Genomic DNA, 72089 nt, shown 5'->3' with positions numbered 1-72089 from the left:
CACTCACTGTCAGAACACGGCTGGTGCGTGATATAGGGCCCGCCCCAGCTAAGTTACCTGTGTGCTCATTGTTACCATTGTGTGCCAAACCATCTTGGGCGTGGCACCTAGTATAAAACTGGCCCCTCCCAGCAAACGATGCTCGCTATTGTTCTGGGGCTCCCTGGTGACAGTCTCGTTTGCTCTCATCTCAGTGAAGGCATACCTAAGGGTATTTTCCTCAACCCTTTCATTCTGCTGTCATCGCAGCTTTCATGCGGAGTCTCTCCTGTTATCAGCTACAGTCATCTTGCTCATTAATCTTCACATGAGCCACTAGCAAAGTGCATTTCCAGAGCAGGCCCTGCTCTGACAGTGAGATTATTCTTCCTAAGAAAGTGCATCTGGGTTGATGTAGCTTTCCAGTTATTTGAGTTTTGTGTCCTGAAGTCCATGTTGATTTATTACAGGGTCACTCTGAGTTCAGCATCTTCCAGGCAGAATGTTTTCGTACAATTAAAAGCACACCGAATTCTTTTGAAAATATTGTTTAGCCTGCACCTAACTCTGAAGTCAAGTAACTTATCATGTGGATAGCACAAACATGAAGGCTTACAAAGTGGCAGCAATTCTGGGTGACATATGGTCAATACTTAGCAGGCCCAAGATCCTATGCTTAAGAATGTAACTAACAATAGACAAATAGAAACTTGGAGATGGAAGTGATTGTAGGTATGTCATAGCTGTCTTATGGTCTCTAGTATTAGTATCATTTAAATGTGGAAGTAAAATTATTTTTCTAGAAGGTGATAAAAACAACATTAAGTGCAAAGTAGATGGTACAGACAAATTATCACATGGACATGGAGCAAGAGTCATAGGATATCTAACAAGATTGGAAAGGTTGAAACAAGTACAATGCTGGTGGCATTAATGAAAAGGGTGTTGCACTTATTTGATTTTGCTCATAAACCTCACATAACTATCCAAAAGCTTCTGTAGGCCATGTTTGGTCCTGGCAGTTAGATCTGCATTGTCCGCGTAGCGAGTACCTGCGTTACATCGGCCTTCACGTTAACCAGGTGTTGCTTAAGAACAATATGCATTAAGTGTAAACTAAAATGGTGTCAAAATACACCCCTGCCGTACACTCCTAGAAAATAAAAAACTATCAGTGGTTTCCCCTGCAGGGACAAGTCTGACAGAAGCAGAAACTTCACTGTGTGACCTTTCTACAGAAATTAACAACCGTGACATTGTGAGTGCATACATTTTGTACAAATATTTTCCTCATATGTAATCATACTTATATTTCAATATATAAATCATTATATGTTACATTTTATGTATTGCGCAAAATGTACTTGTTAAAATTGGCCACCATCGAACGGGAGCCCTACACGAAAACAAACTATGAAAACTTAGCGTAATGTAGGAGTTAAATTGTCTTCTGCAGAATTGATTTTCTGACATAATATGAATATTTCTTGTTCTCTGCTGGTCCTGAAGCTGAACGAGGCCACTGTACAATGTTATCTGTATTAAATGTTTCTAGTGTATGCCGTTCTTCTGACTTCATGTCTGACGTTTGACTAGCTCTATTCATTTATGTAAAAACATGTTTCTAACTCTTGTTTTCTTTCGAGGATTCACAATATTACATCCTGTTCCTACTGTTATTAAATGTTTGTAACATAACCGGCAATGTCAAACAAAAGGAACCATTAAAACCGGACAGAAGAAACCTACTAGGATAATTTTGTATACATTTAGAAATACGTGAATGGAGGCGCAACCAACCAGAGACCTGTGAACGTCTAAAAGAGAAACTTAGAATGTAATGTTGATATCTAATGTCTTTGTAAGTGGTTGTTCTTTCTTCGTCTGACTTTATTGTCCAATAGAAAGTTTGTTGTTTATTTTCAGATAACGAGACTACACTAAGATTTGGGGTCTTTCTTTCTTTTGTCTACTGACTTTTTGGTGTTTTATTATTTTCTGAGTTTAACTTTACTGTTATATGATGAACTAATAGTTTGATGGTTTAGGTACATTAAGTTCCAAACTACTAAACAATTTCCCCCTTTCCTGTTCTGTTCCTGATGTTGCTGTCCCTTTAATGAAGCTGAGCCATTTGCTGTTCTATTAGGATAGGTAATTATGTAATACAATGTCTTGTTCTTTGTCTTTTGTTTTGCGGGTACCAATCTGCTGCTTATTTTTATAGTGCCATAGTTAAGTGATTTCCATATTTTTGTTATTAAAATCTTTTGCATGAAGCCATTATGCTAATGCTAATCAATGGTTAGTGAGGTATTACTCTTGTCATTGACATTGTTTTGTTGATTCAATGTATTCAATTTCTCTTGCTCAAATACTATTGCTAATAATTTGTGTATTCTCTATTGAAATATTAATTCTCATTGCGTTGATTAAGTTTGGATTCTTTCGCCGACTCAATCAGCCTATATTGTTTCTTTACATGTATCAATTGATTTTGAGATTAATATTCGTGACCTTTGCTTTGTTAATATAGGGAAATAAACAGTTTAAGTTCTTAATAAACTGGTGTGGTTATTCATGGTCACATTGATCCTGGTGTGTTCTTTATTGGCTTTATAATGATGTATATTGCATTGTTTCGTAATTGACCTTATGTCTTTGATGTTTTCTTTGAAGCAGCACAAAATGTTCATCGAGACTAAAGTGTGAAATCCGTTATCTAGTTTGTTATAACTCAAATATAGCCGAGATTTCTGCTTTAACAACCTCGACTCCCATATTTAGCATTATGCCCCAAAGTTTGACGCGGTTCACATGATCAAAAGCGGACTTTAAATCCATAAATGCTAAATACATTTGCCATGGCTTAGTCAAAGTATATTTATTGATCAAGAACTGAAGATTTAGTTTCACAGTGCCTAATCCTGCCTTGAATCCAAACTGTAGATCAGACATGATATCATTGTCTTGGTCCCAGGACTCTAGCTTGTCCAGAATAATTCTTCCCATGATCTATGCTACAGAATTACTTAAGGAGATGGACTGGATTTTGGTGGGCCAACCAATGATACACTATTCAGAACATTTGTTAATTGGAGTGCCCAAAAATCAATACTGTCTTTAAAAAGAGCCCATCAGGGCCAGGTGCATTGCCTGCGGGACATCTATTAATAACAGCTACAACTTTGTCCAATTCAATGGCCAATCCTGCTTCTGATACCACTGAACCACTCTTTGGTGTAAGCTCAAACATGAGAAGTGAGCAGGCAGAGTCGTAAACATCTTCAAAGTGCTCATGCCAGCTGGTAGAGCTAATTACCCGGGTAGACTCAGAGTCCAATGAGTCTTTAAAGAACTGGTTGTTGATCGGATCCCAGATAAAATTACCTATGGGTCACCCCGGCTTCCATTTTTTGGGTGTCCTTGCTTTAACTTAAAAACAAAGTGTAGGGATGATCACAGATATTATTGTGTATACATTCCTATTATGGTAAGCATGCTCAGCTTCCTCACTGGCTGCTATGGGTCCTATGCTTTCATCAGGATTAATGTTGCACCCCTATGTTGCTGTATGTCCTGCCCTATCCCTACCAGTCTGGTAACTATTATGAAGGACAGATATATATATATATATATATATATATATATATATATATATATATATATATATATATATATATATATATATATATAAGAAAACATATAGGCTCACTCAGGCCAGAAGAATAGCACATAGTAGTACACTAGTGGTTATTTTATCAAACTTCGAAGGAAACAAGTGGTGAAATGCTCCTTTAGGGTGCCATGTTGCGGTTTAACCTACTGTTACATACTGTTACCCAATGTTGTTCCCCTATTACAAAGTTCCCAACAATGGGTGCACTTGCTTGGGTTCTAGAATGCCTGCTGTGCAATTGATGTAGTAAGGGAGATAGTATCTCTAAACAAAACCTATGTTCCCACCTCAAAAAATAATTTTGCATGTATGCGATAATTTGGGGTATTTGTTCATTTGTCTCTTTGCTGAAATTGCTCCTGAGACGATCTGGTTCCTATAGCAACCACTACCAGCAGGTTTTGGTATGTAGCTGCCGGGTCTGCTGTGGTATGCTGAGAGTAATGGAAGTAATATAATGAACTTCGATTTGAATCTTAAATTGCTGGTTCCCAGTTGACTACTTCGTTTCCATTGACTTTCCTAGTAAGGACTATTTCTATTTGCTTCTATAAAGTAGAGTGACACATCAGTTGCATATTTGTGGTCTTTTTTGGTTGATAGCTGTGTAGTTCACTGGTAAATTTCACTAAAGGCTTGTGTTATGATCAGGCAGCTTAGAACCATGGGGAGCTGCTTACATTTTGCATAACACAAGAAGGAGCTTGTGTTGAAATATCAAATCATCAGTCTATTGACACCATCAATACTGTGTATCAAGCATCTGGTCTTGCAAGTTGTTTATTCACTAAAAATGCTCCTTCCCCCCCCCAACATGGATAGTAGTAACCCACACACGTATACTATGAGTATATAGGTGGTTGAGAAGGTTATTTGCAGGACATACAGCAACATAGGGGTGCAGCGAGTGACACACGAGTAGGCTCCCATTTTTTAACATTGATGATTGTGGTAATTACTGTTTGTTGAATTTGACTGCTTTTTTAAAAAATTACGATTTTTAAATAATTACTGTTTGTTGAATTTGACTGCTTTTTTAAAAAGAATTACGATTTTTAAATAATTACTTTTTATTCATGGGTCTTTCACTCTGGGCCTTTTAAACTTACCTTTGACTTCTGTTTCTTTATTCACGCCGTGTTTGAGCACTGGAGCCCGTGGTTAGTGGCTACCGGGTGCTCAGCTTTCTTTTACCCTTCTTCCTGTCTGGGACATTTCTATACCGCCATTTTGTTAGGTTGACGGTATAGTCTTTTTCTCTCCCCTAAGCTGGCTCAGGCTGCCTCTCGTCAGTATTTAATGACAGAGGGGAGCCGGCCGTGCAGCGAGTGACACACGAGTAGGCTCCCATTTTTTAACATTGATGATTGTGGTAATTACTGTTTGTTGAATTTGACTGCTTTTTAAAAAAATTATGATTTTTAAATAATTACTGTTTGTTGAATTTGACTGCTTTTTTAAAAAGAATTGCAATTTTTAAATAATTACTTTTTATTCATGGGTCTTTCACTCTGGGCCTTTTAAACTTACCTTTGACTTCTGTTTCTTTATTCACGCCGTGTTTGAGCACCGGAGCCCGTAGTTAGTGGTTACCGGGTGCTCAGCTTTCTTTTACCCTTCTTCCTGTCTGGGACATTTCTATACCGCTATTTTGTTAGGTTGACGGTATAGTCTTTTTCTCTCCCATAAGCCGGCTCAGGCTGCCTCTCGTCAAGCGTGCCAAAGGCAAGCCCGTCTGCGCCCGTCCGCGCCCTGGAGCGTCCTGAGCATTCTGAGCCCAGAGATGCTGTTCTTTTTTCCCCAATGAGGGTAGTCTACTCTTCTTCGCAGCTATTGGCTTGTAGGACCTCTAATTCCTGTCTCACCCATTCAAGCGACCTTCATTTCCCCTTCCTCCTTTCCTGCCCACGCTGTGGTTGGACCGCCCTGCCCTCCAAGTCCTCTGAAATTCCTTCTCCCCACCCAGCAAGAATGATGCTGCTTAACTGCCGATCCCTCCCCGCTCATTCTCTACACATCTATAATCTCTTTGAAGATCTTTTGCCTGATGTACTGTTTCTTACTGAAACTTGGCTCGATGAAGATTCTACAGTACACATCTGTAACTCTCTGCCTTCCATTTATTCCATGATTCATCTAGATAGGCCCTCCACAAGAGGTGGTGGAATAGCTATCATTCATAAAACTACCATTAAAAGCACCACCTTACCCTTAGATATTCCTGATTGTGAGAGCCTAATGTTCTCACTATATTTGTCCCCCACTTTCACTTTTTCAGGAATTCTGCTCTATCGACCACCTGGACCTGTGCTACGTTTCCTGGATTCTCTTCCGGAGGTTGCAGCCAGTCATATCTGCAATCTCTCCAATTTAACTATTTTAGGAGATTTTAATATTCATCTCGACAACTCCGACTGCCCTTCGGCTAAATTACTGGCAACCTCTCTCGCAGCACTCCAACTAATTCAGCATGTATCTGGCCCTACCCACCAGAAGGGTCACACGTTGGATCTTATATTCAGCAATATTGCCAACTTGCTGACGGCCCCTCCCCTGCCATTACTCTGGACCGATCACTCCCTTCTCACTTTCACTTTCCCGTATGATGCCAACCAAGGGCACCTCCCCAGCACCACCACATCTGGACGCATTTGGTCTAAACTGGACTCGGAAGAATGGCGTAAGGCCCTCTTGACTTATGGCAAAACCGGTCACTCATCTGCCCCAGAAACTGCAGACTCTTTTGATAAATGGATCTCATCCTCCTTGGATGTTGTTCTACCCATCAGAACCAGAGTGGTTCCCTCACCCCACAAATCTAAACCCTGGTTCTCCCCTTACCTGCTTGAACTCAAAAAGAACTGTAAAAAACATGAGAGACTGTGGCATAAAAACTACAGTCTCTCTAACAGAGAGATCTACAAGCAATCAGTCAGAACCTATCACCACAATATTAAAACTGCCCAGTCTACCTTTTATGGAGGAAAAATAGAATGTTCTTCATGTCCTCAGAAAGAACTTTTTCAAATTTTTAGAGACCTTACCTCCCCTCCCATTTCTACCCCTATGACGGAAGCCTCCGTCTCCCACAGTGATCGACTGGCATCCTTTTTTCAGGACAAAGTCATCAGTATTTACTCTGGGTTTCCCGTCTATATGAATGATCCCTCTATTTGTAATGACACTGACTCCCTTCCTGTAGGAGTCTCTCTAACCTCCTTCCCCCCTCTCACCGAGGAGGTGACCAATAATTTCCTGTCCAAAATTAAATCCGGCTCCCCTCTGGACCCCGCCCCTCCCTCTGCTCTCTTGCAGGTAGCAGGCACCATTGCTCCTCCTCTCACTAAAATTCTTAACAGCTCCTTATCCTCGGGCTCCATTCCCCAGTCATTTAAACATGCTGTGGTTAAGCCCCTTCTGAAGAAACCCAAACTTGACCCCACTTTATTGGAAAATTTCAGACCTATTGCCCTCCTCCCTATCTCCCCAAAAATCCTTGAGAAACATGTCAACACTGAACCAACCAACTATCTCGAAAGCAATGAACTTCTTCATCCCACCCAAATGGGCTTTAGAGCCTTGCACAGTACTGAGTCAGCTCTCCTTTCAGTAACTGAGACGGCCCGCCAGCTCTTAGACCTAGGGTCTCATGTAGCCATCATCCTGCTTGACCTAAGTGCAGCTTTCGACACTGTCGACCATGATCTTCTCTGTCGGAGACTATCGGATGTAGGAGTCGGAGGTTCTGCCCTCTCTTGGTTTTCCTCCTTCCTTAGAGACAGATCTTTCCAAGTCTTGGAACGGACCTTCTTTTCTGGCCTTTTCCCCTTGGCATGTGGAGTCCCCCAGGGCTCGTCCCTTAGCCCCACTCTTTTTAACGTTTACTTGTCACCTTTAGCTAGAGTAGTTGCCCCTCATAATCTGTCCTTGGTCACCTATGCAGATGACACCCAGTTAGTGGTATCCCTCTCCAGCTCTGGAGACTCGCCGGTGACCAATCTCTCCCGCTGTATGAGTGACATCGCCAAATGGATGACCAAGTCCAAACTCAAATTTAACGATGGAAAATCGGAAGTCCTGGTTTTGGGCAACGGTCCCCCGCCTCTTCCCCTTCCCTCGCTCTCAGATGCCTTCAGTACTCTTCCTCCCCCCAAATCTCAGGTTAAAACTCAAGGTGTGATGCTTGACCCCAGGCTTACTATGGACTCTCAAGCCAGTAAAGTTTCTTCTACCTGCTTTGGTCTTATGCGCATGTTCAGAAAGATTCTCTCTCTTCTTCCTCCTACAGCCAGAAGAATTCTCATCCAAGCCTTAATTCTTTCCCGTCTGGATTACGGAAACTCTCTGTTCCTTAGCTCCCCTTTTTATGTTATAAAGAAGCTGCAAAGAGTGCAAAATGCAGCTGCCAGGCTTCTTACTCACTCCTCAAAATATTCATCTGCCAAATTGGCTATCTCCACCCTCCACTGGCTCCCCATCAAAGAACGGATCCATTTTAAATCTCTCTGTATTGTCCATAGGGCCCTACATGGTAAAGGTCCCATCTCTCTAAGGAAACGGATCTCCCTGTATACTCCTTCTAGGAACTTACGTTCCTCCTCTCTTAGGTATGCACACATTTCTCGATCTAAGAGAGCCTGGGCAACAATTCGTTTTCCAGTAAGACCTCCCACCTTTGGAATACCCTTCCTTTGGAGCTCCGTTATGAATCCTCCGAGCACCTCTTTAGGAAAAAGCTCAAAACCTTTTTATTCTGTAATTAGCATTGATCCCCCCTCCTATTTGTGCGTTGCTGCTTTTAGCACTGGGATGCCTTCTGGTCGCCATGCGCTTTACAAATCTTATAAACTAAACTAAACTTAGATGATGCCTGTCTAAGTAAGTAACTGTATCGGCCAGTGAATGAGTGTCAGAATTTGGCACAAAGCAAAGAACCGTAGCAGCAGAGATCCCAAATCCCACCAAAGTCTGATAGTGACTCCTGATGTGATATATAAAAGTCTGTTTCGGACCTTGGCATGGAAAGAGGATTGGGGTAAGAGCTGGGGGCAGAGAAAAGATGACTAAATGCCTTTACTCATAGTGTAGAATGTAACTTAGGTTACATACATTGCATTATCGATTTCTACCAAAACTGAAATACGTTGCCTGGCAGTTTGGGCTTCTTCTGTGTATTCATATATTGTAGAAATGAGTGCAAACCAACTGCCCATGCTTGTTACCTTGTCCTAAACGCGCTGTCTATTCTGTGGACACTGCAGTAGAATTAGAATGCTGGAACACATTGCACTCTTTAACGGAATCCAGGTTGCCTGTTCTGCCCTCAGGAATGTGCTGCACTTTAGGATACCTTCCCAGACCTGCTAACTTGTGAACATTTTCATCGAGAGAGGAGAGGTGGGGCTCTGAAGGGGAAGGGGCTAAGTGCCGAGCACAGCCCATGGCACTTTTAAATGCACCTCCAACAACAACCCTCCGACCGCCCCTTCCAACCCGGGCAACACCTAAAACAAAGCCTTGGAGACTGATGTCCTGGGGAGGTTTCACACCCTGTAATGGACATCGGCTGAGAAGAATGATCAAACAAATAGCTGGAATCTTGCTCTCGGCAGCCGTTTCCAGCTATTTGTGTACACATCAGGTGTCCGTGTGATGGGAGCCGATATCATACAACACAATGGCTTCTTGTGAATCGGATAGTCTGTTTGCCTGTCAAATCTAAGAGTTCGAAGACATCTAACCCACTGTTTCTTAGGAATCAAGCTCACTGATGAGCTATAAATAGGTTGAGACAGGCCTGGGTTCGCTTGTAGTTCATGTGCAGGAGACCTGTCCTGGCATTTTGCGATGGACTGTTCCTATTGGAGCAGGACAAAGGCTGATATGCATATTGTTGATCTCTGTCTATCATGGCATAGTAGGGCAAAAATGATGAACTGTGATATGATTCCTAGTAACTAGAAATGACTGACTTTAAGTCATGCACTCCATGTATCACCTTTTTCTTTTCCATAGTGGGATGACCAAGGTGTTACAGGTAAGCCCTGGCGAGGGTCCCATTCTCACTGTGCCAAAGGAAATAATTTATTTCTCACCGATAAGCCCTAAAAAGGCTGAAACTGTTATGGAGGGGACCTAGCCAGGCATTTGAGGCAGGACTGCTCCTTTTGGAGCAGGATCAAATGTCATGATTTGTAGAATGATTTGAACCCCAGGGGCTGGCATTTCCAATCGTCCACCAATCTAAACAAGATACTTAAATGTAGTACCTCTAGAGAAAAGAGTAAGACACTGGAGACATTGGTTCACAATGGCTCCAACAGCAGTCTTAGAACATCACAGAAACCATGTTTGGTAAGCTTGACAAAACAAAAATACTTGTAGAAAATGTTTTTATTAAACAAAGATAAATGAACATCACAATAATCTGAATAAGTGGCGGCCTTTTACTCAGCTCCTGAATCCTGTAACTATCCCAAGTCTAAACAGGATACAGGCCCAAAGCTGAAATATGGTGAAGGATTGTAAGGCAGCACTGCGGAGAGAATGCGGAGGACAGATGCTGACCAAGGAACAGCAACAGAATTCTTAATGTTGAGGTAAAGAGTTTGAAGGCTAAAGAGATCGAGTCTTGATGTTTCTGCACATGCAGACAAATGAAGGAAACAGAGGTCTGCAGGAATGAGGAAACAAAAGGAAACAAGAACCGTGGAAGAGGAAAACAACAAAATGGAATGCAAGGCGGATGGATGAACTGGTTTGGAAGCAGGAAATTGAAATGAAAATTGATGTTGCAAGCTACCTACCCAGTGCATGAATGAATCTTGTAGATTTGCACTGCTCCATTTGCTTTGGAGGCCCCACTGCTAACCCAGAGGTGTAACCAGCGCAGGCTAACTCTTATGAGAATTTCAAGGTCTTCTATAAATCCAATGCATAGCCTCATCTGAACTATTAAGAGGCCTTAAATTCTTAATACCGATCAGGAGACACCATGCCCTGTCCTCATGCTTCCTGCTGCCTCCTAATATTCATGACACCAGACATAATTTACATATGTCTGGGCTCTGTCTACATGGTACAGTGAGCAGAAATGATGAACTTGGATGCAGCCCAAGTAAATCAGTGGTTGAGGTTAATTGAAACATTCCACCCATCACCTTTTTTGTTTTCCTAAGTGCCACAAGTGAACCTAGACAAGGATCCTGTGTTTACTTTGCCATAGAACTGAAGCAGTATATTTACAGATGAGACCTAAATAAGGTCTGAGGTTGCTTGTGTTCCCATCTAGAAGGGGCCTGTCCTATATGTTTGGGCTGGACTGTTTCTACCAGAACAGGACAGATGGTGATTTGCATATGGCTGGTCTCTGCCTAGAGTGACATGGTGGACAAAGCAATATGCACTGGGATGCAGCCCACAGCAATTTCTTATGGCTGAGAATAATTTGTGCATTCTACATCGCCTTCCTTTTAATTTTCCTCAGTGTCCTGATTGGAAGCTCAGCACTTGCACCAAATGCCAAACACTTCAAAAACATTCCCCACAAAACTTTGATTGGTAAGCTGACAAGACTGTCAGGATGGGTATTTTTGAAAATATAAAGCAAAAGAGACTAATGTCTTTCGGATTAAAGCGGAACTCAAATAAATATTGCATACTTAAAAAAATGTTCAAATATCAACTCTTACATTGACAAAGAAATTACAAATTGCCGAAGCCTTCTTCCGCCTCTCATGTTCTTCTTTTTAATTTCAGGTTCAGAGAGTTAAAAAGGTCAATCATTGCTGAAATGTGTACTACAGTTCTTCAAATTAAAAATTAATAAAATTGAGCCCTCTGGTTATGAATACAGTAAAAAAAGACATGAATACGTACACACAAAGAGTGGGCTTTTAGTTACTCCCACCCCCCTCAGCACTAGGCTGTTGTTATTTTGTTATGAGTTTCCATTAGATTAGTGGACTGTCTTTAAAGACCTAGGGGGTCATTACAACCCTGGCGGATGGTGTTAAAGCGGCGGTAAGACCGCCAACAGGCCAGCGGTAAAAAAAATTAAATTACGACTGTGGCGGAAACCGCCAACAAAGACAGGCACTTTAACACTCCGACCGCCACGGTGGTACAAACAAACAGCTTGGTGGTCACCGCCAACAGACAGGCGGGAGACAATGTACCGCTCACACTATTATGACAGGCCAATCCGCCACCTTTTCCGGGGCGGATTCACCGCGGATAAAAACACAGCGGAAACAGGAATTCCGAAGGGAAAACGCTCACCTCTACACACCCCACGAGGAATGAGGACACCATGGAACTGGAATTCCAAATTCTACCTGCAATAGTCTTCCTGCTCCTCTACCAGGAGCGTGAACGCCGGCGCAGAAGACCACGGTGAGTACTGCACCTACGACACAGGGGAGGGGGGAGGCAAGAAACAGGGACACACACACGCAACACCCCCACCCTCACCCACTACAACACACACCAATACATGTTGATACATTACAGTTACACCGCCCAAACCCCCCCGGAAGAATGCAAAGACAAAAGGAAATGATTGTAACGATTGTAATCCATTAAAATCCAGTACTCCAAAATATACATACACTATAAACAAATATATACACCAATAATACAAGTCCAGGTATTGCACCATTTATAGTCCGTGGACAACTGGGCCCAAAATGCATGGGAGAGGCCCACACTCAATACCCGATCAAAACAGAGAGAACACTGCAGGGGCATCAGATAGAAATACAACAGGCACCTCGGGGAAGGGAAGGAGGGGCACCTCATCCGGAAGAGTGCACGACGCCAGATCCACGAGGGGGCTCAATGGCCACTGTTCAATCCTGGGGAGTGCAAAGCCACAGTCTCTCAAGGCTCTACAGTGGGTGGTTTGCCCGCTGCCATATCCTGAGGGGGTCAAAGCCACAGTCTCTCAAGTCTCTCCAGTGGGTGGGTTGCCCACTGCTTTATCCTGGGGAGTACAAAGCCACAGTCTCTCAAGTCTCTACAGTGGGTGGTTTGCCTACTGCCATATCCTGGGGAGTGCAAAGCCACAGTCTCTCAAGTCTCTCCAGTGGGTGGGTTGCCCACTGCTTTATCCTGGGGAGTGCAAAGCCACAGTCTCTCTAGTCTCTACAGTGGGTGGTTTGCCCACTGCCATATCCTGGGGAGTGCAAAACCACAGTCTCTCAAGTGGATAACAGTCTCCACTGGTTCTGGAGGGGGACTGGTGCCAAGAGTGCTTCATCCTGTGAAGGACAGAGGTAGTGGATGACAGTCTCCACTGGTTCTGGAGGAGGACTGGTGCCCAGAGTGCTTCATCCTGTGAAGGACAGAGGTAGTGGATGGATCTCTCCACTGGTTCTGGAGGGGGACTGGTGCCCAGAGTGCTTCATCCTGTGAAGGACAGAGGTAGTGGATGACAGTCTCCATTGGTTCTGGAGGGGGACTGGTGCCCAGAGTGCTTCATCCTGTGAAGGACAGAGGTCGTGGATGGATCTCTCCACTGGTTCTGGAGGGGGACTGGTGCCCAGAGTGCTTCATCCTGTGAAGGACAGAGGTAGTGGATGACAGTCTCCACTGGTTCTGGAGGGAGACTGGTGCCCAGAGTGTATCACTCACCCCGTGATGGACCCAGTTGCGTCAGTGCCCCTGCCACTCATGGGCTAGCGGTGCTTCAGATAGCGGTGCCCTGTTCAGCGGTGCTTGTGATGGTGGTGCTTCAGATGGCGGTGCCCTGTTCAGAGGTGCTTGAGTTGGCGGTGCCCTGCTCAGTGTGCTTGTGATGGCGGTGCCCTGTTCAGCGGTGCTTGTGATGGCGGTGCCCTGTTCAGCGGTGCTTGAGTTGGCAGTGCCCTGTTCAGTGGTGCTTGATTTGGCGGTGCCCGGCCCAGCGGTGCCTGTGCTGGCAGTCCTTCATGGCCCGCAGTGCTTGTGATGGCGGTACTTCATGGCCCAGCGGTGCCTGTGCTGGCGGTCCTTCATGGCCCAGCGGGGCTTGTGATGGTGGTGCCCTGTTCAGCGGTGCTTATGATGGCGGTGCCCTGTTCAGCGGTGCTTGTGATGGTGGTGCCCTGTTCAGCGGTGCTTGAGTTGGCAGTGCCCTGTTCAGCGGTGCTTGTGATGGCGGTGCCCTGTTCAGCGGTGCTTGATTTGGTGGTGCCCGGCCCAGCAGTGCCTGTGTTGGCGGTCCTTCATGGCCCATCGGTGCTTGTGATGGCGGTCCTTCATGGCCCAGTGGTGCCTGTGCTGGCGGTCCTTCATGGCCCAGCGGGGCTTGTGCTGGCGTTCCTTCATGGCCCAGCGGTGCCTGTGCTGGCGGTCCTTCATGGCCCAGCGGTGTTTGTGATGGCGGTCCTTCATGGCCCAGCGGGGCCTGTGCTGGAGCTCCTTCATGGCCCAGTGGGCCTTGTGCTGGCGGTCCATCATGGCCCAGCGGGGCTTGTGCTGGCGGTCCTTCATGGGCCAGCGAGGCTTGTGCTGGCGTTCCTTCATGGCCCAGCGGGGCTTGTGCTGGCGGTCCTTCATGGCCCGGCAGTGCCTATGCTGGCGGTCCTTCATGGCCCAGCGGGGCTTGTTCTGGCAGTCCTTCATGGCCCAGCGGGCTTGTGCTGGCGGTCCTTCATGGCCCATCGGGGCTTGTGCTGGCGGTCCTTCATGGCCCAGCGGTGCTTGTGCTGGCGGTCCTCCATGGCCCAGCGGTGCCTGTGCTGGCGGTCCTTAATGGCCCAGCGGTGCTTGTGCTGGCGGTCCTTCATGGCCCAGCGGGGCTTGTGCTGGCGGTCCTTCATGGCCCAGCAGTGCCTATGCTGGCGGTCCTTCATGGCCCAGCAGTGCCTATGCTGGCGGTCCTTCATGGCCCAGCGGGGCTTGTGCTGGCAGTCCTTCATGGCCCAGCGGGCTTGTGCTCCTCCTGGGCAGCTGGGCTGGGGCTGGCGGGGCCCTCCTGGGCAGCTGGGCTGGGGCTGGCGGGGCCCTCCTGGGCAGCTGGGCTGGGGCTGGCGGGGCCCTGCTGGGCAGCTGGGATGGGGCTGGCAGGGCCCTCCTGGGCAGCTGGGATGATTCCGGTCTTCTCCGCCGTGCAGCTTTTCCCAGACTTGCCGGGTTTCTTGTGGCCCTTCCCCACCTTGGGAGGTGTAACAGCTGACTCCACACTCCCACCGGGAGCCCTGGGAGCGGCTTTGGTGGCTGGAGTCTTACCCTTCTCCCGCCGGGCACTGGCCAACTTCTGATGCTTCACGGGGGGACTGGCTGTGCTGTGGCTCCGTGCCAATCTGGCTGTCCTAGTGGCCAGTGCACTCCACATACCTGTGACAACAGGCACCACTGGTCCCGTAGATGTTGTGGCTGAGGTGCTACTTCGGGACCTATGAGATGGACGGGGTGGGGAAGGTGTGGGAAAAAGGTCAAGGCTGGACAGGAAAATTATTTTGGACACACTGGGACGGGTAGCTGGAGGGGGTTTGGGAGTGGAGGAAGTTGTGGTGGTAGTAGGAGGTGTACGCTTGGTGACTTTGGGTGCAGGTGCATGCCTGGAGGCTGTCGTGAGGTGGATGGCTGTTGGGTGGGTGTGTGCCTGCGTTTGTGTATCTTCGGAGGGGGCATAATAGACACACTGGGAGAGGACACAGGGGACGTGTGAATGGTAGTGGGGGTGGTGACTGCACATGAGCGGGGTGTGCTGGTGGGTGTGGTGGTGAGGAACATAGTGGCTGTAGAGGTAGTGCATGCAGGTGTGAGTGTAGACGAGACTGGGAGGGAGGAGGGAGACGAGGAGGAGGGAGACACAGTGGAGGCAGTGGATGTTGGTGTGTCTGCATGTGTGTGATGCTTGCGTGAGTGCCTGTGGGATGTGTGGTGCTTATGTTTGCCTGAGCTTCCCTTGTGTGGTGAGGTGTGTGCATGCTGGTCTGATGGTGTTCTTGGTATAGGCAGAGGTACAGGGGATTGGGTCTGGGTGGAGGAAGTTGGAGGGGAGAGGCTAGAGACGGGGACAATGGCTGCCATCAGTGCTGAGGCCAGTGTTTGAAAAGTTCGGTGAAGGGCCGCCTGACCAGAATGAATGCCCTCCAGGAATTCATTAGTTTGTTGCAACTGCCTTTCTGCACCCTGGATGGCATTCAAAATGGTAGGCTGCCCAACAGTGAGTGACTTGAGGAGGTCAATGGCCTCCTCACTGAGGGCAGCAGGGGTGACTGGGGCAGGGCCTGAGGTGCCTAGGGCGAAGGTGATGCCCACCCTCCTGGGTGAGCAGGCACGGGGCGAAGGCTGAGGGGCTGTTGGGAGGGCAGTGCTGTTAGGGTGGAGCTCCCATCAGAGGACGAGTCTGTGTCGCTGGTGTCAGCTTCTGTTCCCGCCGTGGAGCTCCCCTCGCCCTTCGTCCCACTGGTGAATTCTGAGTCCGTAGGCTCGCCCTCCAGGGCCATATGGGATGCAGCTCCCTCGTGCTCCGGTGCCACTGCTCCTCCGCCTGATGATGCTAATGCACACAAGAACAGGAAGACCACAAAAGGGGGGGAGACAGAAGAAAGACATGTTCAGTGCATGGATTACCGCTACCGTTGGTGGACAAGACAGACACAGAGGCCCCCTGCACTACACCACGCTCTTGGGCTCCACAGTGCAATTCCTGGGAAATGGCCTACAAGGCTATGGACGACATCTTCAGACTTAGATGACACAGGGGCATGAATAGCTGTACTTGGCACTCTACAGAGGTGGGTTGGGGGGCCACAGGGCCATGCCTTACGGAGGGCCCTAGTCTACGGAACTCGCTTTGGCCTAGGGAAACCCACAGCCCTCCTCCCCCACCCAGACAACTCCACTGCACGCAAAGTCAGCAGAATGAGAGTGTACTCACCCCCTTGTGTCTGCTGTGATGCCCTGAAGCGCCCATCCAACTCCGGGTAGGCCACCGCCAGGATCCTGAACATCAGGGGGGTCCATGGTTTGACGGGCACCCCTCCCACGTTGGGAGGCCATCCACAGCTGAGCCTCCGCCGTCTTCTTGCTCCAGCGGCGAATGTCCTCCCATCTTTTCCGGCAGTGGGTGCTCCGTCTGTGGTAGACCCCCAGGGTCCGGATGTCCTTGGCGATGGCACGCCAAATATCTTTCTTCTGGTGGATACTGACCTACATGAAATGTACAGGGGAAGAAGAGAAGTCATTACCAACGGCACCGTCAAAGTGAGTGGCCCCCATCCCTACCCTTGCCATGTGGCACATGCACTCACCTTCTTACATGCATGCAGCACTCTGCCCCCTTCCTTCTTACATCCAGCCCTCTCCACACAGGCATAGCCCATACAACATGCTCCCTGTGTACTTACCTGTTTGTCTGGAGGAGCGTAGAGTAGCGTGTACTGGGGGAGAGCCCCATCAATGAGCTTCTCGAACTCCTCCGATGTGAAGGCAGGGGCCCTTTCCCCAGACGTACGAGCCATTGTCTCTTCCAGACTGAGGTCACAGCAGCACTTGCAGTGTAGGTCCTCTCCTGTCGAAGATCAGGTATCGAGTGATTGAAGTGATAGAAAATGGCGGTCACGTCCACGGCGGTGCGTACCATCACGGCTGGTGTACATCGTCATTGGCTCCTGGGACCCATAGGGTCCAATGTTAACCAATGCAGCATTGCGCCGCTGTCTCCGACCGTCTACCGCAACGGTATACACCGCCAGCGCAGTTACCTCACATCCCATTGTCCCACTTTAGAGGTCAGGTATCCGCCATTTCAGGGGCCCACATGTCCTCATTTTCAACTGTGTCACACATAACTAGGCCTAGTCTCAACACACATACAGGCCACCTTTTGTGTGAGATTGGTGTTCTGTGTAAACTGTGGGTACGTACCTCTGAGTTGTTTGACTCTGTGGTCGCAGTTGTCCTTCATAGGCACTGTCCGCTGGGACATGTGAGGAGATGGCGGCATCCTCTGGTGTACCGACCGTTGGTGCACCTGTCGACAATGGAGGAGCGACATTTGATAATCACCTACAGGTTTGACGGTGCCACAATCCAGGAACTGTGTACCCAGTTGGAGCCAGACCTGATGTCAGCAATCCGCCATCCCACAGGAATCCCCCGTCAAGTGCAGGTGCTGTCAGTGCTCTATTTCCTTGCAAGTGGGTCTTTTCAAACAACTGTGGCCCTGGCATCAGGGATGTCCCAGCCTATGTTTTCCAACGTATTGTCCAGAGTGTTGTCTGCCCTTCTGAAACACATTCAGGGCTACATCGTTTTCCCTCAGGTGGAGGATTTGCCTACAGTGAAAGGGGATTTGTATGCCCTGGGACATATCCCCAACATCATAGGTGCCATTGATGGGACCCATGTGGCTTTGGTCCCCCCCCACAGGAGTGAACAGGTGTACAGAAACCGGAAGAGTTATCATTCTATGAATGTACAGATGGTATGTTTGGCTGACCAGTACATCGCCCATGTGAATGCCATGTTCCCTGGCTCAGTGCATAATGCCTACATCCTGCGTAATAGCAGCATCCCTTATGTGATGGGTCAACTCCAGAGGCACCGTGTGTGGCTATTAGGTGAGCCTCTGGAAGCAAGACAGTGGGAATGGTTGTCTGGGGTTATCCCTACAGGTTAGTGTGTGTCTAACAGTTGGCCCTCGCCATGTGCAGGTGACTCTGGTTACCCCAACCTGTCATGGCTACTGACCCCAGTGAGGAATCCCAGGACAAGGGCAGAGGAACGCTACAATGAGGCCCATGGGTGAACTAGGAGGGTGATCGAGAGGGCCTTCGGCCTCCTGAAGGCCAGGTTCAGGTGCCTCCACATGACAGGTGGATCCCTATTCTACTCACCAAAGAAGGTGTGCCAGATCATTGTGGCCTGCTGTATGCTTCACAACTTGGCTTTGCGACAACAGGTGCCTTTTCTGCAGGAGGATGGTCCAGATGGCGGTGTTGTGGCAGCTGTGGAGCCTGTGGACAGTGATGAGGATGAAGCAGAGGAAGAAGACATGCAGAACAGGGACTCAGTGATCCAGCAATATTTCCAGTGAAACACAGGTGAGAATACAATCCTGCCTACTACAAGTACTTTTACACTACTACCTCTATCCTGTCTGTCGTTTTCACCCAGTGTATGGTCACTGAGTTGTCACTTTCCCTTACGGTTTCACAGATTTGGGTTCCACTGTGTTTCGTCTGCTTAAATTCCTCATGGACTAGAGCTGTGTAGCATAGGTATGTTGACATTACTATTTCAAAAACATTTTGTCACTGTAATTGCAAATACACTATTTCGAAATCACAGACAGACTCCAGATCATTTTGTGCTTTCGGTGTGTTTATTTAAATGCAAAATATTGGAGGGGGAAGTTAAATGGTGAGGGGTGATGGTGCAGGAGTGTCCATGGCAGAGTCCAGTCTATTAGTCTCACAGGTGCATTGCCCATATGGGCATAGGAAGTGGAGCTGGGGCAGTTTAATTATGGACAGGGTGACAAAGTGGGACAGTAGGATGACAATCAGGGTGGTCTCATTTCTTGGCGGGGGTCGTGGCATCGTTCTCTGTCTTGTTTCTGGATCTCAGGGACCGTTTGTGGGGTGGTTCTCCCTCTGCAGGGGGTGGGGTGCTGGTGTGGTGGTCCTGAGGCGGGGCGTGCTGTGCACTTGTGCCGGCGGAGGTGGTGGGCAGTTCATTGTCCAGGCTAGTGTCAGGGGCCCCTTGTAGTGCCACAGTGTCCCTCCTGGTGTTGAGTACTTCCTTCAGCACCCCTACGATGGTGCCCAGGGTGGAGGTGATGGTTCTGAGTTCCTCCCTGAAGCCCAAATACTGTTCCTCCTGCATGCACTGGGTCTCCTGAAACTTGCCCAGTACCGTTGCCATCGTCTCCTGGGAGTGGTGGTATGCTCCCATGATGGAGGAGAGGGCCTCGTGGAGAGTGGGTTCCCTTGGCCTGTCCACCCCATGTCGCACAGCAGCCCTCCCAGTTCCCCTGTGTTCCTGGGCCTCCGTCCCCTGGACCGTGTGTCCACTGCCACTGCCCCCAGCTCCCTGTTGTTGTTGGGGTGGTGGGTTATCCTGGGTTCCCTGTAGTGGTGCACACACAGCTGATTGACGTGTCCTGGGGTCGGAGGTATGGGCCCGCTGGGTGGGTGCTGTGCTGGTGTTTCCAGAGGGGGGAAGGTATGTGGTGGCCTGTGCCTGCATGAGGGGAACCGACTGTCCAGAGGTCCCAGATGGTCCGGGCTGGTCATGTAGATCCAGTTGGACAGAGCTGCTGTTATCACTGTGGGCCTCTTGTGTGGGTGGAGTGGACATGTCTGGACCCTCCTGTTTGGTGACGTTGGTCCTGCAGGGTTGGAAAGGCATGATTGATGCATCTGTGTGTGCCATGTAGTGCAATGGGTGGGTGACCGTGTGCCCCAGTGCTGGCATTCCTGTGTGGGAACTTGTGTGATGATGGTTTAGCGGGTGTATGGCTATGTGCAGTGTGCATACTTTGGTGATGGGTGTCCATGCTTTGGTGTTGCATGCAGAGCTTGGTGTTGGGATGGGTGGTTTGTGATATTGGTACATTTGTGAGGAGTTGGTGTGATGGTGGTGAGGGCGAGGGTGGGGGTATGTGATAGCATGCAGGTAGGGTGGGGGATGTAATAGTAAAGCTTTGACTTACCTGAGTCCATTCCTCCAGCTACTCCTGCGAGGCCCTCAGGATGCAGAATTGCCAAGACCTGCTCCTCCCATGTTGTTAGTTGTGGGGGAGGAGGTGGGGGTCCGCCGCCAGTCCGCTGAACCGCCAGGTGGTGTCTTGAGACTACGGAACGCACCTTCCCCCGTAGGTCATTCCACCTTTTCCTGATGTCCTCCCGATTTCTTGGGTGTTGTCCCACTGTGTTGACCCTGTCCACTATTCTTCACCATAGCTCGATCTTCCTTGCAATGGAGGTGTGCTGCACCTGTGCTCCGAATAGCTGTGGCTCTACCCGGACAAATTCCTCCACCATGACCCTGAGCTCCTCCTCCGAGAACCTGGGATGTCTTTGCTGTGCCATGGGGTGGTGCAGGTGATGTGTGGGGTGGAGTGTGTTGTGATAAGTGTGGTGATATGTAGTGGTGTGTTGTGTGAGGTGCGTGGAAGTTGTGTGGGTGATGGTGTTATGTGCTTGCGAATGCTGTTGTACTTGCTGGTGGTGTCTCTCTCTGGCCATCTTTCTGTATTTTTTGTCATGTTTTTTTTTGGGTGATGTGGGTGTGTGTTTTATATTGTAATGGGTGTGTGGGAGTAGTGTGTGTATGTGTGTCAGGTGTGTGTATTTTGAATTGACCAATGTGGGGATGTTTTGTAAGAGTGTGTGTAATTTGAGCGCGGCGGCGTATACCACCAATGGAATACCACGGTTGAAAGACCGTCGCGTGGATTCATGTGTCGTGATAGTGTGGGTGTATTTCTGTTGGCGTGACGGTGGAGGTTTTGTTTTTGCCAGTTTATCACTGACCTTTGGAGTGGCTGAATTGTGTGGGCGTCTGAATTTTGGCGGATTCCGAGATGTGGGTCATAATAGCTGTGGCGGAATTCCGTGGCCGTGGCGGTGTGTTGGCGGTCTTCTGCACGGCGGTAAGCGGCTTTTACCGACAATATTGTAACGAGGGCCATAGCATTTAATGGAAGATTGCATGCGTCTATAAATAGTCCCCAGTGTAGCCTCTTTAATTTTGTGGCCCTTGCACATAATTTCACTATCTCTGTACCCCTAGCCCCCCCCCCCACCATTCTCTCCAATGAAGGGCTCCTGCCCGCAGCCCGGTACTTTGCACCAGCACTGCTCGGGGGTTAGCTTTGTCATTGTTTGTCATTGTATGTTGAATTGCATCACAAAGATTGTCACAGCCACACCATGCCAAAATTGCCATCATGCATATCACACAGAGGTGCGGACTCATTTTAATAATGGGTTATGCTGAGCTTTCTTGAAACACCATAACAAAATGGCCAATGTTTATAAACGTGCACTCACAGTGGCAATCTTGTAATGGAGTTTTAAAAAAACATAAATTCCATCATAAGACCGCCACCATGCAGTATGCACATGCAAAGACTGTCTTTTAGAAGATGTTCTTATTTATTTTTCACTGGGATGGGACTACACAGGAGGGAAGGTGTGTCTCGTCTCATTTGCATGCACTGAAGAGACACTTGAGGAGGCCTCTGCTCTCCTGCCTCCAAGTACTGCTACATGGCTTTCAGTTTAAAATTGACTCCAACTGAGCCCACAGACTGCCAGCATGGGAGAGCGATTTGAGCTGTTCCTACTCCCTCAAGAGTACTGAGAGGGCTGGGATAGGTGGAGTAAGACAAGGGGTTCTTGTACCATAATGCCTGGAATCTGAAGGCAGAGATGCTAAGGAGGGGTCCTCACAAACGTTGAGCATTGGGCATGTGGGAGAGGACTCCCAACTCCAGCAGGATGAACCTCACCCCTGGCAGCAGGCCTTATCTCTTAGAGATATCAGCAGCTGCCCACACACCCTCGATTGTCACCTGGGCTCCATAAGTTGCCTTCACCGATCTGACACATCTGTAACTATTCATAGGGAAATGTAGGGCTCAAACACCTTTAATCCTTTGCCTGCCAGTTGAAGGAGTGCAAATCTTTCTGAGGTGATGTGGCTTGGGTGCTGACCCAATGCCAGTGGTACTAAAGAATAATGGCCCTCATTATGACATTGGCGGTAAATGCCGCTTACCACCGTGGTGACGGCCACCAACATACCGCCACAGTGGCGAATATCCGCTCAGCATATTATGGCACACACACAATCCGAAAGAATACTGCCACATACACAAATCCGCCAGCCCAAAGGTCAGTGATAAAGTGGCGGTCCCAATATCCATACCGTTACGCCAACAGAACAAGGCCCACCACATTATGACCCATGAATCACCATAGCGAACATTCAACAGCAGTAAACCATTGGCAGTGCACACCTCCGTGCTTAGAATGGACACCCACATACAAAACAACAGTACATTGGCCATTACAAATAACACAGACCTAACACTCATACACACAACACACCCACCCACCCACAGCACTATAAAACACACACCCACAGTACCCACAACCCTTTACGAACAACAGTTCCTGCCAGGAGATTGACACAAACAGCACAGAGACAACTAGACACACACACCACATACACCCATACATCCCTCACACCACCACATTACTCAACACACTCTCACCAACACACACCACACAACACCCATGTCCCCACAAAGGCACCCCCGTTTCACTGATGAGGAGTTAAGGGTCATGGTGGAAGAAATTGTCAGGGTAGAGCCACAGCTGTTTGGAGCACAGGTACAGCAAGTATCCACTGCAGGGAAGATGGAGCTATGGTGGAGAATCGTGGGCAGGGTGAACCCTGTGGAACAGCATGCAAGAACAAGGGACGACATCAGGGAGAGGTGTAACGACCTACGGGGGAAGGTACATTCCATAGCAGCAAGGCAACAGTGCGCCATACAGAGGTCTGGTGGTGGACCCCCACCTCCTCCGCCACAGCTCACAGCATGGGCGGAGCAAGTCTTGGCACTACTGCATCCTGAGGGACTCACTGGAGTAGCCGGAGGACAGGACACTGGTAAGTCAACATTTAACACTTATCATCCCCAATACCTGCATGCCATCTCACACCCTCACCCTCACTCCCATCACTCCACTCCATCCCACACACTGCACCTACACTTATGACTAACCCCAGTGCCAAGCCCTGCATGCCATACCAATGCATGGACACCCCTTCCAGCCCTGTATGGACACCCATCACCAAAGCATGCACAGGGAAACTTACAATCACACAATACATCACCATACACAAGCAAAAGGTGGCAGGGCAACACCAACGATAGAGGGGAAGCCAGGGATGTCCAATAAGTAACAGACATAAAGCATAATACATCACTTACATCCCCACAGCCAATGTCAGTGGAGAGGAGGTGCCATGACAAACCAGTCCCCCAACAGAAGATGCTCCCAGTGATGACAATAACTCTGGACTTCAGGATCTGGACCAACAACTTGGCCCATCAGGGACCACTGGACAGTCAGTCACCCAAGCCCACTGTCAATCAACTACAGAGCCCCCCCCTTCAGTATCCAACACCACAGCACCCACCCAGCGTACCCACACCTCTGTCCCCTGGACACGTCAATCAGCAGTAAGCCCACCTGTACAGGGTCCCCTGGCCACAGCAAATACCGAAGACAATGAGGGACCTGGGGTCAGTGGCAGTAGGCACACCGTTCAGGGGGACAGAGGCACAGGGCAACATGGACACAGGGAGGACCACTGGGTGTCTGGGGGAGGACAGGCCCAAGGAACTGACTCTCCAGGAGGCACTCTCTGAGATCCTAGAAGCCTACCAACATTCCCAGGACACGATGGGCCAGATCCTTGACAACATGCAGGAGAACAGGCGGCTGCTGGAGGAACAGTATCAGGGAATCAGGGAGGACTTGCAGGCCATTAACACCACCTTGATCTCCATAGCAGGGGTGCTGGCCGACATGGCCAACATCATGAGGGAAGCAACAGCACACCAGCGGGCCCCTACCACTAGCCATTCCATTGAACAGCCCTCCACCTCTGCTGCAGCTAGTGGGCAGGAGGCTCCGTCACAGGACCCACAGGCCACCAGTACCCCGCCCCCTGCTGAAGGTGAACCACCTGCAAACGTTCCCTGCAAGCAAAGCAGAAGCCAGAGACACTTGCCAAGACCACTGCCAGGAAATGAGACTCTCCTGATTGTCCCTCTTGTGTCCCACCCTGTCACCTTGTCCACTTTGAACTGCCTTTTTCCCCTTCCTATGGACCCTTGGACACTTGATCTGTTCTACAAACAGACTTGAACAATACCCTTTACATTCCTCCATCATCACCCCATTCCATTGCACTTTTCCCTCAAATTCATAGCACTACAATAATCACCCTTGAACACAACTTAACTACTAGTATTTTATGTTTTGAAAATGTGCATTTATGGAAACAGTCACATCTAGTGAAAATGATCTGAACACTGTGAGAGCATAGAAAGAATGACCTGTGGCTGTACCTGACCAGCACATCAGTACACAGTTGTTACATCACCAACATCTGTAAAATGACAAACCGTGGGTGACAGTAAGTTGAGATGCAAAATAAGTTAATGCCATCATGCTACAGCCACACAGAATACATAAATAGTCAGAGGAATGGTCAGTTACACTGTCTCACCTGTGTGCCATTGGAGGTATTGACGGATAACTGATGTTCTGTTGTCCTCATCCTCAGCCTCTTCTTCCTCACTGTCCTTAGGGTCTACTGCTGCCACAGGAGCTTCTCCAGTCTCTTCCTCCTGCAGAAAGGGTACATGCCATCTGAGGGCCAGGTTGTGCAACATGCATCATGCCACTACTATCTGGAAGACCTTTCCGGGAGAGTAGCACAGGGATCCACCTGTCAGATGGAGGCACCTGAACGTGGCCTTCAGGAGGCCGAAGGTCCTCTCGATGATCCTTCTAGTTTAGCCATGTGCCTCATTAAAATGTTCCTCTGCCCCTGTCCTGGCATTCCTCACAGGGGTCAGCAGCCACGATAGGTTTGGGTAGCCAGAATCACCTGCAAGTATTGAGGGACAACATTTAGCCTCACACAATGATATGGGGATGACACCTGAATGCATACACTGACATACAGTGGGTAGGGACCATGGCTCACCTATTAGCCACACCCTGTGCCTCTGTAGTTGGGCCATCACATTTGGGATGCTGCTATTCCTCAGGACAAAGGCATCATGCACCGACCCAGGATACGTTGCATTGATGTGGGAGATGTACTGGTCCGCCAGGCTCACCTTTTGCACATTCAGTGAGTGAAAACTCTTACGATTCCTGAACACCTGTTCATTCTGGTGGGGGGGGACAAATCCAATATGTGTTCCATCAATCGCCCCAATAATATTGGGGATATGTCTCACTGCATAGAATCCGGCCTTCACTGTGGCCAAATCTTCCACCTGGGGGAAAGAAATGTAGCTGCACATGTGTTTTACCAAGGCAGACAAAACTCTTGCCAGCACGATTGAGAACATTGGCTGTGACATTCCTGCTGCCAGGCCCACTATCACTTGGAAAGAACCTGTTGCCAGGAAATGAAGCACTGATAGCACTTGCAGAAGAGGGGGGATCCCAGTGGGATGACGGAGAGCAGATATCAGGTCTGGCTCCAATTGGGAACCCAGCTTAGTTACTGTGGCCCTGTCCAGTCTATAGGTGAGTATAATGTGCCTGCCCTCCAGTATAGCGAAGTCCACAAGGGGTCTGTACACGGGGGTATGCCTCCTCCTCCTATTCATCCGCAGTGGTAGGTATCTAAGGGATACAAGAATGAGTAGGCTGTCACAATTTTAACAATGGAACCACAACTTCAGTGTATTTATGTGATGGGACAGTGGGAATGGCGAGGTATGTGCTAATCTAGACTGTGACGCAGTTAAGGTCGACATGACCTTTGTCTGCCACCATGAAACGGCGACCGCCTGTCGTGCATCTTGGCACAGGTGGAAGTGAGGTAACTCCACCAACATTGAGCGACGTGGCGGAAGGCGGTCTTGCACCGCCGTGAAATTCCTCATTGGATATTATGGGGCTCTATGGATTGCAGTGGCCAATGGGGATGTACACCTACACTGCGTGTGCTGCTGTGACCTGTGTCTGGAACCTACCATGGACCGTGTGACCAGGGAAAGGGCCCCTGCCTTCCCTTCAGAGAAGTTGGAGCGATTGGTGGATGGATCCTACCCCAGTACAGACTGCTGTATGGGCCTCCAGACCAACAGGTGAGTACACTTTGGGCACAATGCATGTGGGAAGGATGCATGGAAATGTGTGTGCAAGCATCATGTTATCGGGGGGAATGTCTTGTGGTGGTATACATGGTGTGTGCTGGCCAATGTGTGCACCAATGGTGATGGAAACAGGATTAGTGGGCCATATGTGTGATAGGCTTGATTGTATGTGTAATGGTGTGCTCCTGTCTGTATTACCTCTGCAGGTCAGCGGTGGAAGAACCTGAGATGCTGGGCATGGAAGACTGGGGAAGCCAAGCTGGGGATGGCCTCCCAACTAGGAGGGGTGCCCATCGGAATCTGACCCCCGATGACCTACATACTGGCGGTGGCCTACCCAGAGCTGGATGGGCACTTGAGGGAATCACAGCAGCCACAAGAAGGAGTATAGTGGGCATTATTAAAATAATTGGCAGGTGGCATGGGAACCAGGCTGGTGGATGTGAGTTAATCGGTGCCCCTAAGGCCAGGCCAGACATTGCAGCATGAGTCAACTCTAGGGTAATGGGTGTCTGGCAAATGCAGGTAACCTAGCTTGGTAGCATTCCATGTCAGTCAGGGCTTTGTGGGTCCCAGTAGGGGTGAATTTGGCGGTGTGCAGCCCTCACCTTGCTGTAGCATCTACTCAAATCACTGTCAGTGCAATGCATGGTGCTGAAGCCTAATCCCTGTGTGTGACAGTGCTATGAATGCCAACTGTTTTGTTGGTGCAGTAATTGACCCAGTGTTTCCTTTTTCTCTCTCACCCCCTTTTTTCTTCTGTCATCCTGTCCATGTGTGCATTAGCATCCTCTGACGGAGGAGCAGGGGCACCAGTGACAGAGGGAGCTGCATCCCACAGGACCCTGGAGTCAGAGTACACAGACACCGAAGGAACCAGTGGGACAGAGGGTGAGGGGAGCACCATGGTGGAGACAGGAGGTGACAACACAGACTCAGATACCTCCTCCGATGGAAGCTCCGTGGTTGTGGCGGACACCTCTGTGACCACCCCAGCTGCAGGTACACCCCCATACCAGCACCACCCTCCCAATAGCCCCTCAGCAAGTTGCCCGTGCCCGCTCACCCAGGGTGGGCATCTCCTTCTCCCCAGGCACCTCAGGCCCGACCCAAGTGAGCCCTGCTGCCCTGAGTGAGGAGGCTAATGACCTCCTGAGGTCCATCTTTGTAGGATAGTCAACCATTGTGAATGCCATCCAGGGGCTGGCATCCCAGATGCAGCAATGCAATGCATTCCTGGAGAGCATCCATGATGAATTGGCGGTCCAACAGAGATCAATTCACGCTCTGGCCTCCTCTCCGATAGCAGCCATTGTCCCTGTTTCTACCGTTCCCCCTCCAACTACCACTTCCCAGTCCCAATCTCCTCAACTCCAACCCATCCCATGCACACATACAGACGAGCATGCACACAAGACATCACCCAAGAGTGGCACAGTCAAACACAGGCATCATACTTCATCCCACAAGCACTCACGCAAACACCAGACATTTGCAGACACAACCACACCCACTGCCTCCACTGTCTCCCCCTCTTCCTACTCCACCTCCCTTCTAGTCTTGTCCACACTCACACCTGCATGCACTGCATCAACATCCATCACTAGCATCACCACACCAAACAGCACACACACCTCACTTGCAGACACCTCCACAACATCCATGCACATGTCCCCTGTGTCCTCTCCCATCCTGTCTGTCCCCCCTTCTAAAGGACACAAACACAATAACTCACACACCCAACAGCCATCGACCTCACATCAGCACACTGCCCATGCACCTGCACCCAAATCCAGCAGACAAACACCTCCTACAACCACTCCCTCAACCTCCACTCCCATCCCTCCTCCCTCCTCCCACCCCACCGTCCCTAAGAAGCTTTTCCTTGCCCAACCTTACCTCTTCCCTCTCCCTCCCCCCGTCCTGCCCGTAAGAGCAGTGTCCTAACGACCCAGCCCGGCAACTCAGCCAAACAGTCCACGCAGAAAGTGGTGGCACCACCAAGTCATGGTGGAAAGTCAGTGAAGTATCCTACTCCACCAGCCAAGAAGGTTAAGGATCCCACACCTCCTGCCATGATGGGGAAGAAGCCCTTGACTGCTGCCCGAAAGGCCAAGGAACACTCACATCCTGCCATGAAGGGGAAGAAGCCCTCAACCCCTGCCAGGAAGGGTAAGGATCCCACGTCTCATGCCATGAAGGGGAAGAAGCCCTTGACTCCAGTGGAGGCTGTCAGGGTGACACCTCCACCGCCACCAGTGGTCACAGGGTGCCTACCACCAGCTGAGGAAGTGCGTCCCTCACCACCAGCAGAGGCTGCCCATGAGGCACCTCCACCTGCCACTACAGTTCAGCCCTCACCACCAGCAGAGGCTGCCCAGGAGGCACCTTCACCTGCCACTACATTTCCATCCTCACCACAGCAGAGGCTGCCCAGGAGGCACCTTCATCTGCCGCCATAGTTCAGCCCTCACCTCCAGATGACACAGTTTAGCCATCACCACCAGCGGAGGGCATGTAGGCCACCCTTCAGGGGCTGCTGTACGAGGGCCCCTCTCCAGAACCAGTGGGAAAGACACTCACTCCAGAGACCGTGGCCTTGCACTCCCCAGCACTGACAAATGGGCATGTAGCCCCCTCCAGAACCAGTGGGAAAGACACCCACTCAAGAGACTGTGGCCTTGCACTCCCCAGCATAGAGTAATGGGCATGAAACCACCTCCAGAACCAGTGGCAAAGACACCCACTCCAGAGACTGTGGCCTTGAACTCCCCAGCACTGACAAATGGGCATTGAGCCCCCTCCAGAACCAGTGGGAAAGACACCCACTCCAGAGACTGTGGCCTTGCTCTCCCCAGGACAGAGAAATGGGCATTGAGCCCCCCTCCAGAACCAGTGGGAAAGACACCCACTCCAGAGACTGTGGCCGTGCACTCCCTAGGACAGAGAATGGGCATTGAGCCCCCTCCTTCAGAACCAGTGGGAAAGACACCCACTCCAGAGACTATGGCTTTGCACTCCCCAGCACTGACAAATGGGCATTAAGCCTTCTCCAGAACAAGTGGGAAAGACACCCACTCAAGAGAATGTGGCCTTGCACTCCCCAGCATAGAGTAATGGGCATGAAACCCCCTCCAGAACCAGTGGGAAAGACACCCACTCCAGAGACTGTGGCCTTGTACTACCCAGCACTGACAAATGGGCATTGAGCCCCCTCCAGAACCAGTGGGAAAGACACCCACTCCAGAGACTGTGGCCTTGCTCTCCCCAGGACAGAGAAATGGGCATTGAGCACCCCTCCAGAACCAGTGAGAAAGACACCCACTCCAGAGACTGTGGCCGTGCACTCCCTAGGACAGAGAATGGGCATTGAGCCCCCTCCTTCAGAACCAGTGGGAAAGACACCCACTCCAGGGACTATGGCCTTGCACTCCCCAGCACTGACAAATGGGCATTAAGCCTTCTCCAGAACAAGTGGGAAAGACACCCACTCCAGAGACTGTGGCCTTGCACTCCCCAGCAGAGAGAAATGGGCATGGAGCCCCCTTTAGAACCAGTAGGCTTGTTCCCGTATTCGGCTGAGGAGACTCCCCCACCTCAGATGCCTGCACACTTGCAAACTGATGCCCCTGCAGAGTTCCATCTGAAGTCAGGATTCAAGTTGGGCCTTGGACTGTGCCCTGTGGCCACGTGGGCCCTTAGTACATTGGACTGGGCAGTGGCCCTTTGTGTACATTTTACATATCTGTTTCACGTACAATTGGATTATTTAGTAGCTGTTTCAGTCAACACATTCTCATTAGTACATTCTTGTTGTCCTTGCATTATTCTGCCATGTATCGTGGGCCATTGTTTTTCACGTGCAGCTGGTTGTGTGTATGGTGTGTGTGTGTGTCGAGTGTGTGTCGTGCGTGTTTCACTCTTGTTTTCCTCCCTCCCTTGTCTGCTAGGCGGCTGTACTCACCGTCGTCGTCTTTGTCGGCGTTGGTGTTCCAGGTAGAGCATGATGTAGATGAGCATCGGGAAGACTTGCAGTTCTGGTTCCATGGCAGCGTTGTTCTTCCCTGTGTCTCTGATGGTGAGTCCTTGCTCTTCTGTGATGCGATTCCACCAGGCTTTTGATGGCATTGGTACCGCCCAAGAAAACGTGGTGGATTGATGGGTCCAAATATTGTCTTCTGCCTGGCTGTTGACGGCTACTATCGTGGTCAATGTTGTTTCTGCCCTGGCGGTTGGTGTGGTACATTGGCTGTCTATGGGAGTTATCACCGCTATGGTCATAATTTGGCTATAATTACCGCCAGCCTGCTGGCGATATTACTGCAACTTTATCATTCACCGCCTGGGTCATAATGAGGTCCAATGTCATTTTTATAATTTATGGTTATGTACCCTTGTTGGTAATGAAAGGTCTTTTGTATGGTGAAGGACATGTACCTCTGCCCTGAGTACCTAATCTAAAATGATGTCTGGATCTGTAATACTGATTTTTGTTGTCATGGGCGAACAAGGACCATGCATTTGCACCACAACATAAACCTGTCTCAAAATTGCAGTCTTTTTTGTCCGGGAGGAGTGCACAAGGCTCTACCCTCATAGTGGTGAAAGGCTACTGACTTTGCCAGGAGTTAAGCAGCACAAGCACAGTGGTGGCACCATACCGTATAGTGATCAGTAGAAGTGAACACATCTTTTTTAACTGTATCATTGGAGTGAGGCCTACAGGCTCACTCATTTAAAGTTCTACTGCTGTGTGCTTAACCTGCCCTTGCACTACTTCAGTTTGTTGTGATGTATTGCTCAGTGTGTCGTATTCATATCCAGCCTTTAGCTCAGGTGGTGAAATCTATAGGGCTAACACTGATATTGTATGCAGATGATACGCAGCTTGTAATTTCTATATCTGACAATCTATCACAAGACAGGCCTAAGATTCAAAAAGGTATACTCGCTGTTTCAGAATGGATGAAGAACAACTGTTTTTGCATTTGTGCTAATAAGACCAAGATTCTTCTCCCAGTCAAACAAAATGTCTCCTGGGATGACCACTGGCGGTCCTCTCCCTGGGCCTCCCCCCAAACCCAAGCCTTGTGTAACAAATCTTGCAGTTTCACTGGATAATACCCTGCCTTTTGGGGCCCAAGACAGATTAGTGACTGGCATATGTTTTGGTTTCATGAGATGGCTTAAAACAAAGATTTTTTGTATTTTTATTCATGCACACGCCAAACTACCATCCAGGTGGTCATATTGTTCCACTTATATTACTGCAATATTTGGTACCCGGGTGCCAATAAAATCTGTCATAAAAAAAGTGTGGCTTGCTCAAATGCTGTAGCTAGACTTCTTTTCTCCCTTTTGAAATCATGCTCTGCCTCCGGTCTTCTGCAGAGCCTCTGTTGGCTTCCTATAGAGAAGCAGATCCACTTTAAAGCTCTGCATTTCTCACAGGATTCTTTACTCTCAGGTGGACCCCATTTGGAGTCCCCTTATTGCATCGTATTGTCCTTCTTGCCCTCTACGCTCTGTTAACCTTAGTCTGGTCACAGTCCCCAGAGTAAGGAGAGCCAGAACGGGGATCCGGTCCTTCAATGCTCTGGCTCCTTCACTCTGGAATGCACTTTCTCTTTCTTTGAGAAATACTTAGAATCACTTCCTCTTCAGGAAGTCTCTTAAGTCATGGCTATTCTCTATCTAGCCCCCTCCTCTCGAGTGCTCTTTTGGCACTGCGTGTAGTACAGGCCAGCACTAGGGGCAGCTATGCGCTTTATAAATCTTTTAACATAGCATGAACATACTGGGCATATGTGTGCAGGTGAAAGGTACAATAAAGGGATAATGTAATGCTGTACATTGCTTGTATTATATGCATGTGCTGGGTGTATGTGTGCCTGTGAATGGTACGATACACCAAGGAGGTAGTGCTGTGCACTGTGTGTATGCAAGATGCAGGTGCTCAGCATTTGTGAACAGTATAGTACATGGAAGGCTGCGGGTTCCATTTAAGACTCAGGGCTGACTGGAGGAACATGAGAGGAGGTAGAGGGATCAGCCCAGACAGATTTGTGTTTTGCTGCATTCCTGTAAACTGGGTGGGACACACTGAAGGAAGGGAGAGCCAGCTCTCCAGTATACTTCAAAGGGTATTCTTTGATTCAGAGAGATGTCACTGGAAAGTTGCATGGGCACATCTCAGGAAATGAATGAGGCTGATAAAAGAATCATAAATTGTAGGACTGGGGTCCTGGGGTAATCTTTTACTACACATACCACTGTGGTTGACATTCTGGTGTGAACCTCTAGTCCCTCCAATGCCTGTGAAAAAAAGGAAGCAGGCCCCCAACTTAAACTTCAAAGACCCAAAATCACATTTGGTGTCTGGAAATGGTATACGAGAAGGGGAGCTTGAGACTTCCAAAATTGTCAATGGTCAACCAGCCTGCCGGTCTGTGCGAGAAGGAAAAGGAGAAGCTCTGTAAGACTCCTGTTTGTGACCAGTACTGGGGGCCAAGGCCAGCTGGATAAGGGGACATCACCCAGGGAATCCAAGGTCACCTGCTCTTGGAGCCTGGAGCACCAGAGGCTGGACCACCAGCTCCTTCCTGCTTTCCCAGACCAGTGTGCCCTGTGCGCAAGAGGAGAGCATTAGAGGGAGCGAGGTCCAGTGGGAGAAACCTGGTGATTGGATCCCCATAGCAAGGTATGAGAAGACACCTACTGCACCAATCGGGTTGTTGCTCTTGTGCAGGGAACAGTCACCAACCTCCATAGGCCAGCAGAAGACCACCATTAAGTGAGTCATGACCATTGCTGCACTAGCTGGGTCATTGCCATGGTGATTGAGCAGTAGCCCATGTGTGGAACCAAGTTAGTGACCCCATATCCTTAACAGTTGACCATTTTGGGGGTCTCAAGCTCCCCTTCTCATAGACCATTTCCGAACACCCAATGTGATCCTGGGATTTCCATGAAGGTTGCTGCTGTGCCCAGCGTTGTCTGGTCAAGATCGTTGTTGGAAGAAGGAGGCCACTATGGTGACCTAAATGGACCTAAGCTGCCAGTGAGGACCAGCACCAGGAGTGTCTTCTCCCCCCACCTATGGGCATGTTCCCCAGAAGCTTACCAGCATTGGAGGAGCATTGAAAAACTCCCAGACCACTGCTGCTGCAGGACTGCATGTGAGGATCTCAAGGACACCTGATCCTAGCGCCTCCCAGGCCACATGTGAAAGACTTACCAGAGGACGCTGCTGCAGGAGGAGGCATGCTCAGAGACTTTGGTCCTTTGGCTCCTGCTAATGCAGGTAAGACTGATTTACGAGCAAGATGGCCCCAGGTGAACTTGTCTTCCAGAAATCGCTTTGGCGCTGGAACACTTTTGACTTTAATAAAGAGTGAGAATGAGACTCCTGAGGCTCAGACTACTGGTTGGGCTTAACTTAAATGTCACATATGGTGAATGGAGAATAGCTACTACCATTAGCAAGAGTGCAGTGGTATTCAAGGACCTGCACATAAAACACTAGAACCGTGACCTCAGGGGACTGCGTGTATTGTTTGTAAATCTTATATTTTACTCTGTGTTCGTATATAAATACACCTTTGTATTTGACTGGACAATCATTTATTTCTGCTGCTGAGTGTATTTTGAGTTGTGAACCTGTGTTCACTCCCGCGTGTCTGCCTCTACCCGCCCTGAGAAGCCTTGGACTGCTTGACCCACTCTTCCACTGAGTGTTGAGTGCTGTTGGGGTACTTGTCCAAGATACTCAGGATCCATAGGGGGTCAGACCCAAGAACATCAGGAGTAAAAGAGCTCAACTACATGGTTAGGCCCACTAGCTCCTGCCTACCCTGTGGACCTCTGAACGGGGTTCTGACAACCGCCATTTTATATATTTATTTGAGAACAAATTTCTCATTTATAAATGTTGTGTGTTTAGTATTGTTTACATGTAAAAACTATAGAATTTGCTATATTATAGTTTGAAGGAGCATCAATTATTCATATATGTCTTCATATGATTTATAATGCCTTACAGAATTAAATGAACATGCAACAAGATCTAACTGTTAATTCTTGCCTTCAAGATCAGTCAATATGATGCCTGTGCTTTTCAAAATAATCAGAAAAGTGTATCTAAGTGAGTTACAGACAAGATTAAGGCAAAGAGGAGAATCTTTGCTTCCTGGGAGACTTGATTTGAGCAAGCATAGCTGTAAACATCCTTTGTGAAGGCCACAGACAGGCACCTCTGAGCCAGTCTGGCCTTATTGGCTTGCTGGGAACACCATAACTTACTGTGCACTGAGAACAACCTTCTCAATACACAACACGTCTGTTGCTAAACTGAGGTATGCAGGTGAGATGCCACCTTGGATTAGCCTACAGGCCCTTTTGGTGCTAACACTTCATCACACAAAGTACAGTAGCTCTATATCATTATATTGTCAATGCACTTCCCTACGTCCCAACTGGGGGCATGCAAGAATTACTGTCCTGATTTAACTGCGGGGAGGATCATCCTTAAGGAAGAGGAAGCCTCACACACTTAATAGTGTCATGCTTCAGCCTTGGCAACCTCTCCCCACATTGGGAGGACAACGCCACCAGGGCAGACTCAAAATTCCAGACAGACTCTGCCTGGAGCGAGTTCTGATATAAAAGGATACTGGACATATGCCAGATCCAGATTACTAAAAAATGGCCTTGAGAAATCCCGGTATTTCACCTTTAATAGTGGGGTTCTCAGGTATGATTACAAAACCAAATCGGTACTGTGTTACTGAGGTCAATGACTCAATAAGTCCTCGTAAGCCAACATGTTTCTGCCCGTCTATCTAGCATTAGCAGGTCTGGGGCATTTATCAGAGCTGTGGATCCTTTGTTTATTCTTGCATATTAGCGATGAGTCAAAAAACCTAAGGGCCAGATGTACAAAGCTTTTTTCTTGTTGCAAACAACAAGAAAAAGCATCTTCCAATGTACAAACCCAATTTTGCAATTTGGTAATCTATATACCAAACAGGGTTTGCGAGTTGAAATTAGAAAGGGGCGTTCCAAGGGCGTCCCTTCCTAATTGCAAGTCACAGCGATATGTATGATTGTTTTGTGACCATGAGTCTCAATTAACAACAATTTCAAATTGGTGTTAACTCATTCGCAAATGGGAATGGGTCCTCAAGGAACCTCTTCCCCTTTGTGAAAGGAAGCGACAATATTTTTTCAGAGCAGGTAGTGGTCCCACGGACCACTCCCTACTCTGAAAAAATTAGAAGAAAACTTTTTTTTTTTTTGTTTGAAACATTCTGTTTTCTTTAAGGAAAACAAGCTGCATTAAAAAAATGATTTATTTAAAAAGCAGTCACTGACATGGTGGTCTGCTGTCCCCAGGGGGCTACCATCCCTGTGAGTGTGGCCATTCCCCCTGGGCTCACAAATTGTGACCTACCTCATGAATATTGATGAGGTAGGTCATTTGCGACCTCATTGGAAATCGCAAACAGTGTATTTAGCATTGTTGTACATTTTGTTTTGACTCACAATTTGTGGTTCCCAATCAGATCGTACATCGCGAGTCGCAAAACAAAAGGTCATACATCTGACCCTAAATATAACAAGATAACCCAAGTGAGCCATACCTGGGTGCAGGAACTAGAAATGAACCTGTCAATTTTCAGAAAGTAAGAGAAAATAATTTAAATAACTCTTTCCATCTTCAGGGAACAATTCTAAGGCTTCCCCCATGCGAGTATTCATATGAAAAGGTGTGTGGGTTGGGCATGCTTGTGAATTTTCACTGCAACACTGCACTTGTGAAATGTGCTCGTATATTCGCATGACTACATTACCATAAAATCTAATGAATTCTTTATAACAATTAAAACATTGTCATCACCACCTCCTGAAATTCACCCTATATTGAAATATCCATCGCCCTAGACTTTAGGGGATACCACTTCTTAGTCTGGAAAAGGGACGGTGTCCTTTGTAGTAACACACTATGTTCATGATGTTATAGGACACAGAAATAGGAAAATACCTGTTAATTTACATCACTGTCCATTGTAATGAAATTATTTCATGTTATTGCAAATATTCATTATCGAGTAACGCTATGTGGTAAGGGTCATATGTTAGTACATATGAGAACAAAACTGTGGCCCTCATTATAACATTGGTGGTAAGTGCCGCTTACCTCCATGATTACTGCCGCCAACACACTGCGACCGCGGCAGTATACCGCTACGCGTATTATGACCCACACATAGAAATACACCACTATACAGACACACACATAAGTCAGTGTCAGTGATAAACTGGCGGTACCAAAACCCACACCGTTACGTCAACATAAATAAACCCACAGCATTATGACCCATGAATCACCACGGCAGACATTCAATCGCAGTAAACCATTGGCGGTACATACCGCTGCGCTCAAAATACACAAACATATACACAACGATACTACATTGGACAATTCAAACTACACACACCTGACACACATACACACACCACACCCACACACCCACAACACTACAAAACACACACACACATTACCCACAACCCTTTCCCACTACAAACAATTTACAACAGAGAGAGAGAGACACCAGCAGCACCCACAGAACCAGAGCCACAGAACACCATCACCCATACACCATCCATGCACCTCACAGCACACACCCCAACACATCACCCCACACATACTCACTCATACCACACACACTACACCCATGGCACCACAAAGACACCCCAGGTTCTCAGAGGAGGAGCTAAGGGTCATGGTGGAGGAAATCATCCGGGTAGAACCACAGCTATTCGGATAACAGGTGCAGCAGACGTCCATTGCTAGGTAGATGGAGCTATGCAGGAGACTTGTGGACAGGGTCAACGCCGTGGGACAGCACCCCAGAACAAGGGATGACATCAGGAAGAGGTGGAACAACCTATGCGGGAAGGTGCATTCCGTGGTAGCAAGACACCAGATAACTGTACAGAGGACTGGCGGTGGACCCCCACCTCCTCCCCCACAACTAACAACATGGGAGGAGCAAGTCTTGGCTATTCTGCATCCTGAGGGCCTCGCAGGAGTCGGTGGAGGAATGGACTCTAGTAAGTCAAATCTTTACTACTTTCACCCCCCCTACCTGCATGCCATCACAAACTCCTACCCCTACCCTCACCCCATCACTCCACCACCTCACATATACCTCATCATCACAACCCACTCATCCCAATACCAAGCCCTGCATGCAACACCAATGCAAGGACCCCCATCAAAGACCTGCATGGACACCCATCACCACAGCATGCACACTAGTGACAATCATTTAGCCAACCAAATCACAACTCACACAAGCCAAAGCTGCCTTGGTAATACCAACCATAGAGGGGAACATACCCATGCACAAGATGCCACACACAGTAACAATAACACTGCATTTACATCCCCACAGGACCCCCATACAACGTCACCGGAGAGGAGGTGCCAGCAACATCCAGTCCCACCCCTGAAGAGGCCCACAGTGATGACACTTATTCTGCACGCCTGGATCAGGATGACCAACCTGGCCCATCAGTGACTTCTGGACACTCGGTGACCCAGGCACAGTCCCATCCCACTGCAGAGCCTCCCCCTCAGGAAACACCAGTACAGCACCCACCCAGCAGGCCCATCCCTCTGTCCCCAGGACACATCAATCAGTAGTGTGTCCACCACTACAGGGACCCCCAGGCAACCCCACAAACACAGGATGATCAGGGACCTGGGGTCAGTGGCAGTGGGCACACGGTTCAGGGGACAGAGGCACAGGACAACAGGGAAGCTGGGAGGACTGCTGTGCGACTGGGGAGGACAGGCCCAGGGAACCGACTCTCCACAAGGCACTCACCAGCATCCTGGGTGCATACCACCATGCCCAGGAGACCATGTGCCAGATACTGGCCTAGTTGCAGGAGACCCAGCGGCTGCAGGAGGGACAGTACCTGGGGATCAGGGAGGACCTGAGGGACATCCACACCACCTTGGTCACCATTGCAGTGGTGCTGGCAGACATGGCCATCACCATGAGGGAGGCAGTGGCACACCAACGGGCCCCTGACACTAGCCACACAGATGAACAGCCCTCCTCTTCCGCTGACGCTAATGGACAGGAGGCCCAGCCACAGGAACAGGCCACCAGCACCCCTCCCCTGCAGAAGGAGAACCACGACACAAAAGATCCCTACAATCCAGGCAGAAGCCAGAGAACATTGCCAAGACCCCTGCCAGGAAATAAGACTCCCCTGAATGTCACCCTTGTGTCCCATTCTGCCACCCTGTCCACATTGAACTGCCATTGCCCCACTCCCTATGCCCCCTTGGACAATGCACCTGTGATACCAATAGACTAGACTTTATCCTGGACATTCCTGCATCATCAACCCAGCCCATTGCAATCCCCCCTACACTTATTGTCACATAAATAAACATCCATGGAACAAATACAAGTATGGAGTCTATCAATTGATTGATATATGTATTAGTTTAACAAGCTGTAAACATTGCAATATACAAATATACAGTTTTATATACATAGGTATGACCTGTAGTGGGCAGCAGTAAACACACCAGGAGCCAGAGTGGGGCACAGATATCTGAAAATGGAAATGCTGAAGGGTACAGTAAGTGGCCCTAGAAGTGGGAAAATGTACAATGTCCAACACAAAACTGCAATGGAAGTTGAAGTTACAGTGTCTTACCTGTGTGTCACTGGAAGTACTGTTGAATTATGGTTGATCTGTTATCCACAGCCTCTTCATCTGCCTCCTCTTCCTCACTGTCCACAGGCTCCACCACTGCCACACGACTGTCTCCAGCCTCATCCTCCTGCAGAAAAGGCACCTGGCATCTCAAGGCCTGGTTGTGCAACATGCAACATGCAATGATGATCTGGCAGACCTTCTTAGGTGAGTAGCACAGGGATCCACCTGTTAGATCGAGGCACTGGAATCTGGCCTTCTGGAGGACAAAGGTGCGCTCAATGATCTTCCTTGTTTGCCCATGTGCCTCATTGTAACGTTCCTCTGCCCTTGTCCTGGTAGTCCTCACTGTGGTCAGTAGCCATGAGAGGTTGGGGTAACCAGAGTCACCTGCAAATATCGAGGGACAACTGTTAGACACACACTACCACTTAGGGAAAACCCCATACTCAGACCCCAACTTATACTGTGTGGGGACCTTGGGCTCACCTATTAGCCACACCTGGTACCTCTGGAGTTGTCCCAACACATAAGGGATGCTGCTATTCCTCAAGATATAGGAGTCGTGCACTGAGCTAGGATATTTGGTATTAACATGGGAGATGTACTGGTCTGCCAAACACACCATTTGCACATTCATCAAATTATAATTTTTTCTATTCCTGTAGACCTGTTCATTTCTGAGGGGGGCAGGGGGCAAATACCACATGTGTACCATCAATGGCACCAATGATGTTGGGTATATATCCCAGAGCATAGAAGTCAACTTTCGCTGTGGCCAAATCATCCACCTGGGGAAAAACGATGTAGCTGTGCATGTGTTTTAGCAGGGCAGACAACACTCTCGGTCATCACATTGGAGAACATTGGCTGAGACATCCCTGATGCCATGGCCACTGTAGTTGGAAGGGAACCACTTGCCAGAAAAAAGAGCACTGACAGAACCTGCACTAGAGGGGGTATTCCTGTGGGCTGACGGATAGCTGACATCAGGTCTGGCTCCAGTTGGGCACACAGTTCTTGAATTATGGCATGATCAAGTCTGTATGTAATGATAATGTGTCTGCCCTCCATTGTCGACAGGTCCACCAGGGATCTGTACACCAGACGATGCCACTGTCTCATCATCTGCCTCAGCGGTTGTAGCCTATGGAGGAGAACGGTGAGCAGAAGCTCATATTTCCACATAGATGGCACAACTGTTTTTGAATTTATGTCACAGAAGCAGTGTGTGAAGTCGAGAGTCAGTAGATGTGCCAATATGTGCTGTGACGCAGCTAGGTGCCATGCCATGTGCCCCCCTGAAATGGCGTCTGTCTGAACTGTGAGGAGGGACAAGGGGAAATGAGGTAAGTGCACTGGTGTTGTGTTGTTTTGTGGTAGGCGGTCGATGACCCCCGCGGTCCCAGGAGCCAATAACGATGTACGCCAGCGGTGACGGTACGCACCGCCGCGGATGTCACAACCATTTTCATGCTATTCACTCAATTGCTACCTGACCATCAACAGGAGAGGACCTACACTGCATGTGCTGCTGTGACCTGAGTCTGGAAGCGACAATGGCTAGAGTGTCTGGGGAAAGGGCCCCTGCCTTCACAGCGGAGGAGTTGGAGAAACTGGTGGATGGGGTCCTACCCAAGTACATGTTACTCTACGGTCCTCCAGACAAATTGGTGAGTACACTGTGAGCATAATGTGTGGGCAATGCCTGTTTGGAGTGGTGTGGATGTAAGCCACATGTTGGGGGTTGCTAAGGCGTCCTAGCTTGAGTGCTGCATAAGAGGTGGTCATTGTATGTGTATCAGGGCATGGGTGGGAACTGGTGGGCAATGAGTATGACAGTTTGGGCCGGTGAGTAATTACATTTTCCGCTGTCTTTTCCTTCTAGGTCAGCGCCCACCAGAAAAAGTGTATTTGGTGTGCCATCGCCAAGGAGGTGCGGACCCTGGGGGTCTATCACAGGCGGAGCACCCACTGTCGCAAGAGATGGGCGGACCTGCGCCGTTGTGCGAAGAAAACGGCGGAGGCCCAGCTGGGTCTGGCCTCCCAACATGGAAGAGGTGTCCAACGCACCATGACTCCCCTGATGTTCCGCATCCTGGCGGTGGCCTATCTGGAGTTGGATGGGCGCTTGAGGGCATCACCGCAGCCACAAGGGGGTGAGTACAGATTCTGAAAGCTGACTTTGCGCGCTTTAGGAGCTAGCAGGGTGGGGATGGGAGCGGTGGGTGCCCCTATGCCAGGGCAATGATGGCCCTTGTGTGCAGGGCCTGAAGCACTCCTACCCCAATGGTACAAGTGGCCAACTACTACTGGGCAGGCTCCTGTGGGTGTCAGGTGTGCGAATGCTGGCATTAGGCATTGTACCCCATGGGCTGGTGACTACCTTAGTGACTGGTTGGGCATTGCCTAGTGCATAGGGCTGCTCCATGTGTGTTGTGTCCGCCAACGGTAGTGTTTGTAGCTGGCATTGACCAAGTGTATCCTCTGTCTTCCCCCCCCGTTTTGTTTTGCCACCCTGTCCTTGTGTGCATGAGCATAATCTGGCGGAGGAGCAGAGGCACCGACGACGGAGGGAGCTGCATCCCACATGGGCCTGGACACTGAATCCAATGAGGGTGAAAGCACCAGTAGGACGGAGGGTGAGGTGAGCTCCACAACAGCAACAGGAGGGGAGACCAGTGACAGCAATTCCTCCTCCGATGGAAGCTCCGTGGCGGTGGTGGACACCTCTGTGCCCACCCCAACAGCAGGTACAGCCGCCACCCCCCCTACCAGCACCGCCCTCCCAGCAGCCCCTCAGTGTGTTTCCCGTGCCTGCTCACCCAGGAGGGTGGGCATCTCCTTCGCCCCAGGCACCTCAGGCCCTGCCCCAGTCAGCCCTGCTGCCCTCAGTGAGGAGCCTATTGACCTCCTGAGATCCCTCAATGTTGGGCAGTCAACCATTCTGAATGACATCCAGGGTGTCAAGAGGCATTTGCAACAAACAAATACATACCTGGAGGGCATTCATTCTGGCGTGGCGGCATTTCATTGCTCTGGCCTCAGCACTGATGGCAGCCATTGTCCCTGTGTCCAGCCTCCCCCCTTCAGATTCCACTACCCAGACCCAATCCCCTCTACCTCACCCTATCCAAAGCACATCTTCAGACCAGCATGCACACAAATCAACACACAAAAGTGGCTCAGGAAAACGTAAGCACCACACATCATCTCACCGGCACTTACACAAGCACCATACCAATGCAAACATACCAACATCCACTGCGTCCACTGTGTCCCCCTCCTCCTCTTCGTCCAACTCCCTCCCAGTAGCGTCTCCACTCACACCTGCATGCACTACATCATCAGCCACTACCTTCATCACCAGCACGCCCATCACTACACACCCCTCATGGCCAGTCACCACATTCACAACCATGCACACGTCCCCTGTGTCCTCTCCCAGTGTGTCTGTGAGCCCTCCTCCCAAAGTACACAAACGCAGGCACACACCCACTCAACAGCCATCCACCTCACAACAGCATCCAGCCCATGCACCTTCACCCAAACTTAGCAGACCTACACCTCCTACAACCACTCCCTCTTCCTCCTCTCCCAAACTCCCTCCATCTTCCTGTCCCAGTGTGTCCCAAAAACATTTCCTGGCTAACATTGACCTCTTCCCTACGCCTCCCCCCGTCCTTCCCTTAGGGCCAGGGTGTCAAGATCCTAGGCTAGCACCTCAGCCACCAACTCGGTATCCGCTGTGTTACCTGCGAGTCCCAGGGGATCAAAGGGGAACACGTCAGGGCTGGCAGTGTGCCACCGACCAATGCAAAGGACCAACCGATTACGTCACCTGCGAAGGTGAAGAAGGGGCCAGCATGCAGCACGGACAAGACGCACGACCCACCCAGCAAGGCCTCCTCCAAAACTGCACCTGCCTGTGCCAAGGACCCAGCAGCGTCTGCCAAGGTGGGGAAGGGCAAGAAAACCAAAGGCAAGGCACTTCAGGGCTCGGAGCCTCCAGGTGAGGGACTGGTGACCACCATTAGTCCTGACAGCCCAGCAACCTGTACCGCGGAAAGCACAGCAGCAAGCACCGCCACCTGCACCGCCGCTGCCACAACAACAGTCAGCAGCATCATCCCCAGTGTGCAGCCGTCCAAGGCTGCAGGAGACTCCTGGTGTCTCCCGCCACTACTAGCAGCACCTGCACCACGGCCAGCACCAGCAGTATCCCCACCGCAGACACCGTCGCAGGCACCTCCACCTGCACTGCCATATGCACCGCCACATGCCCAGCCGGTGCCACTACATCTGTCATCAGCAGCATCCCCAGTGGGCAGCCATCTGAGGCTGCAGGAGATGGCCTGGACCCTCTACCCACCACTTGAAGCACCACCACCAGCAACTGCACTATCAGCAGTTTGCAGCCTAAGTGGCCACGGGATGGAGTCTGGCTCTGCCTCCAAGGAGTATCATGCTATCTGTTTCCTGCACATCTCGTGCCTCAGACAGCCAGGTGAGGGAATGTGAACTGGCCCACCCCAGGTGCAGCATCACTGGACAAGAGGTCCCCTCCAGAACCAGGGGAGGTATGCATCCACTCACCCTATCCTTGGCAGGATGAATCAGACTGGGCACAAGGCCCCATTCAGAACCAGTGGAGATATGCACCCACTCACCCTATCCTTGGCAGGATGAATCAGACTGGGCACAAGGCCTCCTCCAGAACCAGTGGAGATATTCATCCACTCATGCATCCACTCACCCCCTCCTTGGCAGGATGAAGCAGACTGGGCACAAGGTCCCCTCCAGAACAAGTGGAGATATGCATCCACCCACCCTATCCTTGGCAGGATGAAGCAGACTGGGCACAAGGCCCCCTCCAGAACCAGTGTAACATGTCACCCACTTGTGAGACTGTGGCTTTGCACTCCCCAGGACAACGCAGTGGGCAACCCACCCACTTGAGAGACTGTGGCTTTGCACTCCCTAGGACCAAGCAGTGGGCAAACTACCCACTTGAGAGACTTGAGAGACTGTGGCTTTGCACTCCCCAGGACCAAGCAATGGGCAAACCACCCACTTGAGAGACTTGCGAGACTGTGGCTTTGCACTTCCCAGGACCAAACAGTGGGCAAACCACCCACTTGAGAGACTGTGACTTTGCACTCCCCAGGGCCAAGCATTGGGCAAACCACCCACTTGAGAGACTTGAGAGACTGTGGCTTTGTACTCCCCAAGTCCAAGCAGTGGGCAAACCATCCACTTGAGAGACTGTGGCTTTGCACTCCCCAGGACAAAGCAGTGGACAAACCACCCACTTGAGAGACTGTGGCTTTGCACTCCCTAGGACCAAGCAGTGGGCAAACCACCCACTTGGGAGACTTGAGAGACTGTGGCTTTGCACTCCCCAGGACCAAGCAATGGGCAAACCACCCACTTGAGAGACTTGCAAGACTGTGGCTTTGCACTCCCCAGGACCAAGCAGTGGGCAAACCACCCACTTGAGAGACTTGAGAGACTGTGGCTTTGTCCTTCTCAGGACCAAGCAGTGGGAAATCACCCACTTGAGAGACTGTGGCTTTGCACTCACCAGGACCAAGCAGTGGCAAACCACCAACTTGAGAGACTGTGGCTTTGCACTCCCCAGGACCAAGCAGTGGGCAAACCACCAACTTGACAGACTGTGGCTTTACACTCCCCGGACATCGCTGTGGGCATGTTGCCCTCTCCAGGAGCAGTGGCGTAATACCATCTTCTGGCTGAGGTGCCCCCCTCCCCTTCCCCCTGAGGTGCCTGTGTGTTTTCGACCTGATGCCCCTGCAGTGTTCTCTCCGTTTTGAGGCAGGAGTCATGTGTGGGCTTTGCCCATGCTTTTTTGGCTCACTGGGCCACGGACATTTGCAAAGGACAGTGTACGGCCCTCTGTACATATTGTAAATATTTTTATATACTGTTGTTTACAATCGTTACCTTTATCTGCATTTTCTAAATATCACTTATTTCACTCCATTCCTTTTGTCCTTGCTTTCTTCCAGGGGTTTATGTACATGTAATGTTGATGCATGCTTTTGTGTGTATGGTGTTGTGGGTGAGGGTGGGGGTGCGGTGTTGCGTGTGTGTGTGTCACTCTCTCCCCCCCATGTGCCAGGTGCAGTACTCACTGTGGTCGTTGCCGCCTTCTTCTTTGATATTCCTGGTGTATTAGCAGATACACCAGCATCGGCAGGACCTGTAGTTTCGGGCTCCATGGCGTTCTGGTTCTTTGTTGAGGGTCGAAAGGTGACTGGTTCCCCTTCAGTGTACTGTTTCCACTGTGCTTTTGATGTCGTTGGTACCACCCCGGAAAAGCTGGCAGATCGGTGCCTTGTAATAGCGTGGGCAATAGATTGTCTTCCGCCTATCTGTTGGTGGTGACCGCCGCAGTGGTTGTTGCTACTGCCCTGGCGGTCAGAGTGTTAAAATGGCTGTCTATGTTGGCAGTTTCTCCCGTGGCCGTGATCTCGTCTTTTTTTACCGCCGGCCTGTTGGCGCTATTACTGCCGCTTTAACACCAACCGCCAGGGTTGTAATGAGGGCCTATGTCCTTTAAGAATGCAGTGATAAGTCAATTTTGTTGCATCTCGTTTGCACCTGATTGTGCTTCTATGTTCATCTCTGAGATGTTGAGTCGTACACTCATGGATGTCATCCCAATATACATTAGGTCGCAGGGACATTTTATCATGTAAATTACATTTTTAGTATTGCAATATGTTAAGTGCCTTTGGTGCTAAGACAGCTTAGCTACAGGTAAGAATTGAGTGGGTGGAGAACAGAGACTGGTTCCATCTTTTCATGCAAGGAAATTTTGAAACACTGTTGTAATGTTGCAGTTCTTATTAATATTTTGGTTATTAATTGCCACTTTTTTATAGTTAAAATGATGCACGTTTCTTGTGCTAGAATGGGACATTAGTTTTAATAAAATCATGAAATATATTCATAGTGTTTCTTCTGGAGTCTGTCTATTCCTGGTGAAACTAGATTTGGAGTCCACTAACAACAAATATTCCTGTGAGTCTCACAGGATTGATCACTGGCCGGATCGGAGCATTCTCATTTGATGTGCAGGTGGTTTATGAGTTACAGTCCACCAGGTTTCCTGTCTGAAATTGGTAAATTGATATTAAGCTTGCAATTTTGCCAGCATTTCCAGAAAACCTAATCTGGGACTGCATTCTGTATGAAAAAAAACAACAAAAAGTATCAAGAACTATCTAGTATATAACACTAACAGAAATAATATGTTTTCATGTAGCATGTCATACCACATTTCTGCTGTTTCTAAGCTCCTTAAACAACAGATGTTAATATTACCTGATTATTTGTACTTAGCAGTATGACATAGTCATGCCTGGGCCACAGCCTGTCTGGCCCAATTTCTAGTCCACCTTGGGGCACAATTCTGGTCCCCCTTGAAGGTTTCATATATCATGCTTTGGACTGCAGAAATAGTTTGACAGGACACAAGAAGGAAGTGAACACTTTTTAGTTTAAGAATTAGATTAAATGCTGGCCAGTTTTCTTGAGGTACACTTGTGAGGTACAGGTACATATAGGGTGACCACCTGGTATGGAGGCAATTCTGGACAGAACTGTAAACATTTCAGGGCAAATTGTCAAAAATTCAGGACACACATTGAGGACAAATGATAAAAATTGAGGAAAAAACTAAAATTTACTGACACACCCAAGGACAGGCCATACAAGACTACTTTATCAGTGTATTTATTTACTATTTTCTACATAGCACTATTTATTCACCATGATCTTTATGTGATTGTCTTTTGGAATGCTACATTCAAGTGGCACATTATGGTGGTCATTACGACCCTGGCGGATTACTTCCGCCAGGGCCGCGGGACGCGGTGGCACCGCCGACAGGCCGGCGGTGCCCCGCGGGGCATTCTGACCGCGGCGGCTTAGCCGCGGTCAGAGAAGGGAAACCGGCGGTCTCCCGCCGGTTTCCCGCTGCCCCCAAGGAATCCTCCAAGCCGGCGCAGCTTGCTGCGCCGGCTTGGGGATTCCGACTCCCCCTCCCGCCATCCAGTTCCTGGCGGTTCTCCCGTCGGGAACCGGATGGCGGGAGGGGGAGTCGCGGGGCCCCCGTAAGAGGGCCCCAAAATGTATTTCACTGTCTGCATAGCAGACAGTGAAATACGCGACGGGTGCAGTAGCACCCGTCGCACCTTCCCACTCCGCCGGCTCGATTACGAGCCGGCTTCATGGTGGGAAGGTCGTTTTCCCCTGGGCTGGCGGGCGGCCTTTCGGCGGCCGCCCGCCAGCCCAGGGGAAAACTTGGAATACCCTCCGCGGTCTCTGGACCGCGGAGCGGTATTCCTGACGCGCAACATTGACGGGCGGCCTCCGCCGCCCGTCAATGTTGGAATGAGGGCCTATGTCCTTGTTCAGTAGTAAATTAATGCCTTTGAGCATGGTGTCAAGGGCATCTGCGCTATACAAATTTTCCCAACATTTCTCGGAAAGAGAGCAACAGCAACATTTAGATTATGTTTCTAAAAATTTCAAAACCTACGACATACAGTTTGGGAAACAACACTAACTGGGAGATTGACCTTGCCAAATCTCTGCATGATGCCGACTGTGCTAAAGTATTGGAATATCCCCATAAAGTATCATGCTGCTTCCGTTAGAAGTACATTCAATTTAATATTCTGAACTGAGACTACCTTATTACGGCCCAAATTACCAAAATATACCAGGGCAATTGCACATGTCCTTTCTGAATGCAGCCAGATGTTAATTTGTTTCATATGCTTTTGCCTTTCTCCACACTCTTTTACACTGCCAGAGATTTGCTGAGGTGATGTCAACCATGATGGACCGTGTACTAACAAATTCCCCAGAAATGGTCCTATTCAGCATATTGCCCCACCCTATGAGAACCCCTCCACCAAATTTCTTGATTTGGCACTTCTTCTAGTAAAACACAATATTACACTGCACTGAAAGGATCCATTTCTTCAGACTAGCGTGAATTGGGCCAAGGGCTTGCTCCCTTCGTTTTGGTCTCTGAGCACCCTATTACACAGGGAGGAATGAGTGGTCTGAGAAAATATTTTATTGCACAGAAGTGGGATATTTTGGTGGAGGGCTATAAAGACTGCACCAAGGATGACACACTACCCCTGTTACCCACCCTGACACACATACTCTTGATTTCTGTGCACTAGTTATTCTTGACAAATTTATGTAACTACACAAGACAGTGGTCCAAGGGCAGCAATCTCAGATGCACTGCTGAATTTCCACACTGAAACACCTTCTTTTAAGCACCACAGGGTTCATTGCACTCCTTCCCTCTCCTGACAGTTAAGGCAGCGGTGTCTAGGCAGGAGGGTGGGGATGGATGGTTTTTCATGGGTCAGTTTGTAACACAGATAATTTTAAAAATAGTGTGTCAACTTTTCATAAATGTATATAGCCTAGCACTGTTCTTCTGTAAATGTGCAACGGAATCTTTTGCTGCATACCTGACTACCATCATGCGATGTAACCTCTTTTTGGCATACAGTAATAAAATCATTAAAAAATATATATAGTAGTGTTTCAACTTAATATGTTAGATCAGAACATTGCATTAATATTTATTTGAAGTGAACCTTTCTATACATGAACTTTAAAATATTCCTTAATCCACCCTCTTGACAACACCAGGAGTGAACAAAGTGAACCAATTATCTAGTATCCCTTCATGCCCATTTATTGTTCTGGATGGTGGAACATTACAGGCTAATAAAACATACAAGTGACTTTTTGTACACAGTCCATCCTAAACTGAATTACTTGAAAGTGGTCTCAAATATCATTATCAAGTAAACATCCTGCAATTTATTTCTGCAGGACATCCTGGATTTTAACCCAGGCTTCCCAATTACACATAGTGCACTTAAGCCACTGACTAGATTAATTTATTTTTCTCAATCCCCTTTAGAACTAGCAGACAGTGTGGTGGGTTGGAGTGGACTGGAGAAGGGTGGTGTGGATTGGAGTGGAGTGGATTGTGGTGGACAGGAGTGGGGTGGATTGGATTGAGTGGGGAGGATTAGATTGGAGTGGAAATGATTGGATTGGAGTGGGGTGGTTTGGATTGGTGTTGGGGTGGATTGGATGGGTGTCAGGTGGATTGATTGAAGAGGGGTAAACTGGATTGGAGTGGGGTAGATTAAGGTGGTTTTGAGTGGGGTGGATTGGACTCAAGTAGGGTGGATTAATGTGGACTGGATTGGATGGAGTGGGGTGGATTCAAGTGGACTTTGTTGGAGTTTGATGAACTTGGGTGGGGTGGGTGGATTGGATTGGACTGGAATGAGGTAGAGTGGGTAGCACTAGACTTAATTGGAGTGGGGTGGATTGGTGTGGGTGGATTGGGTTGCACTGGATTGGAGTGGGGTAGGCTGAATCGGAGTGGATTGGGTGGATTGGGAGGATTGGATTGGGGTGAGGTGTATTGGATTGGAGTGGAGTGGGGTAGATTGGACTAGGGGGAATGGATTGGTGTAGGGTGAACTGATTTGTAGTGGGGAAGATTGGAGTGGAGTGAACTAGAGTGGGACAGATTGTTCTGGATTAGAGTGGGGCAGACTGGAGTAGGGCAGATTGGTTAGGATTGGAGTGGGGCAGATTGGAATGGGGTAGATTGTAATAGTGTAGATTGGAGTGGGGTGGATTAGATTGGTGTGGGTGGATTGGATGGGATTGGGGATTGGAATGGGGTGAATTGGGATGGAGCGGGGTGGATTGGATTGAGGTGAGGTGGATTGGATTGAAGTGGGATGTATTGTTTTGGATTGAAGTGGGACACACTGTTTTGGATTAGAGTGGGGCAGACTGGAGTGGGGCAGATTGGCTAAGATTGGAGTGGGGCAGATTGGAATGGGGCAGATTGTAATAGTGTGGATTGGAGTGGATTAGGTTGGTGTGGGGTAGATTGGATGGGAATAGGGGATTGGAATGGGGTGAATTGGGATGGAGTGGGTTGGATTGGATTGGGGTGAGGTGGATTGGACTGGAGAGGGGCAGATTGTTTTGGATTGGAGTGGGGCAGATTTGAATGGGACATCTTGTTTTGGATTGGAATGGGGTAGATTGGAGTGGGCAGATTGTCTGGGAATGGAGTGGGGCAGACTGTTTTGTATTGCAGTGGAGCAACTTGTTTTGAATTGCAGTGTAGCAGTTTGCAGTGGTGTAGATTGTTTTGGATTGGGGCAGATTGGAGTGAGGCACATTGTTTTGGAATGGAGTGGAGTAGATGGGACTGGGGCATATTGGTTTGGATTGGAGAGAGGCATATTGTTTTGGATTGGAGTGGGGCAGATCGAAGTGGGATATATTGTTTTGGATTGGAGTGGGGCAGATTGTTTTAGAGTGGTGCAGATTGTTTTGGATTGAGAGGAGTAAATTAGAGTGGGCCAGATTAAATTGGGGTGGGTTTGGAGGGTTGGAGTAGGTAGGTTGGAGTGAATTGGGGAGTGGATTGGGGTGAGTGGTTTGGTTTGGTTTGGAATGGGGTGGACTCATGTGGGGTGAGGTAAGATGGATTGTAGTGGGACAGATTAGTTGGTTTAGGGGTACTGCACAATATGTGTTAAAGCAACATTTCAGAAATTACACATAATAAAGTAACAATGTTACTTTACAATATTTAGAACAAAATAATCGTCATCTTTTGAGAACAGTATCCACTTGCAAAAATAAAAGAAAACATGAGTGCAGAGTAAGAAAAGGCGACTTGACAAAAAAAAAAATGATAGTTGTAAATAATAAAACTGCAATTTTATTTGTCCTGCTGGGCACATTTTTGCCAGTCAAGAACCTTCTGTTTGTAGGGCACTAGAACTTAAAAGAACAAAATAGTACCTCAATCACAGAGAAAGCAGAGGATGGGCACTGATTAAGCAGAGTCAATTAGTGCTTGGTCCCTGCTCCACAAAAAAGAATGGAAATGATGCTGGCCTGCAGTGACAAATTACAAGCTGCAAAGAAGAGTGCCACACAAGCCAACAAATGGTAAGCAACAGGCAGGCTCCAAACCCTTTACTTTGCACAACAGAGTTTTGAAACTGAGACTCGTACCCTAGCACATACCCTCACAGCTTGGATCCTAAAGAAATAGCACAAAATGAAGCTAAGGGAAGGCAGGACACTATATCCTAATATCACTGGCTTTTTAGGACATTACGAGGCAGATTTACAAGGTTTTGCATTTATATTATGCAAAGCAGTGCGACCGACTCAAAACCTAGAACTAGATTTACCATGCTATGCATATGCATCCTGCATGGCTTGGTAAATCTGTTAGCACAAAGCAGCACAAGTAATTTCCCTGTGTTACATTATGCTGGGAAGGCATTCCATGGGTGGAGCTTGGATGTTACCACACATCCACCCATGTATTGTAAAGATTCCCAGATATACTAACACTGGTGGTTCTGGGAATGTATTAGAATTGTTTGCCTTCCAAGGTGAGGCAAAACAAGGAGAAATATTTGTATTTCTCCTTGTTGTTTACTCCTTCTGAGTGTGCTGCTCGCTGCAGTACACTCAGAAAGAGAACAATGCTTCTAAGGGCTGTTTCATGAGGGAAGGTGTCCTGCCCTGCACAAAAACAATCCTGCCTGTAACACAGACACCCTTGCACCAATGTACAAGGGTACCTGCATTGGCACTAGGCTGCAGGTTGTGTGCTAGCACAGGTAGAGGACAGCAATACGCCATATTTTGCCCTCTCCCTTCACGCAGCACAGCAGGTTTTTCTGATGCATTGCGTGAAAACAAATGTTAAATCTGGGCCTACATAACTATTCAAAGCGGCAGTCGAACTGCACTTAAAATGTATGAATGCTGCAATAGGGATGAGCTCAATGAAGATGTTGGTAAAAATAACCAAATATTCTGTAACTGTTTTGTTGATCTTTCACCATTAAGTAACTACATATAAAAGAACACATGCCCCAATTGAAAAATAAATGAAAGTTAAACAATCCAGTGAGAATGCATTATTTTAAGTTATGAAACCTTAATTGGTTAATGCAATCACTACATATGCCTCTGTGTACAACCAGAGGCCCATTGAATTTAATCCTCTTTGGTGTAGTAGAGAGAAGTGACATGTGTTTTTAGAGCTCCAGGGTCACTCAAAGTACTCCGACTGTGAAATTTATCATTTTAAACATCATTACTTGGAGTATAATATAGTCTGCACACAATGGTCAGATACATTTAAATTAAGACAAATAGAGCTTCTAAAGTATATATTTCAGTGATATACAAAGAATACCTAATGCACACCTTTTTTATGACTCCAATAAAAGCATGCACTCCACAGCTCAGCTTGTAGCACCCTTTCAGTACTTATCAAAAAGGAAAATATCTTTGTCATTGGAAGCTTAAGGTGATTCCATCAATTAAGCCCTATCATAGCTCTAGAGCACCATTGCAGATTTAACCAAATGCACACATTTGCATTTCTTTCTGGGAAGCAGGCACCCTGAGAAGAAAGCTTGTTTCTTGTTTATGTCTGCCCCTCCCTCGGTAATGCAGAAAATGAGACTTCCTCCCTTCAACTTCAGCTGGGGAATGTATCCTTTACCTGAAAGGCCAAAATTATGGACAAATTCTGTCTATTAAACCTTTTACTACGGACAACTGAAATGAAGGTGAAATTACGGGCAATCTATGAACATTACGGACGGGTGGTCATCCTAGGTACATATATATATTTTATGAATGCAGACAGCAAACATGAACATACTGGTTTAACCTGAACTTTCAATTGAAATGTGCAGAAGGTAGGTATGTACTTTTGAAGATCACAATAGGTTATGGGCAGGGCTGTAGCCTCAGGGGAGTGTCTGGGGAGTTACACCCCCCAATAAGTGCATTTTCTGGAAAATAGTTGGGTACAGGTTTTTTCAATCGGGTATAGTGAGGTGTCTGTCGGATTGCAGAAGGATTTCATAAACATACTCTCTCCCTCTCTGCCTCCTCCCCCCGAAAAATCTTACTGATCACGCTACACCCCTAGCTATGGGGCATTTTTGATGGCAAATGCCACATGATTGAGCTTGATCAATTTGCAATAAAATTATATTGATGTAAAACTGATGGCTCCTATTGAGCTTGTTTCTTTTGAAAAGGATTGCATCAAAAGGATATTTTGAAATGTCACACAGCGACATTGATCATTCTTTTTTACCAAATGGGGCATAATGTGAGTCAGAACCTGCAAAAGAAGGTCACATGAGTGTTGGCACAGCAGCTGATGATGCGCCGTGCAGCAAGAAATGTGAATATCTTTTGCTGTATTAGCATGGGAACTGACTTACTTATTTTGAGCAAGCTTTATTAAAATATAAGGGCATCTTGCAGTTTTTTTATGAGATGAATTTCCCAGGCATAGGTGAGCCAAACTCAGTTACAGACATCATTTAGAGGTCGCCAGGGACGCAGCTGTGACCCCTGGTTTGCCCCTTGCAGCCCCTGACACTGTCCTTGTGACCCCTGGCTTTAGATGTAACATAATCAGTGCCAAGAGCAGAGGGGTGTCTCACATTGTTGAATTCGGGCTTCAACCTCATTTTATGTTTATTTTCATTACATTAATAGTGAATAATAATCTTTTATTCACTATTAGTGCAATACAAATTAAATTATAGAGAATATAATAAACACAATTGATTCAACTCATGGAGACCATCAGGTCTTCTTCTCTGACATACCTTGCTTTGTGTTTCTGCATCACTGATGACAATTATTTCTGCAAATTGATTTGATAAATTAGTAAACTATGTCTCTTTTTTTTGCGACACTCTGTCCTGATGATCACCCTGGTCAAGCTAACCTGAAACATCAAAGCGCCAAAAAATGTCTCCTACCACTTCTCTCACACTCACACCTCTCTTATATCTAGAATCTTGAGACCAAACAAGATCGTCAAAATGCTCCACATGATACATTTCGGCAAAACAGTCCCCCAGTAACATGTTCCATACCATCCTTTTGGCAATCTAAAATAAGTAAGTTTTCCACAAACAAAATGAACTCCAGAGATAACGGCATCTTCTCCATCCAAACACAACTTATAGTTCTCTTGAACTTCAAAGGAATGTTCATATTCACTCTTTCCCACAAACACATTATGAGTTTTAGATCTTTCCAACCAAATGCACAATCTTCCTTTGTGTTCCCAATCTAGAGTCAGCTATGTTTCCAGCTAACTGATATTCTATTTCTATTTCTTCCTTTGACCATTTATTTTGACTCCAGGAATGCTCATCTATGTGTGAGCTGGCTTCCAACCTTCTTTTTTCCTCAACTAAATTCAGGAATTTCTCTCAACATCTGATAATATATAAGTTAAACTGTGTTGATGTACATAAACTGTGTCTAAAGTGGAAACAGGTTTGAAAAATCTTGCAATTATTTTTATTTCCTAGGGAGCTGGATGCCTGTTCAAATGGTCAATAATAGGGATCTCTGAAAGAGCTAAACCGTAGTTTGAAAAATGATACTGACAATGTCCTGTCCCATAAAACAAATTCAACAAAAGACTACATGAAATTCCATAAATCAAAGGAATATGATGATAGGTAATGCCTTCTGAAACAGAAGCAGGCAATTGAGTGCATACATAACAATCCCTTGTTTCCATAGTATCTATAAATACATATAATAAGCAAAAATATAAATTTGCAGAATAATCTTCCCTAGATTAATCTAAGTATAAGGCTTTCTCATCTAACTTAATTGCTTTGTTAGTATTAATAATTTGGGGAAATTACTAGAGTATATCTCCTCTTCTATAGAAAAACTCCTACTAGCAAAATTATTAATATTACAAAACAAATGAGCAATAAAGCTCTTACTATGTATTTACATTTATTTCTCTTGTTTGGCTCCATTATGTCTTTAGAATCGGATCTATTATTAAGCAATTATGGCAGCAACAAAATATTTCTACATTGATTTCACCAATGCAAGCAGCAAAAGAATGCTCAAAAGTTCATTCATCAACAGAATAAAATCTTTGTGAGGCTTCCCTAGCCCTCCTGCGTGTTCTTCTAAGTGGCAACCCTTTTTATTCAACTGTGGGCATAGGAAATCTTCCAAACTCTCGATCCCAATCAACTTAAATGTCTCTAATGTGCACACAAACTAAACTCATAGACGGCAATGAAAGTTCAAGGTACAGTTCAATCACAATGTTCAGTTCATGGATGGTCAGTCGGATATGTATGTTGACTCCAATACATATGCAAAGTAGGTCCACTGAGGCGAAAATTGCCTATGACTAGGCACTCCTATTCTTTTTCACTTTCTCAATGCCACACCTTCGTCTTCACTTCCGCTGAGATCAGAGTTCTCAGTTTCCTCGTGCTCATTAGGCAGACACTTTTCCTCGTTCTTGTCTTCCGGGCCAATGGCTCCAGCTTCCACTCGCTTTCTTCCAGCACTAGTTCCTTCTCTGGGGTCTGATTCTAACTTTCACTCACTCGATACAGAACAAGACTCTACGGTTTTAGATCAGAATCAGTTATGACCTACTCAAGAACCTCTTCAACTTGAACGAGTGCTACTTCTGGCGCTTCTTGGTCCCTGACAACTTGGCCGACCTATTCCTGCTGTCTTTCTCACACCACTGGTTCCTCTGGGACAGGCACTGTTGTATCAAGGGGACACTCAATTCTGCGAGTATGGGAAGCTTGTATCCAATCGGGAAGACCTCCACACTTCACAGCAATCGTGGTCACTAGGATCACTTGGTAAGGTCCACACCACCAAGGTTCCAGACATTTTCCTAAGGTGTTTTTTCACCAACACCCAGTAGCCGAGATTAAGGTCATGGCACTGTTCCTGTAGTGGACAAGGTATAGTCGATTCAACCTGAAGAGAAACAGAATGCACAACAGCAGCTGGGCTTCTGCAATAGTCTAGAACCATTTCATCTGTTATATTCACAAGTGCATTTGTAGGAATCAATGGCAGTCCCATCACCTTCCTTATCAGAATTTCAGGGTGAGACAATACAATCTTTCAATCAGGTACACGTTGAAGGTTCATTAACACAGGGAGCAAAACATCAGGCCATTTCAAAGATGTTGAAGCATATACCTCTGCCAGTCTTGATTTCAGCGTGCCATTCACGTGCTGAACAAGACCCGAAGCCTCAAGTCTATAACTGCAGTGCTATCTCTGCTCTATTTGTAATGCTGCATACAACAATTTCAGAGCCACATTGTAGAAATGAGCTCCTTGATCTGATTCTAAAGAGGTCGGGACGCCAAAACTAGGTATTAGTTGCCTCAACAGCAGTTTGGCTACAGTAAAACTATCATTTTGATTTGTTGGGTATGCCTCAACCCAATTGGAAAAGAAATACACAAAAACCAAACATGACTCAATTCATTGCACACAGGCATCTCAATGAAATCCTGCTAAAATGTCCTCCTGACCTTCCTATGTGGCTCAATGTAAATGCAGTTCTCTTTCCAACATTCTTCTATTGATACACAACACATCAGTGACACAACGCTTCAGCCATAAATCTGAATTTATTGATTGAACCAGGTCTGTCTGAATAATCTCAACATAACACCCCTGGCAATATGAGCAGGGCCATAAAAATGTCGAGCCATAGGAGGCAACAGGCTATTTGGCTACACTAGTCTTCAAGCTATTGAAAACCCATATGTGATAATCTCTTTTAACACGAACTGCCCTGACCCAAGCTTGCTGTTTCTCTTCAGACACTTCCTCTAGGAACCTTTTCACCTCATCCCAAGTATCAGCTGTTGTCAACAAAAGGTTAAAGTTAGTCTTATCCAGTCCCTCGTTTGTAAATGCATCATTAAAGGTACAGACATTATGGGCACAGTATCTTGCAACCTCGTTGGCATACCAATAGCCCAAAGTCACATGATCATCTCCAGAATGATGTGCAGGGCACTTGACCACTGCGACGTGTTCAGGCCATTGTATTGCATTAAGGAGGTTTTTCACTTGTTCTGGATCCAGGGGACATCACAAAACCTTGCGGCGACCACAGTTGTCTGAAGTCATGAACAACACCAAAGCCATATGGACTATCTGTAAAGATTGTCACTCTCAAGTGATCAGAGGCACAGCATGCTCTAGTAAGAGCAATGAATTCAGCTACTTGGACAGGAAATATTTCTTGAATCCAGGAACCTTTGACGACGCCAGACAAAGTACGAACAGCATAAGCTGCTCCCAAACGTCCGCTGTGGTCTATCAAGCGTAAACCATCAACATAAAGGACATAATCAGATTCAGGTAATTGCTCATCTCGTATGTTTGGTCTTGATTTAGTACATAATTCAGTGACATCAAGACAATCAGGGTCCCGTTCACAATTTTCAGTGGTTCCGTGATTTACTATTGGCAGCAGAGCAGCAGGATTCAAAATCCTGCAACTGTTGAGGCCACAATTTCAGCGGCCAATATAATCTGCTCGTACTTGGTAAATCGACTACTTTGTTAGTGCTGCATTCTGATTCTAGTCAATAAAAGCTCTACTGATGAATGAGAGATGTACACAGTTAATGGATGTGCCATTACAAATTATTTGCACCTCTCTATGCTAGCGCTAACCACAGCTACTGATCTTAAACATTCAGCCAATACAGAAACAACAGGAAAAATACGCCACAGGTCTCTTAGCATTTCCATGCATTTGAGTCAGCACTGAGAGAGCACAGCCCTCCCTCTCACTGCAGAAAAGTGCAAACGATTTGTTATAATTGGGCATCCCTAGAGCCGGGGCATGACAGGGACATTCTCTCAGGTCTAGAAATGCGACAAGACAATCGTTGTCCCAGTGTACCAGATCAGACACATTCTTGTGAGTCAGCCTCTGTAAAGGCTGAGCCACAAGGGAAAGGTTGGGTATTCACTGTCAACAGTAGCCCACCATTTCCAAAAGCATCCTGACTTCTCTCAGTGTAGTTGGCAGACCCATTTTCAATATTGTTGAAATCCTCACTCCTTTCCCAATGTGGTATCCAAAGAATTGGACTTGTTTTTGACAATATTGTAAGTTTCCTCAGGATACTTTATGTCCATTCTCAGCCAGGTGGTTCAGTAATGCAATGGTATCCTGTTTACAAGCTTCTTCGGTATTCCACGCTTCTGTGAGGTCATCGATATACTGAACCAGGACCGAATTGCATGGCATGAACAAGGATTCAAAAATTTTCTTTAAGATCTATTTGAAAATCTATGGTGACTCAGTATACCCCTGTGGAACTTGGCACCATGCCAAAACCCTGGTTACGAGCCAGAATGAGAAGAGGAATTGACTATCCTTATGCAACGGTGTTGAAAAGAATGCTTGACACAAATCAATGAAAGTGAACCACTCAGCCTCATGTGGACTCTGAAACAACATTACAGCTGGATTCGGTACCAGAGGGCAACAAGTGACAAGAATATTGTATATTTTCCCTAAGGTCCTGTATAATTCTGTATTTTCCCTTTGATGATCTCCTTCAGAATTTCCTGTATCACCGACTCAATTACAGGAGTTATTCCAGCAATCGTTTTGGGGGTCAAACTATTCGTAGGGACTTTCGAAAATCCAGCATTTTGTCTAATAATAATCTAGACAGGTTCTACACCTTTTCTCAGTCCAATAACTTTTCCTGAAAAATCCTACACTTCCAGTCTCACTGTTTTTCTTAAATCTGTACACACTTCTCTCAAACTCACCCTTTTCAACACCACTGGCAGAGATTGTGCTCTCCCATAGTCTCAGCATCATGTCATACCCCGACAACACTTAACTCATCCTCTCCCTCTCTGAAGACCATGCTTCCCCTAGAGACTACTTTAGCAAAGCCATGAGCCATGTCGCCGAATGGATGAAATCCAACTGCCTAAAACTGAACACTGAAAAAATAGAAATGATCACATTTGGAGACAACTCCTCCCCCTGGAGTGACTCGTGATGGCCCACCTTACTCGTAAAATCCCTGACCCCCGACTGAATGCATCCATAACCTCGGCACCATTGTATACAACAAACAAAGGACAGATAAACTCCATGGCCTCTTCTGCTTCCACCAACTCTGCATGCTATGCAAAATCTTCAAATTGATCACTTATGAAACCAGGAAAGACAGTAACCCAGGCCACCAGCACCAGCAGACTGGACTGTGGAAACGCCCTCTACCTTGGACCCCCCGTTCAGCTCCTCCACTGACTCTAGACATACAGAATGCAGTTGCCAGACTTGTCTTGGACCTACCCAGATGGACACACATCACCCCGCATCTCAAAGACCTACACTGGCTGCTGGTATACAAGAGATCCAAGTTCAAGGTCCTCACTATCACTTTTAAAGCCTTCCACAACATCAGAACAAACCTAATTAACCACAGACTCTCCTTCCATCGACCCACCTGAGAGCTCTGATCAACAATCCTCGCTCTCGCCCAAATCCAGAGAATTTGTCACAGATGCAGCAGAGGTTGAACCTTCTCCTACCTCGCCACCAAGACCTGGAACAACCTAACCACCCACCTGTGGACCACCACACCCTCTCAGAAATCAGAAGAAAACTCAAAGCATGGCTATTCGAGGAATGACCTACCAGCTTGCGGCCTCAACCCCCAGAGCTTGGATACCCCTCAGGGTGATAAGCCGCACTTTATAGATCGATTTGGATTTAGAAATCTTGAGGCAAATTGTCAACTATTAACAAAGTCAATAAGGTGCAATGTGTCCCAGTTTTCATCAACTTAAAGACAACATCCCCATCTTGGGTATAACCTTCTATTCCTGCTGGAGTACAATAGTTGACACAATTCCGTTTGAACAGTAAAGCTCTTCCCAAGAGATTCACTAGACTGCGATCAAATATTATAAACTTGTGCTTGTCTTCAAAATAATCTATTTTAACTGTGACTGTGGCAGTTTCTTGAGCTGTCATTTGTTTTTTTCCACACCAACAACTTCGACTGTTTTTCCTGAGAGGGGTAGGTTTAGGACTTCTACTGTTCTCAGAGTAGAACAGTAGTACCAGTATCAATCAAAAATGACACAGGATGACAATCCACTTCACTAACTATGAATGTTCCTCTCTGATCTACCTCTAAGGCTGCGTTAAGCATGCAGTCTTCATCCCTTCTCAGGCACCATCAGGCTGACTGATCAGAGCCACTTCTTTCACCTGTGTCAAACAAAGGGAACTGTTGAACCATATTATTATCCTGCACCCCATTCACATTCATCCTCATGCTCTTATTTATATTCTGGTGAGATTTAACAGCATTCTGCTGTGGCATCAGGGGTTAGGGTACTTGCATTACCAGAGCTTGGGGCACAGTAAAAAATTGGCTCCTGAGCCTTTGGACACCCTGCATCTAGGATTGTTATTCTGTGAAGGCACAAATCCTGCATTTTGGACCTGATTATATGGATTTAAATGGCATTTCTGCTTCCAATGTCCATGCTTATTGCAGAGATGACAAGGAGCTGACATTTTAGAGTATTTACACCCTTTCCTGTGACAGGATCTACTAAGACTCCGCAACCCCTACTTTGCATTATATCCTGTGGCTATTGATACACACTTTGCATTGTGCCAGCATTGTTTACAGCTATGGGCATCTGGTTAGTTCTTTGAGCAGCTTTCATTTGAGCAAGCATCAACTTTTCCTTTAACTTTTTCCGCTTCATTTATATGTTATCATGTCAATATTTCGCATAATGCTAAATCTCGTTAATGGACTTATTCTGCCAACAGACTAAGGGGGTCATTCTTACTTTGGCGGGCGGCGGAGGCCGCCCGCCAAAGTAACCCCGTCAGAACACCGCACCGCGGTCGAAAGACCGCTGCGGTGATTCTGAGATTTGCCCTGAGCTGGCGGGCGGCCGCCAAAAGGCCGCCCGCCAGCCCAGGGCAAATCAACCTTCCCACGAGGACGCCGGCTCAGAATTGAGCCGGCGTAGTGGGAAGGTGCGACGGGTGCAGTGGCACCCGTCGCGTATTTCAGTGTCTGCATAGCAGACACTGAAATACTTTGCGGGGCCCTCTTACGGGGGCCCCTGCAGTGCCCATGCCATTGGCATGGGCACTGCAGGGCCCCCAGGGGCCCTGCGGCACCCCCTACCGCCATCCTGTTCATGGCGGGTTTCCCGCCATGAACAGGATGGCGGTAGGGGGTGTCTGAATCCCCATGGCGGCGGAGCGCGCTCCGCCGCCATGGATGATTCAGAAGGGCAGCGGTAAACCGGCGGGTGACCGCCGGTTTACCCTTTCTGACCGCGGCTGAACCGCCGCGGTCAGAATGCCCTTCGGAGCACCGCCGGTCTGTCGGCGGTGTGCCCGTGGCCGGTGACCCTGGCGGTCACCGGCCGCCAGGGTCAGAATCAGGCCCTAAATGCTGCTGAATCATAAAACTTATTTCTGACCTCAATCCTGTCACAAACCTCAAAACAAAATGTCTCATATCCTGTACCTCTAAAGTCTCCATACTACTATATTGTTTAAATGCTTGTAACAGCCTTTCGTAGTAAGCATGGGTCTACTACTTGGGTTCTTGAGTTGTTTTATCAATCTTGACCCAATCAACATCTCGAGGAGGCACCTTCTCTTTCAGGAATGTCATGACCTCCCGATATTTCTTCATCACCAACGGCGAAGGACCCTTAGTCACAATGGCCCAGATTTCGAAAGAACTGGTGCAGCGATGCGCCAAAATTGGCAGCGCCATCCTGCATTAGTTCTGAAACGCAGGGATGTGCCATATTTACAAAAAGATGGTGCAGCCCTGGGTTTCCCCTAGTGCTGGCTTCAAATGTAGTTGCCAACACAGGCATCCTTGCACCATAGTGCAAGGGTGTCTGCTTTGAAGGGAATTAGTGTTTATGTCCAGGAAGGTGTTCTTTCCTCCACACAAACAATCTACAATTGCGATTTGGCACATCCATGTGTGCTACAAAGTGCAGCACACATGGAAGTAGCAAATCGTCATTACTGAATGATTGTTTATGTGCAGGAAGGAACACCTTCCTGCACATAAACACTCAGTCATGGTGTTTTGCTCTTTCTGTGTGTGCTGCAGAATGCAGCACACATGGAAAAAGCAAAAACAAGCAGAACAAGGAGAAATAAAAGTATTCCTCCAATTTTCACAAATCTTTCAACCTGTTGATACCATTCTACTGGCTTTTCTTACAATTTTGGGGAATCATTAGCAAATGATGCAAGTTTACTTCGACTCCACGGCACATGGACATAACCACCACCAGACACTTCTCTCAAGGGGAAGGTTGTAACACCTCCCTCTGCTCCAAAGAGTGGTGGTTCACCCAAAGGTTTCTACACCTCTTTCTTTTTTGCCTATTGGTCTCCCACTTATCTAATTCATTACATCTCCTAATGTTCTGATTCACCTCTTTAAGCTGAGTTTTTAATCCTTGAGTTCTTATATTATCAATATCTTTTTCACTGAAACACGCTTGATTGCTTCTTTGCAAAGCATTGGTTTTATTTAAGCCTACCTCTTATTTTTGAGCCAATTCTGCCAATGTATCATGAACTTGGACTGCTCACTTAGTAATATTGCTACACATAAATGCAAGCTCATCTTCTTGATAGGACTCTAGTGGTTCCAAGCTAGGATTTACAACTAACATTGCCTCCAATTCTATTGTCAACTTTGTCACATTTAAATCCTCTCTCAGTTTTGATGGAAGCAGTACCTGACTCACTTCTGAACTATTACTCTCCTTGGATGGGGTGTTTCCGTTAAAGAATTCTACCCAATCGTCTATCTCCTTCGCACTAATAGATCATGTCACCACAAGAATCTTAGCTTTGGAATCACTTCACTAAGCACCATTTTCCATATTCAAAGTGGGTTCCAATGCGAAAGGATTATGTGTGGGTATCTTCTCATATGTACCTGTCAAAGTGCATCTTGACATATTCAAAGTTCTATCCACACAGAGTGCTAGTGTATGTTAGAAGTAAAGGAACAAAGGGGGTCATTATGGCCCTGGCGGTCGGTGTAATAGTGGCGGTAGTACCGCCAACAGGCTGGCGGTACTTACCGCCACTATTATGACATTGGTGGTTTGGCCAAAGCCAAACTGGCAAGTTAACACACCGACCGCCACAGCGGTAATGACCTCCGGGCTGGAGACTACAGGCCCACTGCCCTGGTTTCCCTGGTTTCTGTACTGCCACAAAAACCATGGTGGTAGGCACTACCAGTGCCAGGAAATTCCTTCCTTGGCATTGGTAGAGGTCTCCTGTGCCCCCCCCTTTCCAGAGTCCTCCCCCCCCACCTGACCCCCGACATATACACACACATACATACATACACACCCATACACACATCCATCCCCACATTCACACATGCATGCATACATTCATACACACTCACAGCAACACTCACTAACATACATCCAGGCACACGACACAACATGCACGTATGCACACACCCATTCATGCACACATGCATTACACTCGCATGCACGCATTCAAACACAGTCACACACACACCCCCACACATGCACACAACACCCCCACCCTCCTCTCCTGTCGGAGAACCCGACTTACCTGCTTGCAGGGGGTCCTCCGCCAACAAAACAACGCCAGGCCGTATCATGGCTCATGATACGGTCGGCGGCATTCTGCTGGTGTGGCGCTGCTGCTGGCAGCAGCGCCACCTTACCTTCATCCACTGCCATGACCGAAGCCGGAATTCCGTCAGCCTTCTGGCTACGGTCATAATTTGGTGGACGGTCGGTAGCCACAGCAACTGTATGTTGGTGGCCATCGCCCTGGCGGTAGGCGGCATTTGCCGCAAGTCTTATAATGAGGGCCAAACTCCCTAACACCTAAAGTATTTGGAAGTCCACTCTGCCCTTCAGCATTGTTGGGTACAACCAAATTGTACGTATTTCTTCCATTACCTTTTGTTTTATACAGAGGAAATACCTGTTCTATAGCAACTGGGACTGTAAGGGCATCAACAGCACTCACTGTAGGATAAACTGGGGCACATTTTCTCAAACCTTCACTCCTCAACTCACAGGGTGCACTAGTGGCAGTAACTCCCACAGGACTAGGTGTCATCTTCGTTGGAGCAGTTGTGACATTAGACAGACCAACAGTCTGATTTCTACTTCCATCCCTAACTTCACTATATAGTGGTGGACATTCGGAAAGTGATACGTCCAAAAGACTATCTCCATAGCCTTCATCACTGTCCATACTCATTTCATCAGGCAAGTTTTGTTTCCTCCCTTTTGATTTATGAGTCATTTTTCTTTCCTCTTCTCTCCCAAACGCATTTGTCCTCAAAGCTGGATGCAATCTATCTCCTTCTATCATGTCAGTTCTCCACCTTCTCTGCTTGGCATCCTATCTAGCATCAGCATAAGTACGCATAGCTTTTGTTCACTCTTCCCTGATATTTTTCTTTGTCTCTCAAATGAACAGCACGTTCCTAAGCATTTAGTGCTTCACATTTTGTGGGTCTAGGAGGTGGCTTCATTTTATATAACACTCACCTCAAATTCTCAATAATTCTCAAATTAATTGTGCCATATTGAGGGAATCCCAACAGACCATCATTTTCTGTGATCTTGTACCATCGACCAAGTCAACTGCACGTATGAAACCCTACATTAATCATCATAAAGTGACCTGGAATATTTTCCGGAGGCGCCACTTCTTCCTCCCTATTGGGAATATAAGCGTTTCCTCTAAACGTATCTCAGATAACTTCAAAGCATTTCATGTTTCAAAACTCTTCATAATATTCCAATTCGATTAAAAATAACACTGTATCCACAATCATTTGCTCAGACCCAACAACCAAGTGTAGTACTGCACCTTATGACGTTGCCCACCAATAGCAGCCCAATACCACACCAACCAACCTATACCAGCGCAGCACACTGTGACGTAGATCTCGCTCCTCGCAGCAGTTCCCCCTCCTTTACAACATGCAAGCACACATTCTCCAAACCTCAGACGCATACAAAATACAATACAATAACCTTTGTCTGCTTTACTAAAGAACAAACAGCTTCAATCACACAGGAAAGTTCACAACCACTTCTGATGAGACCTCGACCTGCAGAGTAACATCTACATTGGTACTGTTTCAATGCCTCTGCAAACTATCACACTCACACAACATGCAAACATCTTTGCAAAACACCATGCAATTTCACAATCACTGCAAGCTAAATGAAAACTGCTGCACTCTTCAAGCCTATTGATACTCACTTTCCCACTGCTGTTGCAACTCTCTTCCCATCGTCCACAACTTCTGCGATTCTCCAACTCTGGGCATGGGCACTATGGTGTGGGCATTAGGGACTAACTATTCTAGAGCTTAATTCCAGTTCTCCTCAATTCGTCAAGAGAACCATTCTCGTTTGCTACCATCTGATGGAGGCTGGGGCCTTGTCATTTCTTCTGGAGTCGAGATGAAGCTTTCCTTCTCCGTTCTGAGGGAAGAAGAGATAATTTATCAAACCATTTATATCGATTACAGTGTAACTCAATAGTCACACACTAAACCAACTAAAGTTTCAAAGGGCTTTATTATAGACTCAAGGAAGAGATCACTGCATCAAAGATGCATTTACGGTAGATTTACCTCTAGATACGTTCACACTGCCCTGCTCTTCTTTCTATTCTCTCCCTTCTCACCTTCCATTAAAATCTGAAGTCTTGGATTGTGTTTTAGGAGTAGGGGAAGGAGGATCCTGGTGGTTGTCACTCCCTTGAATAGTGATAGGGTGTCAGTGTACGCCCTCCCACGTCAATAGACACCTACTGCAGAGCAGGGACACTTGAGAATCCAGGAAGGCTCTTGGGCACACACAGCACACTTGAAAGTTGGAATGTTCTATGCAGCAGATACTTGATCCATGGCCTGCTAAAAAAATGGAGTTTCGGTATCTGAAGCATTTCTGTCCCCTGTTTTATTGAGTATGGCAATAGCAAGGGAGAGGAGAGGCACACTCATAATGAAATTAACAGAAAGCAGATGAGAAGTAGGGTGCCGCACTGCGTGAGCAATCAGGCCTTAATGCACTTCATGAAAAGATAATAAGCTACATGAATGTGGCAATCATTGCAAGTTAGTGTAGTTAATTAAATTGACATGGATGAATAGACAGATACTGAGGACTTATAAACAAAGATTTACTAGTTCATTGCAAGACAACCCTTAAGATTTAGCCACCAACCTAAGCAGGACTTATTTCAGATTTTTACAGCCCTTATGAGAGCATCATGCGCAAAATATTAGCAGAAGCCAGTTTTGCAGATTAACATACACACTTTAAAAAAAGGATTAACTGTACTGTTATTGTGTATTTCCCTATGGATCTGAAAATCTGGCAGGCGACCTATACAAACTTCCTCTCCATTCCCAATTCCAAAACAGTGACAAGCTGGATGTTTGTAGGAATTGCTGCCACATACAAAGCACACAATCAACAAACCTCAGGGACTTTGAGGAAAACTTTCATATTCTGACTAGACTTAAGCATGCAAAATACCATCTATTATGATCAATTCTGAGAGCACCAGTCTCACCAGGAGCACGGCAGACCAGCACCATCAGATGTAAAGCCCCACTTATTGCCCTCACAGCCTCTTCCGGTATGAGCCAATGCCTTAAACATAATCCCATTCTAAAGTCAGAGGGCACTCACTGTTGAACCCATCATTCACTAAAGCACTGTGCACCCAGGGAACAGCATTCAACATGCCCCATAAAGCTCATTGCTCTTGTCATACTATCACTGAGGTATGTTTGGTAACCATTCTGTCACCACAGTGTTGGCCTGAGTGCCCCTGGACATGCACTCTTTCAAAGATACATTTTCACTCAGATACCGTGACCTGTTCATAGAACCCTGACTTACTTCTCTCTTCATTTGAGAGTGTTATCACATGCTTAGTGACACAGACAAGTTTTAATGGCTTTTGATCTTCAACCTAAAATCCATAATTTGTATATGAGTTGCTTATAATAGGCCTTGAACCTTCACTCCATCACTGAGAAAACTGACATCATAAGAGACATTCATCTTTGGGCAGACACTGTTGAATAAAATCCACATGCAAACTGTTGGAAAACAAAGTATGCTTTAAGTTTCACTCAAGTGGTGTATGGCCCTGCTCATGCAGCAGACTACACCCTTGACTTGGCACTCACACACAACATTGAAAGTACAAAGGGCCAGACTTAGAAGTTGCTAGTGCCACTGGTGCATCACTTTTTCTGACACTTCGCTGGGGCTGTGCAGTGTGCCACATTTACAAGGCGGCGCTAAACCACTTTTTGTGGCTTTAATCCGCCTTGTAAACATTGGCCCCTCTGATGCAGTTTTCTGTGTCAGAGGGGCACGCAATGGTTGTTGCTGTGGGTGTTCCACTGCAGCACCCATTGCTTTTGGTGCCGCCCCAGATTTACAAGAAGGTGTAAATCTGTGGCAGCGCCAAAAACTAACCCCAGGGGGTGGTGTTAGCATGGTACAACGAGGAAGAATACTTTTATTCCTCCTCGTTTTTTCTATGTGTGTTGCATTCTGCAGAAGGATCAAAAGACCATAAATGATTGTTTATGTACAATCATTCACAAAAGATGATTTGCTACTTCTATGTGTGCTGCATTCTGCATCACACATAACAATGACAAATCACCATTGCATGTTGTCTATGTGCAGGAAAAAAATACCTTCCTGCACATAAATAATCAATTCCCTCAAAGCAGACACCGTGGCACTATTTTGTAAGGGTGCTTGCGTTGGCGCTGGCAGCTAAAATTAGCGCCCGCACAGGGGGAAACACAAGGGTGTGCTATACTTTAGTAAATATGGCGCATCCCTGTGTTTCTAAAGTGATGCAGTGCAGTGCTGCAAATTATGGTGCATCACCGTGCTGCCCCACTTTTTAATAAACTGGCCCAAACTCTTTACCGCTGCATCCCAAACCGTGGACTGGCAATTCTCTGATCACCACCCTTCTTCCTACCTAATCTCTTGTATCAACCTTTCCCCTGTGTCAGTTACAAGACACCAATTTAACATTCAGAGAAATTAATAATCTCAGGATAAATACATTTCTCACGATTTTTAGGGTGTCAGGTCCTGACTGAAACAAACACAGATACCTTCTTGAGTATCCTCAAGCTCAACACTTCAGCAAAACACCTCGTAATTGCCATTTGCAGCTCCCAGAGAGGATGGGCAGGCCCAATAATCCGTATAAAGGCGTTTGTGACGTGCGTATCTCACTTCAAATCTTTCACCAATTTACCCTCACGGATTTTGACAGAAAGTTCACTAATTTAGTTGCACTCTGTTACATTGGACGGTTATTCTACATGTGGTGCTACAATTGACATTTTCTTGAATTCACAAGCCCTCAGCTTTGGTTAAAAGTACCACTGCCAGGGAAACCTTGTAACAAAGCACAGCTGTCAAACATACACTGTTGTGGTCGTGCAAATTCTGACCAAGAAATGATCTTTTTCATTCGATTATAGTGTTCTCTTTTTTCTGTAAGTTACTGCATAAAATTAATTGCAGAGAAATGGCTGTGCACTGTTAATAATTGCCATGAATTGCAAACATATTTCAAACTCAAAGGTCACTAACTAAGCTCCACGTTGGGGTAAGCGGCAGTGGAGAAATTGTATTATACAATTCTGTTAATATTGTAGTGCGGAGGAGTGCTTCTCTATCCACTGAGCCACAATGCCTTTCTCATTTTTTGTGCAGCCGAAAATGTAGTAGACATGTTTGTTTTGTGTGCTAAATTGTTGAAGATAAATTGCATAGCTTACTTTAACAACAAATGAGAAGATAGGACATTGCATTTCAAATGTTTCAATGATGAAATGCTGGAAGTTAAATAAAGAATACTTAAGCAGACTTTGGGCTCCGTGTAGCATTCTACCACCATTACTAAAACCAACTAAACCAAATTACAAACATGCTGTCTTCCGAAAAAAAAACAGAAGAAGACTAAGCCCGGGCAGAATTTCAATTACAGTGTTTTCAGTAACACTGTGTTACTTTCCAATGCAGAATTACGAATAATAACACAATTATACCCACTAACGTAATTAAGAGTAGTATGGGGGGAAAATCCTACACAAGGGCATGCTTAGTGAGCTCGAGCAGCTGCTCGCACTGATATTTGTATTCTGTTGCACTTAGTTCTGTTTTCTCATCGCAAAATGAATCCTCGCGTCCATTTGGACTCAATGGTGCATTTTTGGCCTAAGAAAATAGAACTAAATGCAGAATTACTGTTGTTGCGTTATTCCGCATGATCTCACAGAATATTTGGGTAATTCCATGTGATTACGCTGCATGGAATTCCGTGAATTATGCTCACCCTTAAAAGAACAAGGGGCCAGATGTAGCAAATAACCAATTTGCGACTTGCAAATTGCGAGTCCCTGCGACTCGCAATTTGCAAGTCGCAAATTGGTATGCAGTACGGTGTCTCAGACACCGTCTGCGACTCGCCATGGGGTCGCAATGACCCACCTCATGAATATTCATGAGGTGGGTCGCAAATTGCGGCCCCATAGTGAGTCTAGGCACTCGCAAACATGGAGGCCTGCTGTAGTCAGCAGACCTCCATGTTCGTGACTGCTTTAAATAAAGCATTTTTTTTTTTTTTTAAGTGTAGCCCGTTTTCCTTAAAGGAAAACAAGCTGCACTTGAAAAAAAATCCGAAACCTTTAGTTTGGGGTTTTTTCAGGGCAGGTAGTGGTCCCTTGGACCACTACCTACCCTGAAAAAATATTTGTGGGTCCATTCACAAAGTGGAAGGGGTCCCATGGGGACCCCTTCCAATTTGCGAGTGGGTTACCATCCACTTGAAGTGGATGGTAACTGCGACACCATTTGCGACCGCATGCGGTCGCAAATGGTATTGCATACCACTCAGAATCGCAAATAGGAAGGGAACACCCCTTCCTATTTGCGATTCTGAAATGCATATTGCGAGTCGGTACCGACTCGCAATATGCATTTCTGCATAGGGAAACGCGAATAGCGAGTCGCAAACGGCAATTTTTGCCGTTTGCGACTCGCTATTTGTTTCCTGCATCTGGCCCATAAATCCTTGCTTAGAATCGTTAACTGGTTTCTTGTGTGCTAGAATAAGAAATGCTTTTGTTTATTTTTAGCAATATTTACCTCATGTATAGGAGCTAATATTAGACTAAGGATAACATTTCCATAAATAGGCGGCTTTTTGCCTAAAAGAAATAACTAACACTGCATGAGGCGTCAATGGCAACATCAGCATCACATTTCAATCGTCTGCACGTGTTAATTTTGGTGATACGCATGTGTTTAAAGAAATACAAAGTCATATATGCACATGAGGTGGAGAGATGCATGAAAGTTCAGTTTCCGACCCTCCCCCCCCCATGTTGTCAATCTGATAATCAAATATTTTCATGCTGGAATGTTCGCACTGATAAGGACTCCAAAACCCCTAAGTACCAGCGGATCAATAACCAGTCCAACAACAACTTAAAGAAGGTATTATGAAGGCCTAATTAGTAACATTAATATGTAAAGCAATTGTTAAACCTGGCATCCTTGGTGTAATGCCCCCCTGACGTTTTTGCCTATTGACCTCCTGGATGCTGACTTCATTTTGCTGGCTGTAGGACTCAAGACAATTACCACTGCTAGCCAGAGCTAAAATGCATGTGCTCTTTGCTTAAAACATGGTAATATTGGCTTATCCACAATTGGCATATTTAATTTGCTTATTTGTCTCTAGTAAAGTGCACTACATTGCCCAGGGCCTGTAAATGAAATGCTACTAGTGGACCTGCAGCACTGATTATTCCACCCACTTCAGTAGCCCTTTGAACATGGCTCAGGCCTGCCATTGCAGAGCCTGTGTGTAGTTTTAAACTGCTATGTCGATCTGACAAGTCAAACCATGTGCCAGGGCCAAACATTGCTGACAAATCTATTAAAAGCAAGGTTTGGCCCTGGCACATGGAGGCCTTCGATGGCCTCAAGTCCAGGGTGCAGTATATTTAAAAATTTGGACAAGTACCTTTTAATTTTACATGTTCGGGTAGTGAAAAACTCTCAAATTCGTTTTTCACTACCTCAATGCCCATCACTTCCATAGGTTAACATTGGGATTGCCTTATTACATTTTATACGGTATAATTTCCAATTGGGAAGAGATGGGATCCCCATGTTTGGTGTCTCTGGAATAACAACTTAAAATCACAATTTACGGTGAAGTCAGATTATAAACCGTAATTCTGAAAATACCACTTTTAGAAAGTTGACATTTTCTTACTTTAACAATCTTGTGCCTTCTGCCTGCCTCTGAATAAACATATGAGTGGATGACAGCTGGGCTCTTGTGTATTCTCTCCAGACAGCCAACACAAAGGGAGCTTAGGTGTGACTTAATGTAAGTAAGTAAGTACATTTTATTTAGAAGGGCTCAGTTAATTAAAACCATTGCACTAATGATAAAATATGTAGTGAATACACAATTCCCAGTGAAATACAACGCCCCCAAAAGGACCTGTGATACCAAAAGTGCTAATGTGGCTAAGTACTAGAGTGTATCAAAGCCTGGAATAAAATGCAGAGTAATCATTAGGCAGTACTTCTTCTTTAACTTCCATACAATTCTGTATCGTCTTAGTGGCTGCAGTTCCAAAAACAAGAATAAATACAAAATAACTAGAAAGGTCCAAG

This window comes from Pleurodeles waltl, chromosome 1_1, assembly GCF_031143425.1.
Source record: "Pleurodeles waltl isolate 20211129_DDA chromosome 1_1, aPleWal1.hap1.20221129, whole genome shotgun sequence".
NCBI classification, from domain to species: Eukaryota; Metazoa; Chordata; class Amphibia; order Caudata; family Salamandridae; genus Pleurodeles; species Pleurodeles waltl.
The sequence above is the reverse complement of the archived record's forward strand: the minus strand, read 5'-3'. Positions refer to the sequence as shown.